Here is a 69077-nt window from a genome sequence, read left to right on the forward strand (position 1 = left end):
TAACTTCAGCAGCTCTACTGAACTACAAAATATTCATCAACTGTCCAACATCCACACAAAATGCAGGAACATGTAGCTTTTAAAAATAAAAGGTTACAGAATGATTATTATATTTAATGTTTGTTCTGAAACCCAACACCCATCAAAATGAATCATAATTAATCCTCTGTTAGACTTACCTGTGGAGATTTGGAGAGTGACGGCTCTGTTATATTTCCCATTGTTACCACACAGATACGTTCCTTCATCTTCCTCAGTGAGGTGAGAGATGATTAGAGCTACAGTTCCTGGTTTATTCTGATTCAGTCTCTGAACTCTGTCTCTGTAGCGCAGATTCTGACTGTCGTCCTCTGGAAACACTGAGTGTTCAGCTCTGTACTGACCTGGTATGAAGTTTCTCGTAAATCCCCACTGAACTGTCTGTGGATCAACCTTTGTTTGTTCTGTACAGGAGCACGGCAGCTCCACAGAGTCTCCCACAGATTTGGTGATGGTGTCTCCCAAACCTCGCTCTACAGTGCAGCCTGCAGAAACACCACATCACCAAGAACTTACATTATATTCAGAACATATGAACACTCATGATCTCTGAACACACTGCAGGATTTTAGGTCTCATTTCACTCTCTAGACAACTTTTCAGGGTTTGGTGTGGAAACGGCTCCTCAGAGGTTCAGCTGAAGCTGATGGTCAGAACAGACTGATCTCTTAGTCCAGTCCTGCCCACAGGGACACAGGAAGGTGTTTTAAGTTGGTGGTGCTGAAGTTTTAAGCAGGATATATGTGAACGATGACAGCATGTAAAATGATTTGCCTTTTTTCATTAGAATTTTGTTTGATAATTGACATCAAACAGAACGTGTCATAACATGCTATAAAGTGTCAAGAGACAACAATATACACATATAACTGACACATCAAACCGCTGATGCACATCCTCTCTTTGCCCTCTTGTTTTGGACAAAAGTCATACAAATGAACTGATATCATATCAGATTTAACACTGGGACTCACATCAAATAGGAGATTTACCTGTTATAAAAATATCATTATTGCAATAGATTATTATAATGTTAAGTTAATTAAAAACATTGGGCTGCTTTGGGGCTCAAAACCGGGGCTATAATATAGAAACTATAGATCTGACAGGTCCAGATAAGATTTTTCACAAATTTGTGTTACACAAGCAAATTTTAGCTTAATTTAGAAAAATAAATCTTACAGCATTTTATCTCGAGTTCTGAAACCCTAAACTGCTCAGTCAAAGTTTAAATTCAACCTTTACATCTCTTACCAAGTAACTGATAACATTAAAAATGTGTGTTAGTTAGCCAGACAGCTACTGCTGTAAAAAGTTGTCAAAATAATCAAAATTATTAAGCTGGAAAGCTGCCGTTGTAAAAACCTGTCAGTTAGTTAACTAGACAGCCATGATTCTAAAACTGTCAAACAAAACTAAAGTGAGAAACACTGGAAGTTGGTAAAGGTTAATTACAGTGTGAGTGCGCCCCCTGCTGTTTAACAGAGTGTAATCACTCCCCAGTTTCAGTTTCCATTTCTCAAAACGTGTGAGCTGCACTAAAGCTATTCATCCTAATAAACACACACACACATTTAAATCAGTCTCATCTAGAGGTAACAGAAGTACACAAGTCCTTTACTTAAGTAAAGGCACTAGTAATCTAGTAAAAAATGCTCATACATTGTACGAGGACTGCCTACATTATCATCCACAAACATTCACTCATGTTTACTACACATTTGATTTTCTTTACAGGAATTTGAGATGTACATTGTTGGAATCTCTTCTACAACTACCGATATTTATTTTAGCTGTCAAAACTGAACACCAGATGAAATAACTCCATTAAGTAAGGACCAGGGCCAGAGTGGGACTAGTTTTCATACTGGGAGTTACATGATGGAGACCAGCCCACCCCAAACTCCACACACAACGTACTAAAGTCCTGCAGTGTCATTACATCAGACTAAAGACTTTTCCTAACATCAGTGCAGTCATCACCCTACATATTCCAACATCAATCAATCAGAATCCTGGATTCACATAAACAAAACCAACACTGCAGCACCCTGACTATAAGTCATTCACCTGCTGACCACAGACACAACTTCTGTCCAGAGAAGACGACAAAATGAAGGTAAAATCAGACACTTAAACCTACAGAACTGCCACAGCTGGCAGACCCAAATGAAGATGACATGCATGTTAAATCAAACAGCTGATAAACAACACAGCAATCTTAAAAACCTAAACCTCATCATCGTAGCCAAAAGCATGTCACCATGGCAGGCATGAAACTGTTTATAGTCCATTTTAGATGTTAGATGTTCGTGCTGACATTTTCACAGAGCCCATGCCAGCTTTTGCAGTAAAAGAGCATTTTGTAAATACCAGACTCACAGAAAACTGGCGATGACGTGGTTTACATTTATTTTTACCTTTGGACGAGGAGAAAACAACTTACTTCAAGAGCAGATATGCTTTAGGACGCCATCAGTTAATATTTTAACCTCAATCAGCTTCAAACTCAAAGACTGTAATGCTGATAATGAACTGAGGGTTTAAGGCAAATGTAATAAATTCTGTATAGTTGCCTTTTAAGTTCAGCCAATAATAAACTGGATAATATTATGGGCAGATTCACACGGTCATGATTATCTCTCGAGGCTGAAGTTAGTTTCTTATTCGATTTTCTGTCCCACCTTAAAAGAGTACTATACTACATTTCTATTAATACAGTATCTCACAAAAGTGAGTACACCCCTCATATTTCTGCAAATATGTTATTATATCTTTTCATGGGACACTATAGAAATGAAACTTAGATATAACTTAAAGTAGTCAGTGCACAGCTTGTACACTGTCCTGAGGTGTTTCAGATTGTCTCTGTTTGAATCATCATTAATGTAGTGCTTTTATCCAGGACTGTGTTTAGTCTCTATCTACAGAACTGGATCAACATTGTTTCCAGTGTTGAGCTTCTGTTTAAGGGTTTCAGTGTCTTGAGTCTCTTTTGAGTCTATAAGAGAGGCCAGAACTGGAGCCTGTATAAATATAAAGCAGCACTGAACGGAACATTAAAGAACCAGCTTGGATCAGTTTCAGACAAGAACACAGTCAATCCTTAGAAGAGGAGATCAGACAGAGAGGAGAAAGAGCCAATAAAGACATGAGAATAACAACATATCTAGAACCTGAACTTTTCTACATTTCATCTACAGTTCACTGTCTACAGTTCACTACAGTGAAGCAGTGATACACATGAAGAGTAACTCACACAGTCGTGTAGACTCACCTGAAGATTCCTGCAGCACAGAGTAGAGCAGAAACACACAGAGCCACATCTTTACTGAGAGAACGGAACTGTTCACCTCTCTCTCTCTCTCTCTCTCTCTCTCTCTCTCTCTCTCTCTCTCTCTCTCTGGTTCAGCAGTGTCCACTCTGAGAGTCCGAGAAGTGAAACGGGTGTTTTTCTCTCCAGCTCTCTGACCACATCCTGAGAAAACTTCTGCCTTTTCTGCTGAGAGGCTCCAAAAGAGGAGATTTAATGCATGTAAATAAACTGTACTGCTGTTCATTTACTCTAATAGAATGTTATACAGCAGATGTTATGTGCTGTCATGAGCTGTCATGACAGGTTATTAATGTTATCATTACCTGTAATGACTGATTTGATAAAAAAGTCATGATATCAAACAATGTACAGTGTTCTGTAACAAGAGAAAGATAAAAGTGATACCTTTAATATCATGAGCTTAGAATTGAAATAGTTCCCTGGAAAAAAAGTATTTTATTTTAATGAAAACATCACTGAGTGTTTATAATCTATTATAATACACTCCTTAGTCATTAATGAATATGTGTAATGAGTGTTTTAAAATGAAGTAATTGTAATGGAGTGTTATCAATGTGCCCTGAATGCTTCATGTACATGTAGTTACTGTAAAGTGTTTCTTTTTCACTGTAAATTCTGAATAAAGCTAATTGTAGCAGTGCAGGTTTGTGAGTATTTATCTCCTAACTTTGTGCATAAAAATCTCTTAATGATCAGTAACTAAATAGTTAGGAGCTCATAATTAAAGAAGAAAATAGAACAATTTAACAGCTTGTTTCCTTTAAACATTCACATCTGGCTGTTATTCAGCTCAGTGTAATCTGCATATTCTTCTCATTTCCTGATCTTCTGTTACCAGAAACTCTGTAAAACGGCACCTACTGGTTTCTCTTTGGAACTTTTTGATTGGAAAGTTTTGGAACTGAAACTGATTGTCTAAATATAAAGAGTTAATAAACACATCTGTCCGCTCAAATTTAATTCAGTCAGATTTCCATTCACTCAAATAGGGTGGAGTGAGTTCACACAGACTGGTCTTTATATTCAGTAACAATGTAAGCTCTGTTGATGTAGTCACTGTTACAGATGGATTACTGTAGTGCTGCTCATGTAATTACAGTAGTGTATCTTGAAGGGTATTATAATGTAGTAATTAATCTCCACTTATTATCAGAAAAGTCTCGCTGGAAAACCAGCAGTTTATCTTTCAAACATGTGTAATAACAATATATCCATTATAACTACATACGCTGTTACACTGAGTAAAATACAGACAAGTATTTGCACAAGCTGTACTACAGTGGCTATGTTTACATGCAAAGATTTTTGCCAATCCGATTGAATACAATCCGATTACAGATTCAGACTGAGGTGTTTATATGCTCACTCTATTCAATAATTTGATGGAAAATCTTCATTTACATGCTCACTACAAGTAATCCGATGCAAAATGAAACGTTACCATGACAGCGAACATCACGTGAGGTCCAGTCCGCGTGAGATGAGTTTCCAGTTAGCGTGCTTGTGTTTTAATTGCTTTAAAATAATGTCAGACTCAGAAAAACGTGCTTCACATGTACTTATAAAGGAAGCAGCGAGAGGAAGTCATCGTGTTCTGAGACTGATAAGCTGGACGCCCGTCCAACCGGCGTCTTTTAAAGATCAGAGCATAAACTTCGTCTCCTCTGCTGACCAGTTTCTGCGGCATCATGCTGAACGGTATAAACTTTCGCCATGATGTGACGCACATGCGCAGAATATACTTACACATTCCGATTAGAATGTAATCAGATTCAGGCGTTTACATGGCTATTATTCTTCTACTTAACGGATTATTTAGAAGTTTACCCACCTCGTTCAATCGGATAGAAATTGTATTCCGAATGGCCTCAATCGGACTAGACTATTCCGATTGAGGTGTTTACATGGATGTGTTCTATTCCGATTGAGCTGTTAGTCGGATTATTAACAGATTATCAGGCTGCATGTAAACGTGGCTAGTAAAGTGCTACATGCTTGGAAAACGGCCGAAAGAGTACATTTGTGGGTGGAGCTTGGATGGGTCCATTTTGGCGCTGCTCTTCATGTGGGTTTTGCTTCAAGTGTTTCCGTCAGTATTTCACAGAAAGACTAAATGACTGAAGCCACATTCCTAATATAACTATATCACATCATCATGATTCAGCATAAATCTGCCAACATAAGTTAACACATCCTCTACAGAGAACACACTTTATTAATTTTAATAACTTAATGCACAATTAGGTTTTATTTGCTGAATTTGACATACCAAAAGTGACCTGTACAAAAGTCATATTAAATGTCATTTATATCTATTAAACTTAGCAAATAAATTGGCTCTAGAAATTGCAGATTGATGGTGTTCAAAGTTTTACATATGACTAATGTTTCATCAAGAGAAGAGCAAATCACAGAAAACATGTACAGTAGCAGGTCAGCTCACAAACACCTGGGACCCTGTTTAACCCCCAAAATGGCCAGGGCCTAATTGTTATAACACTTCTATAACCTAAGAATAACTCAGACAGTTTTCACTGAAGACCCTGTTATTACTGGAATACTAAGCTTTAGTATGTAATAAGCCTGAGATTTTAAGGGGATAAGCTAAAAGAACCTAAGCAGAACCGTCTCCACTAAACCTTTCCAAAACAAACGCATACAGCCAGCAACGGTAAGTTTTTTAATCTGTTTAAACATGCAGTCAATAATTTTCTCATTTCTCATTTTTTGTTAATTGGTTTAAGACTTTAATAAATTTGTACCACCTCACAGTATTAATAACCATTAATTAAATGTGTTTATTAAATGTTATTAATATAAATTAATAAAGAGTTTATGTCATCAGACAGCAGATCAGTATCTCTCTGAAGTTTAGCTAGTGAGGTCCTGAATTCTGAGAGCCGACTGTCCCTCATTCTGAAATGCTTTAGCACTGCGAGTGATGAAGAGGAGGCTGTAATTATGCTGCATGAAAGCACTCAGATCAGGAAAACCATCCCAAATAGAACTCTATATCTTTTATATACCATGTATATAAAACACACACACACAAATATGAAAACTGATATGATCTGGCATCCTCTAAGCTCTGTTGTCTGATGGTCACTGTAAAGGCTTACAATCAACTTTTCAGTCCAGAGAACTATGAATGTGACCAATGTTACATCTGCCAGGATGTAAACTGAAACAAACTGCCGTTCAGTGTGTCTGGAATGTGAAGGACGTGGTGATTAAGGCTCCACATCAGCACCTCAAACACTTCTTTAAAGAACAACATGCCTGAGTGTGAGAGTCGGCGCTGAGTGCTGCTTTTCTGCTGACTGTTGCAGCTAAATTATTTCTTCATTACTTAGGTATTTTATTATCTCTGTCTATATCTCTGTCCATGGATGAGTAAATAAATAAATAAGTGAGTAAATAAATATCTGAGACGTCCTTTTTGTCTGTTAAAGTAAGTGCACACCTGGCTTCAGTAACTCATTCTGCTTTCTTTGGCAGAAACAACTTTATGTAGGCGTTTCCTTTAACTGTCAACCAGTTTCTGGCATCAGCTGGGAGAATTTTCAGCCCATTCCTTCATGCAGAATTATTTAAATTGTGCAATGTTTGAGTCATTTCTTGTATGTAAAGCCAGGTTTAAATTCCCCCACACCCTTTCAGAGGGGATTCGGATCTGGTCATTGAATGGGCCATTACATAACCCTTCATTTCTTCCTTTTAAACCATTCCTTGGTGGATTACGTGTTTGGGATAATTGTCCTGTTGGAAAGTCCACGTCTTCAGCTTCAACTTTTTTACAGCTGGTTTCACATTTTATACAAACTCTCATGAAGAGAATGAGAGAAATAAATAATATCATGTTTAACTATTAACACTGTTGAAATGAAGACCTGTTTTTTCTGCATCTCCAAACATCTTGAAAAAGTCTAACCTTTCCATGGTTGTAGTTACTAATTCACTTGACTGTATATGTGACAGAACAACAAACAGATTCATTACCTTTTACCTTTGTGTTTTTTAATGCATGATTCAAATGGCAGACATTTGTATGTGGTTGAAACTAGTTGTGAGGACATGCTTGGTGGACAAATAGTTCTACATATATACAAAGGAAAATGGTAAAATATCCGTTTCAAACCAAATATTGGTAATAATGTGTGGTTATTTCTTATTTAGGAAAGGTGACCCACCCCTTAATGATTTCTGTTACCCTCATTCTTTAGTCACTGACAAACCATTCATTCCCATGAGCATTGAATTTGTGTGCTTTTCCAGCGCAGCCTGGGTGGAGCATGAATAGAACATGAACTTGAATCATGATTTTTAACAATGTTTCAGCTTTTTTTATTGTTTATTTATTCATTTTTATATTTATCATTTTTTAATTAATATACAGATATTGGTGACCTTCTCCCAAGTTAGAGCAGTGCGTTGTTTTCGTTGTGTACTCTTTTTTTTAATGAAAAGCATTTTTCTGAGCAGAAATCATGGTTTTATCCAACTCTTCTTTGCCATGACATCACACTGGTGTCAGATATGATCAGATCTGCTTTAAACACTACAATGGGGAAGAAGCTTGGGAGCCATAATCAGAACAACTGCAGAGAGTCACTCAACATTAGGGCTGGACAGAGGCGGACACCGCAGTTCAACTGTGTTTGGCCCTGGAAGGACAATCACTTCAGGACTTGCTTGTGACCTCATATCGCTGACCGCTCCTCTCCAGCAGCAGCAATGTCCAGGGCAATATCCTAGCAAACAAAAAGAACTGAAGCTGGTGGGTTTGTGTGGATTACGAGTGGCTCAATGTAACTAAGTAAATAAGCCTGACTCTTATCCACTCACATGGATGCTGTGGTCCAGCTTGCCGACTTCTCAGAGTTCAGTTCACTGGAAATGGAGAGTGTGTACTTGCTCTAAACACACAGTGTTCATGTTTGGCACCGGACTATGGCATTTCACAGTAATGGCCTCCGAAATTCACCAGATACATTCAGGCAGCTGATGGATCAAGTGCTCACCAGCATCCCCAAGGACTGGTGCATCACGTTTTCCAGGTGTGGTGGGGCTGCACCAGTTCCAGTCCTACCTGTATGGTGTCCCCTTCATGTTGTGCACTGATCATGCCTCCTTTGATCTGACTCATGTAGTTGAAAGAGCCTGTGGGTCAGGTAGTGAGGTTGATCACGGTGCTACTAGAGTACAACTTATCCGTTCAGCATCATGCCAGTCACCTATATGGTAATACCAGTGTCTCATCGCCTTTGCTCAGGGGAGGAGTCCCAGTATTAAGCATCCCTTGAGGAGAAAGCTGAGATAGTGGAGAGGAGAGCTGTGGCCATGGCTGTTGCTCCTGGTTGTACTGGACTCCATAAGCTCTTAGGAGTTCTGTTGTGTCTAGGAGGAAGACGCTGAACCCTCCTTTAGCGTACCGCTGGCTCCAGGTGGGGCACACCAGAATGGACCGATGTAACACTGCATGGGTCCACTGCCAAGGTGCTCCGCACTGGTTGTCTCCAGTTGCAAAAGGGGTTGTTGTACCACATGTGGGAGGAGCCATTGCCCAGTGAGCACCTCTGGCATTTGCTGGTGCCACCCAGCCTCTGTAAAACAGTGGTGGGAGTGGTGCATGGGGAAGCTGCTGTGGGGCACTTTGGGGTGGCTGTGGCAGAGATTCTACTAGTCAGGCTGCTGCTTGGTGCTGAAGCCATCACACGTTCCACTGCAGTCCCTCTGCTTTGGTAACCCATTGGCTGTTTTGTGTTATTGGTATGGTGACCATTGGCTGGTAGCCTAAGAGCAGTGTTAGAGGAGTTAGAGCAGTGTGTTGTGTGCTTTTTCTGCTGTTTTGTTAACAAAAAAGCTTTTTTTCCAAGTAGAAATCAAGGCTTCACCTGACTCTTCTTTGCCACAGCATCACAATATTCATAATAAAATAAACCTAATTTGTAAACATGTTCAGCAATAATTCTTGGAAACAATAATCCTAATCCTAATCTATAACTTGCTAAATTCAATACATAGATAGGGCTTACAGAACTGCAGTCGAGTTCAACAGGATTCTTCAGATTTTCTCACACAAATTTGAATGGAAAGCCAGTGTTGGAAGAAATTTACATACATTTTCATCTTGATCAAGACAAATTATAACTGCAAATTATTTTTTGCTGCCATACTTTGAGAATCGGTTTAGACAGCTAAATCTGAGTTGAGCTCTGTTGGTGCTTGGGTTTCAGCTCTGGTGGATTGGATCTCATTTGTTTGTGTTAAAACAGCGATGTCCAATCTAATCCAATAAAGCAGGACTACACATGATCAATTGTTTGCAGACTAAGACCCACTGATTACACAATAGGAAGAAAGCCGACAGCCACACTTACTCTTTGTGGATAAGATTGGACACCCCTGGTCAAAACTTTGATAGAATGATTTTGATTATTTGGTGTTCAAGTCTAGGTTGTGGTAGACTACCTCTGGTTGATTGGTATTTGGGTTTAGACTCTGGTAGACTGAATCTGATCAGTTGGTGTTGGGGTTTAGGCTCTGGTAGACTGTATTTGATCAGTTGGTTTTGGTGTTTAGACTCTGGTAGACTGAATCTGATTGGTTGGTGTTGGGGTTTAGACTCTGGTAGACTGAATCTGATTGGTTGGTTTTGGGGTCCAGGCTCTGGTAGATTGGACCCATGCTGATGTTGTTCTGGTTGTGAGGAAGATCATTTTCATAAATCACCATCAGCCTGCAACCACTGTAAGACACACAGTGAAAAAATAACTTAAAACCTTAGTCACATTACATTCATTCATTCATGCAGAATAATTCCCAATGTGGCCTTTAAACCAAGAGTTTCCAACTCTGGCCGTGAAGATCTACTGCTGTGGAGATTTCAGGTTAAACACAACTGGCATTAATATTTAGATACTTCACAAGTCCTTGGTCATCTGGATCATCTTCCAAAGCATCTTCCAAATGCCAACACTTACAGACCCTGTAGCATCATAAAACAGTGCTGAATACTACTGACGTACGCTTTTACATTTTAAAACAGTTCATATTTGGTTATAATGAGACGCAGGTTTAAGACTCTGATTTTAATGGGTCTTTTCACTCACAGTGTTCTGTATTCTTCTCTCATTGTTTGTAGAGGCAGACCCTGCAGAACAATTGAAGATTAAAAAGCTGTATTTCACAAGAGTGGTGAATTTATTCTTCAACAGAGGAAATATTTCATAACTGGGATCTAATTTATACTCATATTAAAGTATTACATTCCTACCAAAGCTGCTTTTATGAGCACAGGATGGTTTTTCAGGACTGAAGTTAAGCCTAAGCCTGAACTTAAACATAATTATGAACTGTGTTTATGGGTGTGTGTGTAGTACCTTGTGTCCTATTGTGACTCCATTTATAGAAGATCAGTACTGATCCTCCAAACAGCAGCAGAGCCCAGACAAACACAATGATGAGAGAGTAATCTGTAGATGAGGGAAAGAGATGAAGAATAATGTTAATTATGGTGAAGAATATTAAGAAGGTTAATTAGCATTAAAAGACATTCTGAAACCATAAAAAGATGAATGTATCTGTGTCTGGTGATGATTAAGCAAGTTACACTATATTGCCAAAAGTATTCACTCACCCATCCAAATCATTGAATTCAGGTGTTCCAATCACTTCCATGGCCACAGGTGTATAAAACCAAGCACCTGGGCATGCAGACTGCTTCTACAAACATTTGTGAAAGAATGGGTCGCTCTCAGGAGCTCAGTGAATTCCAGTGTGGTACCATGATAGGATGCCACCTGTGCAAGTCCAGTCGTGAAATTTCCTCACTACTAAATATTCCAGATCCTTCTCCGTCTGGTAATCCGATGGACGAGTCTGGGTTTGGTGGTTGCCAGGAGAATGGTACTTGTCTGCCTACATTGTGCCAAGTGTAAAGTTTGGTGGAGGGGGGATTATGGTGTGGGGTTGTTTTTCAGGAGTTGGGCTCGGCCCCTTAGTTCCAGTGAAAGGAACTCTTAATGCTTCAGCATTCCAAGAGATTTTGGACAATTTTATGCTCCCAACTTTGTGGGAACAGTTTGGGGAGTCTGGCCCCTTCCTGTTCCAACATGACTGCGCACCAGTGCACAAAGCAAGGTCCATAAAGACAAGGATGAACAAGTTTGGTGTGGAAGAACTTGACTGGCCTGCACAGAGTCCTGACCTCAACCTGATAGAACACCTTTGGGATGAATTAGATCGGAGACTGCAGGCCAGGACTTCTCGTCCAACATCAGTGTCTGACCTCACAAATGCGCTTCTGGAAGAATGGTCAAAAATTCCCATAAACACACTCCTAACCCTTGTGGAAAGGCTTCCCAGAAGAGTTGAAGCTCATATGGCTGAAAAGGGTGTGCCGACATCATATTAAACCCTATGGATTAAGAATGGGATGTCACTCAAATCCATATGCGTGTTAAGATGGTAAAAGTCCCCAGTGACGATGAACATGTTTACTGATTTACGTCATGCAACCCACAGCAGGACACTAGTGTTCCCACATGGACACATAACTGAACTTTAAAACATGCTGGGTGATGTACTTTATCTGATGTTTAACTCCAGCAACAACAACCAATTCCTCCATGTTCCTTCATTACCAATAAGGCACAACACATTATTCATTACTAATAATTACTATATTCATTGTTAATACATTGTTTCTAGAGTTCTAACTGTATTGTAAAGTGTTACCAAAAGAAGTCAATAAACAAGTCTATATTGCTGTACTGTAGTATCTTATCAGACTGATGTGTGATTCTGCTGCCTCTGTTGTTGATTGCACACAGAAAAACAGAAAAAAGGGGGGTTTGTCTTTCCACATTTCCACAGTATTTTAATTAAAATCACTGTGTATGTCACTAGAGTTAAAACATTTCTTTAATTATCGAAGCAGATTAAGTTGATTAAGTAGATGGTTATTAAACATCATCATCAAAAAAGCAGATATTAAAAAAAAGATATATTCTTATGCTCTGAGAGTCTTTACAGTTTGAAATAAGAGTATGAACTACCTTTAATGCTGAGGCTGATGTTGATGGACTGTTTGTTGTTGATTGAACATCTGTATGTTCCCTGGTCTTGTTCAGTCAGGTTGGAGATCAGTAGAGAGAGATTTGCTGGAAGGTTCTTATTAAACATCTGGACTCTGCCTCTGTAGAGTTCTGTCTCATTGGATACCTCAGTCCCTCCTGAGTCTACATGCTCCCATTTCACACTTACAGATTTGGTGTGTTGGTCAGTGCAGGAGCAGGGCAGGAGAACAGACTCTCCTGGATATTTGTGAATGTCTTTCTCCTGAGTCTCTGACAGTGTGCAGCCTGCAGGAACATAAAGCAGCACAGTGTTTCTGTTCTGTTCATTACTGTATTATGTGTTTAATGGTGAGTAAAAATGTTCTGTTTCCTCAAGAAAAGGTTTGAACTGCAATATCATTTTTCGTTATATTGAAAATGATTAAATTACAGTACTTCATAACACAAATCAGTCATATTCTGATTACAAAGCTAATTTAGCTTCATTTTATGACCTAATCAACCAGCTAATGCTGAGTCCAAAACACGAGTGCCTGAACCTGAGTGCATTACCCAGAATGTGTTGTTAAGGACGTAACTAAGAAGGCAGAGGTAGTGTGGCTGTATCGCTGACTAGACTAGCTACTGAAGCTAATGTTAAGCCCTTCAAATCTCAGGCTCATGACATACTAAGGCTTATTACTCAGTACAATAATTCAAACTGGCTGAGTTATTCTTAGGCTATAGAAATGTGTAGTAAAACCTTGGGTCCACTGGTGGACCCTGGCCAATAAAGGGGTTATCATGGTCCAAAACCTTCTTGGTCTGATGTGAATTCCAGTGCACTGCTAGTTTTGCTTCATGATTACTATATAACTTAATTACATTACACACTTTAGTGCTTAACAGAAAACACAATGAGCTCCCTGGACAAAACAATTATTGGATTAATTTTTCTTTTCTAATATTTGGTTTAGCATGCAGTTGCCTTAATGATAGCGCCAGTCTTGGCAGATACATGTTACACCAATCTCCTCTCAGCTTTAAACCAATCTCCTCTCAACTTTACATCAATCTCCTATCAACTTTACATCAATCTCCTCTCAACTTTACACCAAACTCCTCTCAACTTTACATTAGTCTCCTGTCAATTTTACACTGATCGCCTCTCAACTTTACACCAGACCTCTGGCAACTTTATACCAGTCTCCTGTCAACTTTACACCAATAAACTCCCTGAAAAAAAAAAAAAGTATAATTGTATATCTATATATTTATTAGTTGTTGTTTAGTTATTCCTAACAGTACATTTAAGGGCATATTTAAATATGTATTATGAACAAATACAATTAGTTTTATATACAAGTCTATTCAGTTATATTGAAATAGAATATTAAATGCTTTTAAGTGCATTTAGTTGCAGTAAAACTCAATAAGTAGCACTGTAGTGTATTAGTACATCTACTACTATATATTTATATTATAGTCCAAGTGTAATAACAGTTCTGTTTATGTATGAAATATTTAAATCTACTTAATGGCGTCTTGAATTGAAGTAATCAACAGAATAACTATTTGCATTTAATATATATTTAATCACTGTTTATTTACAAATTAAATACATTTCAATTGTCATAAATTGTCAAAAAAACAATACTGTTGTCGTAACAAAACCTTGGTCCATTCATCATGAAATTAACACACAATGTAAAGGACAAAGTGGACTTTCAAATTATGTTAAAGACTGAAAAATGACAAAGCTGTTCTTGATCTTGATATTTCACCCACAAATGTGGAATAAATCATAATACAGCACTGATGATTCTTATATGCATAAAGCTCACTCACAACAACATTTATCACAACAAAAAAGAAAACTCATGAAAGTGGCCTACAATGCGTTTAGCAACATAATTCTTCATTTGAAAATGCTATTATTAAATAGAAATTGAAATATTGTAAAGTTTGTCTGAAACATAAAGAGATTTTTGAGAAGAAATTAAAATACCCCTTATGTCTATAAATGCAACTATTGAATATTTTGATTTTTTATAATAGTCTACAGAAAATTATATTTGAATATTTAAATATTCAATAAGCATAAGAAAAGCTCAATGTATGTTTATCTTTAATAACTGAATGAAAAAAGCTTTTCTTTTTCTTCTAATTATTGTGCACTATTTCATTATTATTTTAATTTTTATTATTTTATTATTTTATTATTTTTATTTTTATTATTTTATTTTAATCAATTATTTGCTGATACTGATATGATTCTGTTATCATATTCCTGTACCATTTATTAACTGTACAGTACAGTAATATTACACATTCAGTATCATCACTTTATGAAATATTACTGAATATTTGATGAAGCTCATGCACAGTTTACTGTTATGTATAGAAATGTGAAATGTCATTTGTATCAGTCATGAACGCTGTTTAAGTGTTACTGTGGTTTCAGTAATGAATGTAACATAAGTGTCTTTGAGCATCATGTGCTTAGAACCACCTTTCTAGCTTGAAACAAAGAAATATACATTTTAATGAGTTCATGATCATATCTTCAAGTTTATACTCCACAGTGTGTTTTCAGATCATTACATGTTCATTTTTCATTAATGCATGAATTTACTTAATGTTTTAAAGCTGATATAATTGTAATGAAATGATATTGTACTGTTTATGATCATGAATGTGTCGTGTACATGTAGTTACTGTATATCAGTTAACCGAGTACTCAATAACTTTATTATATACTTATTATAACCACTTAAGGTACTATGTAATAACTAATAATTCATGAACATTTAACTAATACAGCAACGGGAAAATCAATGACTTATCAATAACAATCATTTAATAAAAAGTGTCAGGTTGAAGAAGTAAAATCTGCAGTGGTGAAAGTAAAGAGGTGTAGGAACTGATGGAGGAATGTAACTTCAGCAGCTCTACTGACCTATAAAACATTCATCGACTGCCCAACATCCACGCTAAATGCATGAAATGCATGTTCTGTACAGGAGCACGGCAGCTCCACAGAATCTCCAGCAGATTTGGTGATGGTGTCTCCGATACCTCGCTCTACGGTGCAGCCTGCAGAAACACCACATCACCAAGAACTTACATTATATTCAGAACATATGAACACTCATGATCTCTGAACACACTGCAGGATTTTAGCTCTTATTTCACTCTCTAGACAACTTTTCAGGGTTTGGTATGAAAACAGCTTCTCAGAGGTTCAGCTGAAGCTGATGGTCAGAACAGACTGATCTCTTAGTCCAGTCCTGTACTCAGAAATGCAGGAAGGTGTTGGTGGTGCTGAAGTTTTAAGCAGGATATATGTGAATGATGACGCCATGTAAAAGGATTTACCCTTTTTCATGAAATCAAACAGAATGTGTCATAAAGTGCTTTAATGTGTTCAGAGACAACAAAAAAAAAAAAACACATATAACTGACACTTCAAACTGCTGATGCACATCCTCTTTTTGCCGTCTCGTTCTGGACAAAAGTCATGCAAATGAACTGAATGGTGATCAATCATATAGTTGAGGTGTGTCTTGGTAATCAATTGTGTCGCCCACAGTCACACACTAAGATTTAACACTGGGACCCACATCAAACAGGAGATTTGACTGTAATTTATAAAATCCTTATTGCATTAGATTATTATACTTTTATTATACTTTAAGCTAATTAAAGTTAAGTAAGGAAACCCTAAACTGCTCAATCAAAGCTTATAATCAAACAATACATCTCTTACAGTAAACATACAGTTCAGTAAATGATAATATTAAAAATGTGAGTAAATAGCCAGACAGCTACTGCTATAAAAAATAGTCAAAATAATCAAATTATTCAGCTAGAAAGCTGCCACTGTAAAAACCTGTCAGTTAACTAGACATATATTATTGTAAAAAAAATTGTCAAACGAAACTAAAGTGTGAAAAACTGGAAGTCGGTAAAAGTTAATAATATTGTGAGTGCGCCCCCTGCTGTTTAACAGAGTGTAATCACTCCCCAGTTTCAGTTTCCATTTCTCAAAGCTTTAACCAGCATGTGAGCTGCACTAAAGCTATTCATCCTAATAAACACACACACATTTAACTCAGTCTCATGTAGAGGTAACAGAAGTACTCAAGTCCCTTACTTAAGTAAAGGCACTATTAATATAGTTAAAAAATGCTCATACATTGTATTTGGACTGCCTGCATTATTGTCCACAAACATTCACTCATGCTTACTACGTTTGATTTTCTGTACAAGAATTTGAGATGTACATTGTTGAAATCTTTACTAAGACTATTGCTATTTATTTTAACTGCCAAAACACCAGATCAAATAATCCCTTTAAGTAAGACCAGGGCCGGAGTGGGACTTTCATACTGGGAGTGCTAAAGTCCTGCAATGTCATTACATCAGGCTAAAGGCTTTCCTAACATCAGTGCAGTCATCACTGTACAATCAGAAACCTGGATTCACACAAACACAGCCAACACTGCGGCACCTTGACTGTACGTCATTCACCTGCTGACCACAGACACAACTTCTGTCCAGAGAAGACGACAAAACCAAGGTAAAATCAGACACTTAAACCTACAGAACTGCCACAGCTGGCAGACCCAAATGAAGATGACATGCATGTTAAATCAAACAGCTGATAAACAACACAGCAATCTTAAAAACCTAAACCTCATCATCATAGCCAAAAGCATGTCACCATGGCAGGCATGAAACTGTTTATGGTCCATTTTAGAAGTTAGATGTTGGTGCTGACATTTTCACAGAGCTCATGCCAGCTTTTGCAGTAAAAGAGCATTTTGTAAATACCAGACTCACAGAAAACTGGCGATGACATTATTTACATTGATTTTTGCCTTTAGACGAGGAGAAAACAATTTACTTTAAGAGCAGATATGCTAGATATGCTTTAGGACGCCATCAGTTAATATTTTAACCTCAATCAGCTTCAAACTCATAGACTGGAATGCTGATAATGAACTGAAGGTTTAAGGCAAATGTAATAAACTCTGTAGAGTTGCCTGTTCTGTTCAGCCAACAATAAACTCGATAGTATTGTGGGCAGATTCACACAGTCACGCTTATTTCTCAAGGCTGAAGTTAACTTCTTCTTCGATTTTCCACCTTAAAGATGTCCCACCTTAAAATGTCCAGTGCCACACTAGATTTCTATAAACATGTATAGATAAACAAATATGGAAAACTCTGCACTAAAACAAGCACACATGGTTCTTTACTACTGTAGCGACAGTCATTAGAAGAGCTATTGGAAACATCAGGTACATAGCAACTAGCCAAACTCATGGGGAAGATCAGCAACAACCACACACTTAAAGTTAGCTGTTAATGCTGGACTTCCTCCAGGAGAGTTTTAGAAATGGTTAAACACACTTTAGGCCTGAGGTGTTTCAGATTGTCTCTGTGTGAATCATCATTAATGTAGTGCTTTTCTCCAGAACTGTGTTTAGTCTCTATCTACAGAACTGGATCAACATTGTTTCCAGTGTTGAGCTTCTGTTTAAGCGTCTCAGTGACTTGAGAGTGTTTTGAGTCTATAAGAGAGGCCAGAACTGGAGCCTGTATAAATATAAAGCAGCACTGAACGGAACATTAAAGAACCAGCTTTGATCAGTTTCAGACAAGAACACAGTCAATCCTTAGAAAAGGAGATCAGACAGAGAGGAGAAAGAGCCAATAAAGACATGAGAATAACAACATATCTAGAACCTGAACTTTTCTACATTTCATCTACAGTTCACTGTCTACAGTTCACTACAGTAAAGCAGTGATACACATGAAGAATAACTCACACAGTCGTGTAGACTCACCTGAAGATTCCTGCAGCAGAGAGTAGAGCAGAAACACACAGAGCCACATCTTTACTGAGAGAACAGTACTGTTCACCTCTCTCTCTCTTTCTTTCTCTCTCTCAGCAGTGTCCACTCTGAGAGTGCGAGAAGTGAAACGGGTGTTTTTCCTCTCCAGCTCTCTGACCACATCCTGAGAAAAGCTTCTGCTTTTTTCTGCTGAGAGCTGCAAATAATGAGATTAAATGCATGTAAATAAATTGCACTGTATTTTAATTCTGCTGTTGTTCATTTACTGTAATAGAATGTTATACAGCAGATATTACATGCTGTCATAAGCTGTCATGACAGGTTATTAAATGTTATCATTACCTGTAATTACTGATATGATAATGTTTGATGTTGTGACAGCTAATATCACATGATAATTTAAAGTACTGATATCAAACAATGTAACATCTTTCATGACAATTAACGCTACCAGTAGCATGACATTGTTACACAAATCGACATAATCTGTCATGGCAGCATATGTCATCTTCTATGGCATGATTATGTCAGTGCTCTGTAGCAGGAGAGCCATCAAAGTGATACCTTTTAATATCAGTTACTTACAGTGAATTTGTGTAATGAAAGTTTTAAAATGATGTAACTAAAATGTAGAGTTATTGTACTGTTCATATATATGTCCTGAATGCTTTATGTACATGTATTAACTGTAAAATGCTCCCCTTTTAACTGTAAATTATGAATAAAGCTAATTTCAGCAGTGCAGGTTTGTTAGTATTTGTTCCCCAACTGTGAGCATCTCATAACAAAATCTCTTAATGATCAGTAACTAAACACTAAAGTAATAATCTACTGGATTGTATCTGGAACTTTTTGATTGGAAAGTTTTGTAACTGAACTTGACTGTCTAAACATAAAGAGTTAATAAACGTATCTGTCCACTCAAAACAAATTCCATTCAGTGCACACAGACTTTATTGCCTCAACTTAAAGTACTGATGGAACAGAACTGAAACATTTCAGTGCAGTTTATTTGAGTTTCATTGAGTCGAACAGTTTTCATTCACTGAAATGCACTTTCTTTGTCCATTTTACAAAAAGTAACTACAACACATATTTACAGTTTGTAAGTCCAACAACCGTGTTGGTTCTTTTGAGTGTAAGTTGAACTATCATCACGGAGCTGGTTTAATGTCATATCATCCCTGTTGCTCTCTCGTTCTTCACCCACTGCAGTGGACAGTCAGAATGTTCACTCCTCATTGACATTGGAAACAGAGCTGCTGGAGGTCTTGCTACATGCCTAAAGAAACAAAATGTACTGTCTTCCTACTATCATCTCACCATCACTTCAGGGCTGAAGTGAAAAATGGTACATTTGTGGGTGGAGCTTCAGTTGGTCCATTTTGGCGCAGCTCCTCAAACAGGCTTTCTGTTTATGTCAGTATTTCTCAGAAAACCTAAATGTCCGAAGCCATATTCTTAATATTAATGTACTGTTGACCATGGGCTGCTTTGCTGTGAGGAGTTTAGCGGGTGTGGCCATGCAAAGTGGCTCTCATGATGTTCCAGGCTCCTGGGTTAAAAAGACAAATTTGTTGTTGTTGATTTTGTGCTGCTGTTAGTGTAGTTGGTTTATTTGTAGTGAATTGTGTCTTTTGTGTGTGTGTTTGCCCACCCTCCACATGTCCTGCATTACCCCCTTCCCGGGTTCATGTCAGGGTAGCGCTGGGCAATTCCTCACCTGTTGAAGTGCCTGTTCAGAAATAAAAGAGCATTTGCTCATAGGTGCGATGTTGTCTGCATGATTCAGCGTATATCTGCCAAAAGACTGACTACAGTTACTGCTGAATCTTAAGCAGTCCAGGGGACTGACTGAGAATAGAATTAGGAGTAATATTGTTGGAACAGATTGACACAGTCTATTAAGCTACAGTCTCATGCAAAGGTTGGGCGCACGTGCTGTTGATTTTCTAGGTGAAAATAAGTGACCACAGCCTATACACACTTTTGCACAAGCTATCCTTCTTTCTGACAGGTTTACTCAACCCTAACCCAGGATTACACTACTGTTACTCATGCAAACATGGTGTATTCTTTTCTCGAGGATCCAGTGGACATTGAATGTGTGATTAGATCCAGATTAGACATCCTGTCATTTCCTGATGAATATCTCTGTGAACATTATCATTTTTCATAACATTCAATGATATACACAAACAACATTCTTTAGCCACACATTGTGGATGAGCCCTCAATTATCAGCAGATTGTGTGTATCGCTCTTCAATTTTTTTTGCCACTGCCAGTTTTCTGTACAACATAGCAGATGCTGAACACATTGGCAAGGTGACTGTATTTCGGTCCATCTGAATAGTATGTCTAGCATTAAAATGCTTTGTGCACAATTTTATTGTGTTCCCTGGGTACAAGCGAGTACTTCACATCAAATAGGAATTACACAAAATCACAGGTTTGTCTTTATTAACAAAGAAGAAAAAAGAAAAGGAGAAAACACAAATGGGAAGCAACAAACAGTAACTTTATTCAAACTTCCAGGATTTGCAAGGGTCACTGAACCCACATTCCCATTACTGCACCTTCAGAAAGTAAACAGAAAACCCTTCCACAGCATTAATGTACAGGCAGTGACTATTATAGCCTCAATAAAAATCAGCACTTGATAATGTACTGCAACTCACTGTTCACCTCCTCTATCAAGATCATATATCACAGTCATGCTACAACCTGGCCCACTGCAGAACTACAGCAAGGGTTTAAATGACCCTATGGATCCTCAAGGCCAGGTTCCAGTTCCTGCGGGGCTTAGATTCAGATAGGGCATGTGACACTATAATGGCGTGTGTGGTATTACACAACATTGCCACCATCATAGGAGAGCGACACCCAGCCATACCCCAAATATATGCTGAGGAGGAACCTCCATGTAGCTGACCTTAGAGATGGTAAAGTTGTCAGAGACACAATTTGCAATCAGTTTTTCTCCTATTTACTGCTACATTCCTGTGCTTTTACCCATCTGCCCTATAAGAAGCATATGTCAATAAATACATTTTCTGTTCAGTTTCATGATTTCTTTATTTCCTGTGAATAAAAATACGAATGGCTATAAGTTAATTTGCTTTGCCATTATTCTTTAGTAAGATAACATTCCTTTTTACACACCCACAGCACCTAAACCCACCTTTAACTTATACTCAAACAACTCAATTTGTAGCCTTGCCTTTGTGATCTGAAGCTTGATGTGCTTCATCTGAGATGAAAGCTCCTTTACAGCTTAAAAGAGACAAGAATGGCATGTTATGGTCAAAAATAGCATTGCATGTTCTAAATATTTCATATATTTGGTAAGGCACATGAAGATGCCTTACAGTTCCAAGCTGAGCTCTGCAGGAGGATCGTCCTTCATCTGCTTGGGAATGGCTGGCAACATTCTGTTAGAGTATAGTCTAATAAATAAATGTTAACAAAATAATAAATGTTCCCTTAATGACTAATCAAATACATTAGATATTGTAATCAATAACCAAATAGGTAGTATTGCCTAACAGAGAATATACATTCTCTCACAAAAGGTCAACCTTAGTCTAGAAGCATAGAAGCATAGACGATTCTAGACAGTGGAAAGCCCCTGAGAGGCCTGTGTGTACCTACTGACCCAGTGAAGAGAGGGGCAAATTGAAACCTGTTCTTAGGAGTGAGCTCATCATGCGATGGCCAAATTGATGGATGAAGAAATGCACCTATTAGGGAATGAGCAAATATCAAAATTTGAGAAGTAAGGCAGGGGGATATCAAACTACCCCAGATATATGGGATATAAACTGTTGTTTGGGACACTTTGTGCAGTTGGGGGCTCTCGGGACACCTGATGCTAAAATAAAGTAGAAGCCTTTTTCCGTCTTCCACAAACTCATCATCCGAAGACTCTTTCCTTCTTGACATCTTTTGAGAACTTAGACTTAAAACAGTTATTAGTGAAAGTGTTTAGCTGGTATTAATTTTTTTTTTTATTCTTAATATTATGTTGGAGGCCTGGGGTTGAAGAGGACATTAGGTTAGGATGGGCCAGAACTGGAGCCTGTATAAATATAAAGCAGCACTGTATGGAACATTAAAGAACCAGCTTTGATCAGTTTCAAGCAAGAATACAGTTAATCTTTAGAAGATATTTATAATATACTGTGACAGCTTCTGTAATGTATTGCTCCTCAGTCTGGCTGTGATGCAGTATCTGGGCTGAGGTGGTGGACAGCTGTGTGATTGTGACAAAGTCTCCGTAAAGCTGTTCTCAGATTCTCTCTTTCTCTTGTCCTCCAGCTCTCTAAAATAAATAAGAAGTATTTTTTTTATAAATATAAAAAATAATTATTTATATTATTAAATTAAATTATTTAATTTAATTATTGACCCTTGTTTCCTGCTCTTACTTCACTGCATATCAGAGTAGGACATAAAGTCACAATTCTCTATTTATGCCCCCCAGTGTTTAATCCCAGTTGGCGCTCATATTTGCAGTCCTCGTTTTGTTGGATAGAGTTGATTTTGTCAGTGTCGTGTTGTTCACTCTAGCATAGCATTATGTAGACAGGTCATATATGATGTTAGTGTAAAATACCATAAACGTTTTTAGTTTATTAGCTTTTTGTTGCCATTTAAACTGGTTACCATGGAAGTCAAACTGATTATTTGAATTACTCTCTCTCTTTCTCTCCACCCCCCCCTCCGTTCTGCTCTGTTTTTCTTTACTGCTCATCCCGTTCTAAACCTACACGTCTTCCTCAAGCAACTAAACCAGTCCAAACCGGTTTTAGTGAAAGTGAAACTCAGCACTCCGTTTAGAGAAGAGAGGAACATAAACAACTTTAGGCAAGAAGCATGGCGAGTCTTGGTGAACAGTGACCTTTCTGTGATAAGAGGATTAAAAAGAGTTACTGCATTTAAAATCAACTAATATGTACTGCAATATACTTCCTGACTTGATGACCAGAGACTTTTCATTTAGAAGATGGAAACATCCACGTCAGATCACAGCGGTTCTGTTCAGAGCAACATGATAGCTCACACAGGAGGAAACATCTGTCACACTGTACTCCATGGAAATAATATTCAAGGCTCGGTGAATTTGACCATTGTTCAGGGAGGTAAGTGATTCAGTATTAGAAACTGTTTTAGGTTATATATAAGCTGTACATCGTATGTGCATGCACGGATGGTGATAAAACATTTATGCATCACACTGTTCAATAGTAGTATACAGAAATACAATTGACTAACTGCTTTTAGTTTTAAGTAGCTTTGATAAAGATCTGATTATTTCCAGCTATTTCTCTTCCAGGTCAGGATATTTCTTGTTCCAGCACCAGTACAGTTCAGCCTAGAGGCTCTCCTGGTGCTTCTACTCTTACTGAAGGTAATGTCTTAAAGTGCACATCACTGTTTATTTACTACCTATTAATTTCTGTAAATGGCCATTTTCTCCATCGCATTAAACCAAGACAATATCAACAGGGAAAACATGATTAAGAACCCTAAAATACGTGTTAATGACAGGAAATCAAATAATTTTTTTTGCCGTGGTGATTCTTAAGAATCCACTGTGTTCTCTGATTTGGCAGCTGAAACTTTTTTTTTCTTTCTTTTTTTTTCGCCAAACATCAAAGTCCAAGGTCCATTAGAGGAACTACACATATGTATGTAATTTCTGTTTACCTTGTAGAATCTACAAGTTTTGAATAAGACCGAATATAATTGGTAACATTGATCAGACATTTTAATTAAGATCAACAGAAACAGACTTTCATGTCAAAGTAAACATCTCTGCAAAGTGATTTTAATCAATTACAAATATAAAACACAAAGTTTCTGACTGCATAACTGTTCACCCCCATCAAGTCAGTATTAGATGCATTAGATGCATTTATTAGATTAGGCAGCAAACACAGCCTTGAGTCTGTGTGGATACAGACTCAGTTTTGCACATTTGGTCATTGAAATGTCTCCCCTCTCTTTGCAAAATCCACTGCTCAAACTTTGTCAGGTTGCATGGCAATCATGAGCGACCAGCCTACAGCCTATATTTTGCTTAATTATTTCTACTTTGCCAAGCCTTCCATAACCTGCTACAGTGAAGCATCCCCACACTTTGATGCTGCCACCACCATGGGAGATGAGGAGTCATCCTACCCATCCAAAAAGAGCAAGGCCAATTGTACTCTTGAGGACTCCAGTTCATGGACGGCTCTAGCATCACCAAGTTGCAATCTCCTGATGATAGGGCCAACAATTAGACTGTTGTGCCACTCGGGAGCCCCAGACAGTCTGTTTTTAGCAGATTTACATATGCTTTCCATTTCTTAATGTCTGATTCTACTGTACTCCAGGGGATGTTTAATTACTTGAAATTTTCTTGTACCCACCCCATGACTTTAGCTTTTCAATCATCTTGCCACAGTTGCTTGAAGTGTTATTGTCTCTTGAAAGTGTAGCTTAACATAGGTTAGGTTAACCTTATGATACTACCCCAATAGAACCAAGGCTGCCCAGATACAGCTGTATTTATACTGCAACCTCTTGGAAGACTGCACACACAGGAGATGTCCATTCAATGAATTATGCCACTTTTAATACCAACTAATTGCAACAAGTACACTGTAATCACGTACTTTGTGTTTTATATTTGCAATTCAAGTCACTATGCAGAGATGCTTTCATGAGTTTCTGTTGCTTATGGTAAAAATACACAATAAATCCACATTGAATCCACTGTGATTCAAAGTTCTATGAGAATAAATGGGGTGAATATAAGTACTATATTTCAGCATTAATAATACTTAATACAGTATTAATTGGAGTTTTTAACCTCCACACAGGTTTATGACTGCATTTTCCTCTTTTTGCACCCATCAGCCCATGCACTCTCAATAGAGACTGTGTATAAATAACCTTAATTTTTGGGATCATTGTATTTCTTTGTGAAAGTGAATTAAGTATAGTTTCATCACATCATCACACGACCTATAGCAAGATGTAGTGGTTAATACTCCAGACACAAACACTTCAAAACAATCCTGAACACTTTCGAACATTAAAACATTTATTGTTGTTGTGGTCTGTGTCAGGTATTAAAATAAAAAAAAAAATTAGATCCAAAATAATGAAGATTTAATGAAGGACAGTCCACTTTTCTAATAAAACGTACACTGAAATTCGGCTTGAAACATTAGCGAACATTATAAAAATGTATTGTCTGTTTCCACTTCTCAGAGTTAATCAGTGAATATAAACAAAAACTGGAAAAGAAATATCGCAGCATTAATGAAGGAATCTCACAGCATGGAACAGCAACCTCTCTAAATGAAATCTACACAGAGCTGTACATCACAGAGGGAGGGAGTGGAGAGGTCAATAATGAACATGAGATCCGACAGATTGAGACAGCATCCAGGAGACCAGCAACACAGGAGATACCTATCAAATGCAATGACCTCTTTAAAGACAAATCCATCAGAACTGTGTTGACGAAAGGAGTTGCTGGGATTGGAAAAACAGTATCAGTGCAAAAGTTTATTCTGGACTGGGTTGAAGGAAAAGCAAATCAAGACATTCTCTTCATATTTCCACTTCCTTTTAGGGAGCTGAATTTGATAAAAAAACAGTTCAGTCTTATGGAGATTCTTCATCACTTTTTCCCAGATACAGAAAAACTAAAATCAATAAACTGTGATGCTTGCAAAGTCATGTTCATCTTTGATGGTCTGGATGAATGTCGACTTCCTCTAGATTTCCAGAACAACGAGGAAATGGTAAAGGGGAAGGTAACAGATTCAAACTCAGTAGATGTGCTGCTGACAAACCTTGTAAAGGGGAATCTGCTTCACTCTGCTCTCCTCTGGATAACATCTCGACCAGCAGCAGTCAATCAGATCCCTCCTGATTGTGTTGACCTGGTAACAGAGGTACGAGGGTTCAGTGACCCTCAGAAAGAGGAGTATTTCAGGAAAAGAATCAGTGACCAGGGTCTGGCCAATAAAATTGTCTCACACGTGAAGTCCTCCAGAAGCCTCTACATCATGTGTCACATACCAGTCTTCTGTTGGATTGCTGCCACTGTTCTAGAGGACATGTTCAGAGAAGCAGAGAGGGAAGAGATCCCCAAGACTCTGACTCAAATGTTCACACGCTTCCTGATTTTTCAGATCAAAAGCAAGGACCAAAAGTACCATGGAAAAGATGATCTTCAGAATACTCTGGCACTGGGAAAACTGGCTTTCCAACAGCTGGAAAAGGGCAATCTGATCTTCTATGAGGAAGACCTAAGAGAGTGTGGCATTGATGTCAATAAAATGTCAGTGTACTCAGGAGTCTGTACTCAGATCTTCAGAGAGGAGTTTAAGCTGCACCTGGGGAAGGTGTTCAGCTTTGTGCACCTGAGCGTTCAGGAGTTTCTTGCTGCTTTATATGCATTTCTCTCCTTCATCGGCAGAGATGCAACAAAACAGCTAATCACTGATCTTTCTGTTATTTTCCAAAAGTCCAAAATGTCAGACTTTCTCAAGTGTGCAGTGGACAAGGCCTTAAAGAGTAAGAATGGACACCTGGACCTTTTCCTTCGCTTCCTTCTGGGCCTCTCACTGGAGTCCAATCAGACTCCCTTACGAGGCCTACTGTCACAGACAAGAAACAGCTCCTACAAAAAAGATCAATTAGTGAAGTACATCAAGAAGAAGATCAGAGAGAATCCTTCTCCAGAGAAATCAATCAACCTGTTCCACTGTCTGAATGAACTGAATGATCATTCTCTAGTGCAGGAAGTACAAACATACTTGAACAAAAGAAATGAAAGTTTTGTTAGTCGTTTGCAGGGACTCAAATTCTCTCCTGTTCAGTGGTCAGCTCTGGTGTTTGTGTTGCTGAACTCAGAAGAAGAGCTGGATGAGTTTAAACTGGGCAAATATGACAGATCGGATAAAGGTGTTCTGAGCCTGCGGCCAATGATTGAAGCCTCCAGAAGAGCTAAGTGAGTATTTTCAGTCATAAATGCGTTACTGCAGTGTTAATTAATTTAATAAACACTGTGCTCTGTGAAGAGTGCAGTATCAGTGGTTACGCAAAAAAGTTTCCAACAAATTCCTGATTTATAAATGTGTGTGTACGTGTGTGTGTGTATGTAAAAAATAAAGTAACTTAATTTCTAAAAGTTTTATAACAAATGTGAATTGTTTTTATAGATATTGTCAGAAATTAGTATTTGAATGATATCAACACAGAACAATTGTAAAGTAAACTATTATTTTTCATAGCCATTTTTGAAAGATAGCTTACAAAGAAACGGCAACCAATGAGGGCAAAATTCATCTAGTTGAAAGTAATTTGCAGCCTTTGTGTGTGTGTGAGATGTCAGTTTTCTGATGTATCATCATTTCTCTTCTAGGCTGTGTTCCTGCGGTCTCACAGAAAAAGGCTGTGTAGCTCTGGCATCAGCTCTCAGCTCAAGCTCCTCAAATCTGAGAGAGCTGAACCTGAGTAATAATATACGGCTGGGGGATTCAGGAGTGGAACTGCTCTCTGCTGGATTGAAGAATCCACACTGTAAACTGGAGAAACTGGAGTAAGTTCAAAACTTTATCAGTATATATGTAGTGTATATATGACTGTCATTCTCTCTCTCTCTCTCTCTCTCTCTCTCTCTCTCTCTCTCCACACACACACACACACACACACACACACACACAAACTCTTTGATACTTTTGCATGGAGAGAGAGAGAGATGCTGTCGAGATAATGAATCATGTACAAAACACACTAATGTAGAATTTTCACTGAAAAAGCTCAATTGAAAACTTAACTATAAAAATAAAATCTTCACAGAAGTGCTCAGCTTTGCTGGCTGTCATCTAGATGCCAATGTATTTACTGGTAATGTTTCGGCCTCTGTTCACACATGAGGGAAAATAACAGCTCTGCTCATCAGGGAAATGACTCATGTTTCCAGTTTGCTTGGAATTTCATTTATAAGTCAGTAAGAGAAGTTTATAATAAATGCGAAATTTAACTGCCAACCAGTGTAGGGTTTTTGTTATATGCATAGGTATTTGTTATATGTGCGTCTTAGGACAGATCAGGATCTATTGTGACACAAAGATTTTTTACAGATGAACCTGATGCAACTGAGAAGTTTAAGCGTAAAATTAGACAGTTTGTTTCTAGCAGCTTTTGGACCTCTGTTTTATCTCAGTTAAGCAGGAGAAAGTTACTTGACATCCAGTCTTTTATGTCTTTTATACAGTCCTTGACCTTGGCAACTTTAATTTTATCCAGTGTGCTTGATATACAGTATCTCACAAAAGTGAGTACACCCCTCACATTTCTGCAAATATTTTATTATATCTTTTCATGGGACAACACTACAGAAATGAAACTTGAATATAACTTAAAGTAGTCAGTGCACAGTTTGCATAGCAGTATAGATTTACTGTCCTCTTAAAAATAACTCAACAAACAGCCATTAATGTCTAAATAACTGGCAACACAAGTCAGTACACTGCACCGTGAACAAGACCAAATCGTGCCCAATTGTGTTGTTGTCCCTCCCTGGTGTCATGTGACTCATTTGAGTTACAAGGTTCAAGGTGTGAATGGGGAAGCGGGCTGTTAAATTTGGTGTTTTGGGTACAATTCTCTCATACTGGCCACGGGACATTCAACATGGCACCTCATGGCAAAGAACTCTCTGAGGATGTTAGAAATAGAATTGATGCTCTCCACAAAGATGGCCTAGGCTATATGAAGATTACTAACACCCTGAAACTGAGCTATAGCCTGGTTGCCAAAGTCATACAGCAGTTTTCCTGGACAGGTTCCACTCAGAACAGGCCTCACCAGGGTCAATCAAAGAAGTTGAGTCCACATGTTCAGCGTCATATCCAGAGGTTGGCTTCAAAAAATGGACACGTGAGTGCTGCCAGCATTGCTGGAGAGGTTGAAGAAGTGGGAGGTCAGCCTGTCAATGCTTAGACCATACGCCGCACAATGCATCAACTCGGTCTGCATGGCTGTCATCCCAGAAGGAAGCCTCTTCTGAAGCTGATGAAAAGTTTGCTGAAGACAAGCAGTCCAAGAACATGGATTACTGGAACCATGTCCTGTGGTCTGACGAGACCAAGATAAACCTCTTTGGCTAAGATGATGTCCAGCATGTGTGGCAGCACCATGGTGAGGGGTACCAAGACAACTGTCTCTTGTCTACAGTCAAGCATGATGGTGGTAGCATCATGGTCTGGCACTGGGGAGCCTCGGTTCATTGAGGGAAAGATGAATTCCAACATGTACTGTGACATTCTGAAACAGATCATGATCCCCTTCCTTCAGAAATTGCACCGCATGGAAGATTTCCAACACAATAACAGCCCCAGACACACCTCCAAGATGACAACTGCCTTGCTGAGGAAGCTGAAGGTAAAGGTGATGGACAGGCCAAGTATGTCTCCAGATCTAAACCCAATTGAGCACCTGTGGGGCATCCTCAAATGGAAGGTGGAGGAATGCAAGTTGTCTGACGTCCACCAGCTCCATGATGTCATCATGGAGGAGTGGAAGAGGATTCCAGTAGCAACTTGTGCAGCTCTGGTGTATTCCATGCCCAAGAGGATTAAGGTAGTGCTAGATAATAATGGTGGTCACACAAAATATTGACACTTTGAGCACAATTTAGACATTTGGTTCACTGTGATGTGTACTCACTTGTGTTGCCAGTTATTTAGACATTAATGGCAGTTATTTTCAGAGGACAGTAAATCTATACTGCTATACAAGCTGTACACTGACTACTTTAAGTTATATTCAAGTTTCATTTCTGTAGTGTTGTCCCATGAAAAGATATAATAAAATATTTGCAGAAATGTAAGGGGTGTACTCACTTTTGTGAGATACTGTATATAACTGCCATCGGCATAGCAGTGGAAATTTATGCCATGTTTACTGATGATGCTGATTTAGCATATATATTGTGAATAATATAAGTCCTAAAACAGAGGCTTGTGGAACACCATACTTTACTTTTGTGAGGATAGATGATTCACCATTTACATTAAAGTGATAGTGATCAGTGAGTTAAGATTTGAACCAGGAAAGAGCTATTCCTGTTACCCCTACAAGGTTTTCTAGTCTATCTAGTAATATAGAGTGGTCTATTGTGTCAAATGCCACACAAAGATCGAGGATGACTAGCAAAGACATGTTTCCTTGGTCAGAGAATAATAAAGGATTGTTTACAATTTCTTACTAGTGCTGTCTCTGTACTATGTTGTGGCCTAAAACCAGTACCATGTATATAATTCCTATACAAATAGGAACTTCATTGTTTTGCTACAACTTTTTTCCAAGATTTTGATAAAAAGGGGAGATTCGAGGCCTATAATTTGAAAGTTTGCTGGATCAAGGTTAGCTTTTTTTTTAATCAGAGGTCTAATTACTACTAGTTTAGGAGTTTTGCAGAATGGTTATTGCTGTTGTCATATTGAAAGAAGTATTGTCATCCCTGATAAACAGGACATCTAAAAAGCAAGCATACACTGCTTCAATATGTGTTCGGCATTAATGTTAATTTCACAGATCTGCAGATTACTTATTACTTATACCCTCCCATACCATAAGAGTCTCTGGATTTTGAACTGTACATTTTAATAATCTGGATGATCCTTTTCTTCTTTAGCCCAGAGAGCACAACATCCATTATTTCCAGAAATAATCTCAAAAGGTCAATGTGACAGGCCACAATATATGTTTCCACTGTGCATGAGTCCATTTCAGATGAGCTTGAGTTGTTGACAGTCTGGATGTTGTTGATATGTATGTTGCACTGTGCATAGTACAGTCTTGGCTGTATTGAATTTGTAGATGCAGCAACAAGTGGTGTTTATTACTAAAAGTCTGTCTGAGGGGTCGGACGTCATGGGCATTCATTTGTGTTTTCTGGCCTTATCCTTCACCCATGGATTTTTCTCAGGTCCCAGAAAAATCACCTCTCTGAACCACTCACCTGACAAGTGATTGGGAAAACCAATATGTCTGCAATCTCCCACCATATTACTGTTAGAGCAGGTGTGTTGTAGATGTCGCTACTCAGTTACCAACTTCGATGTTCAATGGTCATGCACTGCATTAGCTGTAACACAATCACACTGCAGTTCATATGTCAGATTGGAAACTGGCATCCATTTACTTACTATTTTATGCCAAACTTAGATCTCATAAATAACTACTTAAACTTTAATTTGCTCTCATTCTCTTACTGTGTGTTTGTGTCAGATTGTGTGTGTGTATAAGAGAGAGTGTGAGTGTGTGTGTGTGTGAGATGTCAGTGTTCTGATGTATCATCATTTCTTTCTCAGGCTGGATGGCTGTTATCTCACACATAAAAGCTGTGAAGCTCTGTCCACAGCTCTCAGCTCAAACTCCTCAAGACTGAAAGAGCTGAACCTCAGTGAAAATGAACCACAGGATTCAGGAGTGAAGCTGCTCTCTGATGGACTGAAAAATCCAAACTGTAAACTGGAAAACCTGAAGTAAGATAATCACTTTTCACTGTGTATCACTCTCACATAGATGCTTGCATGGTCTTATACCTCAGTAGCAGCTTTATAAAGATGTCCATGTCCTCACAATGATAGGACAACATGACATTTTTTGTGTTGCTTTCACCACAAATATCATATTTTGCAAAAACTAAAAGAGCACAAACTTTGCCTTTTGGACTCCAAGGCTAACATTAGGGTGATGTGTAGTAGTATTTAGGAACAGTAATACGAAAATCAATAGAAACCTGTGGACATTTTCACAAGTATAGCAAGACAAATGTGTGTGTGTGTGTGTGTGTATGTGTGTAATGTTAGTGCTTTGATGTATTATCATTTCTCTCCCAGTTTGAATAGGTGTAGTCTCACAGAGAAAAGCTGCAGAGCTCTGGCCTCAGCTCTCAGCTCAAACTCCTCAAGACTGAGAGAGCTGTACCTACGTAGCAATGAACTGCAGGATTCAGGGGTGGAGCTTCTATCTGCTGGACTGAAGAATCCACACTGTAAACTGGAGGTACTGGAGTAAGTTCAATACTTTATCATTGTGTGTATAGATCTCTCTCTCTCACACACACACTCTTTCATAGCTCTGTATGTTTTTATGTTTTGTCTTCATACAGTTGAGACACACACAACATTACAGTCGGTAGGACTTTCTATAAACAGAACTTACTTCTTTGTGCAGTAAAGAACCTTTAAGGAATCCAGTTTGGAAGGAAAAACACAAGACCCACATACTCATATTACAGTGATTGATAAAGCATATTTAATAAAAGTGTGGTTAATTTATTTTCTAAGCCTTTTTCTAAGCATAAGAAAAGTGTTTTCTTTCAATTATGTTATTATATTGTCATTGCTTTCATTCACATAGTTTCAAAGGAGTTGACACAGGTTTCACAGTAAAGCACAAAAGCCAAGTAGATTTTGAGAAAGACAGACATTTGATAACAGCTTAAAAAAAATCTTATCTTAATCATATCTACTTTCAGCACCTGTTGGAACTACATTGTATAGCTATTAACTCAGCAATCAGTTGTCATCAATTAATGTGTCAACTATACACACTGCTAAAGGAGACTAGAGACATATAGGGAGTTTAAATTGCACATGCACACGGAAAGTGTTTAGTTCTGAATATTCAGAAATGATTGTTTCTGTTTTGTTGTTTTCCACACTTATAGAAAAGGTGAGAATAATGGAAAGCAACATGGTCTAAAATAATAAAAACATTCAGGAGGCCTGTGACGGTGTCTGTAAAGGGATGTGTAATAGATATGTCTGTTATTGTTTAAAGACAATTCATAAAATGGCAGTATTACTGAGATTCAGAGAAAAGCTACAGTGTAGTGACATAGATTTGACAAATACTCAGGCCTCCAGTTTGGAATCAACCACTGCAAACTCTCACCTTTGTTTCAAGAGTTTAGAAGAAATAAACATGAAAAGTGTTTGGTTCTGAATATTTTAGGTGTTTGGTTTGGAGAGGTACTCAGCACATTGTATTGAAATGTATGTCTGGTAAATCTTCCTAGGAGACAAGAATAGATTCCACTCTTTTAATCTCAGAAATGAAACCTGATTACACTTAAGCATTCATAGCCTGATCTCTGAGTTGTAATAGTCTTTCTGTCTGTCTTTCTGTGGCCATTTTATTGCTTTCCCTCTGTTTTGTTATATTATGTGCAGGCATGTGGTTGGCCACATGGGGGTGCCCTCCTCTATATAAGCGGTCACCGAGCCATGACCAAGAGAGATGTTCAGGGCTCTCTCCTCTCTGACATGACCTTGAAGTACACCTTTTTAGACCAGCTCAAAAATGTTCAGTCCACTCTGCTTTGCTTCGCTTCCATTCTTAAATCTGAGGAGCTATATTAGACTTTGTGGATTTGGGAAAAAGTAGGTGATGAGGGACATTTATTTTGGTTACCTCTTTTTTAAATTATAGAATTAGGTTAGCTTTTTGTGTTTTTGTCTTTTTTCAGGTTTAGTTAGCTTAGAACCTTTAGTTATTTTACAGCACTAATGATTTTTTTTTGTTTAGTGAGAGATTAAAGAATTTACTCACTTGACCATAGATGGTACTGTCTGATAGAAAGGCCTTTTTTGTGTGTGTTCAGTGTCTCATGGGAGTTTGGCATGGTTGTGCAAAAATGTACATCCTTCCGGCTATCAAGTGTCTGATTAGTGTTGTGTTAATTGTTTTAATATATGATTTTTTAATGAACAAAATCAATCAAATAATACAGCCAAAAAGACTAACAGACTAACTTTTAGTTTGTTTTTAAAATATATATATAAAAAAGGTTTTTGGTTTGGTCTGGAACTGTAGTTGTTTGAGTGTAACATTATTTTCAGATGACCATGACCATGAAAAAGAGTGAGAGAGGGAGAGAACTAGTATGTTTGTATGTTACTGTTTTTGTTTGTGTGCATTTGTATCTGTGATGTCTGTGTTTTGATGCATCATCATTTCTCTTCCAGTCTGAGTCACTGTAATCTCACAGAGAAAAGCTGTGTAGCTCTGGCCTCAGCTCTCAGCTCAAACTCCTCAGGACTAAGAGAACTGGACCTGAGTTTTAACAAACTGCTGCAGGATTCAGGAGTGGAGCTACTCTCTGCTGGACTGACAAATCCACACTGTAAACTGGAGAAACTAGAGTAAGTCTAACACTTTATCAATGTGTGTGTGATTATGTGTGTGTGTGTGTGTGTGTGTGTAATAATAAGTGTATTTTTGAAGATGTGTGTGTGTGTGGTCAATGCTTTGATAAATCATCATTTCTCTTCCAGCCTACATAAGTGTAAACTCACAGAGAAAAGCTGTAAAGCTCTGGTCTCAGCTCTCAGTACAAATTCCTCGAGTCTGATAGAGCTGGACCTGAGTGGCAATGAACTACAGGACTCGGGAGTGTGGCTGCTTTCTGCTGGACTAAAGAATCCATACTGTAAATTGGAGACCTTGCAGTAAGATCACCACTTTATAACTCAGAAACACCTAACATAGAAAGAGGCAGACAAAGAGAGACAGAGTGAAAGATGGAGAGAAACAGAAGAAGTTAAAGAGAGCAAATGACAGAGAACAACACACAAAAAACATACAGAGGGAGAGTCTAGAGAGAACTGAGAGAAGAAGATATAACACAAAGAAAAATACAGAGATGTGGATAGGCATTGTGAGGCTGTATATATGTGTGATGTCAATGTTCTAATGCATCATCATTTTTCTCACAGTCTGTGTAGTTGCAATCTCACAAAGAAAAGCTGTGAAGCGCTGTCCTCTGCTCTCAGTTCAAACTCCTCAAGTCTGAGAGAGCTAAACCTGGAAAACAATGAATTGCAGGATTCAGGAGTGAAGCTGCTCTCTGCTGAACTGAAGAATTCACACTGTAAACTGGAAAAACTGGGGTGAGATCATTATCACTGTGTGTTACAATCACCCCCTCATACACATTGCATGGTTTTATAACTCTTTTCTCTCTTTCTCTCTGTCTCTCTCTCTCTCTCTCTCTCTCTCTCACACACATACACATACACACACACACACACTATACAATGAGTAGAAGTATTTTATATACAACTTTAATTTGCACTTTGTATTGCACATGCACTTCTCTTTAAAAAGAGAATTCACTAAAACATTCAGAAACATTTGTTTCTGCCTTTTGCTTTTTGGAGAAAAAATGAGCAACACTTTCTAAAATGGTAAACATACAGGAGGCCTGCAATGATGTCATTAGAGGGATGTATAATTGGTTCGTCTGTTATTGTGTAAAGACAATTCATAGAATGGCAGTCTTACCTATTGAGACTTTGAAATAGATAGATACTGCAGTGTGCCAACATAAATTTGAGTTGGACCTTCTTTCACTTTCTGTCATGTGCATTCCTTAATTGATGACATGTACAATTCTTGCCTGAATTTCACTGGAAATATCAGTACAGTATGGTATGGAATGGAATGCCAAGACCTTTAGCTTAGGCTACTCTGCCACAGTCTGACAAATACTCATGCCTCTGATTTGGTATCAACCACTGCAATTACTTTCATCTTCGTTTCAAGAGTACAGAAAAAATAAGGAGGAAAAATGTTTCTGAATATTTGGGGTTTTTGGTTTGAGGGGAGTATGCAGAACTGCGTGTGCAGTTAAAATAAGATGCTGAGGCTTTACTGATTAAAATATATTTTTTCCTGCATGTATATAAAATATATTTTAATTTTTGTCTGAAACAGCTGAAAGTTTATGATGATGATCATGAAAGAAAAAGAGAGGAGTGTGTATATGTGTGTTTGTGTGTTGATCTCTAAATGTGCAGGTTTTCTCCTCTCTGCAGGCTGTCTAAATGCAATATTTCAGGGGAAGGCTGTGCTGATCTGGTTTCAGCTCTAAAATCAAACCCCTCATCACACCTTAGAGAGCTGAATCTAGACTGGAGTAAACCAGGAGATTCAGGAGTGAAGGAGATATCTGGTCTGCTGCAGGATCAACACTGTAAACTGGAGAAACTACAGTGAGTTGCTGACGTATTGTCCCTACACAAACATATACACACACTGTGTATGTGCATGATGAGCTGTGTGAGAAGTTTTACTTTCTCTCTGCAGTCTGTATGACTGCAGTATTACAGGTGAAAGCTGTGTTGCCCTGGCTTCAGCTCTAAAATCAAATCCTTCATCACGGCTGAGAGAAATTAACCTGGACTCCAATAAACTAGGAGAGTCAGAAGTGAAGCTGTTCTGTGATCTACTAGAGGATCCAAACTGTAAACTGGAGAAACTACAGTAAGTTAGTGACTTACAGTCTCTACACACACACACACACACACACACACACACACACACAAGAACAGTGTGTTGTTTATGAAGAATCTAGAGGTGTATGAGTAAATAAATATTTTACATTTTTACAGTGTGTGTTAAGTGAAACAAATGACTGAGAGATTTAAAAAAGATGAAACATGCTCTGATTAATGAACTTCTTATGTAAATAAGCTAAATAAACTAATTAATTTGAAGTGAAATATTATTATTAGCAGTGCTGTATTTATACCCACTTAACATTCCAGCTTAGTTTAGTCATTCTGTAACAAGATAAATTAGATATTCGTCACTAAAAAACTAACTGGAGCACATCTTAGAAATTTTGCATGCTTTCATGAGTTATAGTTCATGACATGACTGGGCAGGTCCTAGGTGGTTTGTTGCTGAATGACCCCTGAGTTTGAGTTCGTCTGCTGATTTTCTCCTGCTCTTTTACAGTATCTGCACACCATCTAGCTGATATGCTGTCACAGGCAGAGGGTTGTGAGGAGAGGATAAAGTCTTAGTACACATGCACCCACTGTATGTATATAGTTCTGCATAGGACTGTGTGTTTGTTTGGGCTCTTATTGGTCAAATCTGTTAACATGACTGCAGCAAAGTGTGTGATCTCCCATGGCCATCACTTCCTGTACATCAGTAACTGCACTTTCAGTGACCTGTTCATCAAACTCCTCACATTGATGGATGAACTCACTTGGTGAGGAGAGTGGAGTGTGATGAGCTACATTTTATAATTCATGTTTTTACAGAAATAAAAGTGTATTTGTTCCCGACCATGATTGATTTGTACATTTTGGATTGTTATTCAACCATAAAAATGAAAACATTATGTTTAGCTATTATAGTTAGACCCACTAAAAACAGGTTGGTTCTTTGGCAAAACCTGCCCCCGGCAGGGGTAAATTGAGCATAGGGAGCATTGGGGGTAAAAAGGGCCAATGGTTAATACCTTAATTAACCATTGGACACCAGTTAAAAACATATATGAACAGGCTGCTCAGCATTTTACAAGCCTTTTGTAAAATCCTGAATTCAGAAAAAGATAAATAAAAAAAAGTTTAGACAGCTCTCGTACAGTAATCACAAAATGTGTTTATTGGACTCATGCACAGACATGTTTTGGCATATGAACTTTCTCACTTTACTTTCTTCCCACCAGCTCATTCTAGCCACCAGCTCACCAGCTAAATAAATCTACCAATTACACAAACCTCCCACTTATGATATCATTAAAGAGAGCCAGAAGTTTCAACAATCACCATCATGGACCACAAAGTTTCAACAAAACCCATTAAAGTAAATTAAAGCAAAAAAAGATAAATTATTGCTCAGAAAATTATTTTAATATAGATAGTATGCTCAATTAAACTATAAAAAACAAGTCAATGAAAAATCTTCATTCCATTGCCTTATAGCATCATTGTATTTAGAGTGAAAATGTACCAGGCCTCTCTCTGCAAGAAGTGCCTCTCACAGTCTCCAACCTTCGACAAGGGTTCTGCTATTGTTCTTTGGATTCTTCAGTGTTTTGTAGATATTCTGTTTTGCAAGTCTTGTCTAACAGGGTGTGACTGTGGCTGTAGGTGTGTGTATGTTAAAAATTCAGAAGATAGTCCAGTAACATTAACTGCACCGGTTATATATATGTAGACAGCTGAATCTGGTTTTAGCTCTGGAAGAGTGAATCTGAATGGTTTGTTTTAGATGAGCAATGTCCAATCTAATCCATTAAATTAGAAGCACACATGACCAACTGTTTTATCACACCAACTGATTAAACAGGTGGAATCAGGAGTGCCCCAGTTTGTTTGGAATGAAAATCTAGAGCCACACTAACCCTTCGTGACTGGACACCCCTGCTCTTCACTTTGATAGAGTAATTTTGATTATTTGGCATTGAAGTCTGAGTTAATTAGACTCATAATTGTAAATCTGGTGGATTGGTATTTCAGTTTAGACCGGTAGGTGTTTACGTTTAGGCTCTAGTAGACTGGATCTGATTGGATGGTGTTGGGGTCCAGGCTCTGGTAGACTGGATCTAATTGGATGGTGTTGGGGTTTAGACTCTGGTAGACTGGATCTGTTTGGATGGTGTTGGGGTCCAGGCTCTGGTAGACTGGATCTGATTGCTTGTTGTTGGGATTTAGGCTCTGGTAGACTGAATCTGATTGGTTGGTGTTCAGGTCCAGGCCCTGGTAGATTGGACCCATGCTGATGTTGTTCTGGTTTCCAGGAGATTCATTTTCATAATCACCATCAGCCTGCAACCACAGTAACACACACAGTGGAAAATAACTCAAAACCATAGTCTTGACATCACAGTCATTCATTTATGCGGAATAATTCCCAATGTAGTCATGACACCATGGGTTTCCATCTCTGGCACTGAAGATGTACTGCTGTGCTGTTTGCTTTACACATCATAATTAATTGAACAATATGTAGTTTTTCCCCCACTGTGGCCTATGAAGGCTGCAATGTACACAGTCCTTTTTTCTATCCTACACAGCGATATTTTATTACTTTAATAAGAAATTGATTGCATTCTTGAAACCAAACCTCCAATAACAACAATGTAAAATATGCAAAGTTGTCAATAATGAGATCATGATTTACTTTGGATAAGGACATCTTCCAATTGCCATAGCTGTAAATCAAATATTATTGTGTACACTTGGAATAAATCAAGCAGTTACAGACCCTGTAGCCTCTTAAAACAGGGCTTAATTCTAATGACTTGCACGTTTATATTTTAAAACAGTTCATATTTGGTCATAATGAGAATCAGTTTTAAGACTTTGTGTTTAATGGGTCTTTTCACTCACAGTGTTCTGTGTTCTTCTCTCAGTGTTTCTACAGATACACCCTGCAGAAGAATTGAAGATGTTAATCAAAGAGCAGTATTTCACAAGACTGGTGGATTTAATTTTCAACAGAGGAAATCTTTTCATAACTGGGATCTAATTTATACTCCTATTAAAGTATTACATTCCTAACAAAGCCACGAAAATGACCACAGACCAGGACTGAAATTAATCCTAAGCCTGGACTGACACATAATTATAAACTGTGTTTATGGGTGTGTGTGCAGTACCTTGTGTCCTATTGTGGATGAGTTTGTAAATCAGAGCCAATCCTTGAATCACCAGCAGAACCACACGGACATACAAAGCGAAGAAAACCACAGAGGAGGAATCTGTAGATGAGGCGAAGAGATTAAACATAATGATCATATTCAGAGCACTTTCAGGAGGAATACAGTCTACACAATGACAGCTGTAAAATTTCATTTAAACACACTTCTGAAAAATCTACAATACACACAGAGAGATAGAGAGAGAGATAGAGAGAGAGAGAGAGAGAGAGAGAGAGAGAGAGAGTTAGTTAGCATTTAGAGACACTCTTTAAAAAAAGAAAGATGAATGTATCCATGGAGTCTAGGCCTGTGCCTGGTGATGATTAACTGAGTTATTATGGTATCAGACCCCAGTGATAGTCAAAATCTTTATTAGTTTACTTCATGCAAACCACAGCTGGGTGATGTTATATCCTACTTTGCTTTTACATTTATTGTACCTAGCTCAGATAAGACACAGTTGCACTGGTTAAATATACACGGTGCAACACATAATATAATGCCCGTACAAAAAGCTGCCAATGTTACACTGCACATTTTAGGACATCCACAGACCACAAGATCAGGCATTAGAAAAACAGGCTCTCTTCTTTGATGTTAACAATTAAAATAAAAGACCATCAGTGGCGTAAACGTGAAACTCAATATTAAAAAAGAGCTAATCAAGGACCAACTTAAGTTTTGCCTGTGGAGGAGTTGGCATGCAGGCTAATCTTATCTATAAATTGCTGGCATATGTAACATTAGCCTAATATTAGCTAGTAACATTTCTTTAATTAAACTGTCACAGGCTGTATATTCAGAACTATAAGCTGTCTGAATGTGTTATTAAGTCACGTAACTTACATTAATTGCACTGGTACTGTTGATACATTACACTTACAGGACAAACTGGATATCTAGAAAAAAGTCACCTCTGCTTTGCTGCTTTCAGGCTGCTTTGCTTAGTTGCTACTGTTGCAAGTTCAATGATGGCACCCTGCAATGTGATTGAACTTGATACTGGGAGGAGGGGGCAGGTCTACCAAATGAGTAGACGAACCTGACTTCAGCTCTCATCTCAACTACGCAAACTCTGGTTCCAATTTTGATGGTGGAGGAATTTTGGTTTCATTTCTATAGAACAGAAAGGCATGAACCCACGTTGGCCATGCTTTCTACAGCCATTGATCACAACTAACTGGCAGTCTGGCACACTATGTTCAGTTTACAAGCCTCATGTCTGGATCTTAATTTATAGACAACAATCGTAATTTAAATCGGAGTCACAGTTTTGGTCAGAAAAAATGCAATTAGATGTTTCCCCCAAAACATTCAGAATTCAGCTGACTACATATGTCTTTGAATGAGCGGCCAGTGTATTAGGTCAAACGGGTATGTCCACTTAAGTTTCTGCTGTGACAGCTCTGAGAACAGAGAGGCAGCTGAACATGTGGAAGTAAAGGAAACGTACAGTAAAGACCAAGAACTGTGTTTCATATAAGAATTCACAGTGGAGGACAATGTAATGATAAATCAGTAGATTGATTAACAGACAATCAACAGGACTAACACATAGTTAGTTCTCATTAATTATTTATGAGTAAACACGCATAAGTTCATTAATAGTTTAATAATCAGCAGTTAGTGCACAATTAATGAGTAAATAAGCTCAAGAACAAACAGAAAAATCAGTTAAACCCTCAACATTCTTTCATGCAAAGGCTTATTATTCAGTAACTACAGGGACTCCTATGGAGACTAATGGAGCTATTCTTACATTACAGAACTGTGTAATAAAACTTTGGGCCTACTGATTCCCACTACTTACTAAATTATTACTACTTACTAATTACTATTTAGTTACTAATTAGTAAGTACTTAGTAACTAATGCTTAATAATGTTCAGTATCTAATGCTTACTGAACAGTTAATATATAAATAAATGAATATTGAATTACTTATTAGTATATAATTATCAATTAATTTGTGACCCTTAATAAAAAAAGTGTACTTTATCCAATGTTAACTACTGCAGGAATACCCAATTCCTTCCTATGTTCATTCATTAGTAATGAAGCATAACACATTATTCATTACTGACAATTACTATGTTAGTAAACGAGTTGTTGGCACATTGTAACTAGATTGCTAAAGAACAGTGTTGGAAAAAAAAAAAACTTCACACATAAGCTAACATGCACTCACACACAGCACATTTAAAAATAGGTACAAAAGTCTGTGTTGCTTTACTGTAACACCTTACCAGACTGATGCATGATTTCTGTGTTCTTTGCTGTGGATTTCATAGAAAAACAGAAAAAAGAGGGATGTGTATTTTGGGAACTATCTAGATAAATTATGCTGTAGCCAGTTAATAAGATCTTAGTATTATCAGAACAACAATACAAACAATATCAAGAACAAACCTGTGTTCTTATGTTTGAAGAGTCTCTACATTTGAAAATAAATGAAAGAGCTACCTGTAATGCTAGGGCTGTTCAATACTGTTTCATTGTCTGATCAAGTAACTGATCTCTTAAGAGAAGTGTTGAAGTATCATGGCTTTTAGGCCCAGAAGTTTCTAACCTGTTTGCTGTGTGTGCACTTGTGGCTAGAAGGACCATCCGTGAAAGATTGAGTCAGATTAACAGTAAAAAATGACTGAACAGTTAAAAACAAACTGTCATATTTTGAGTGCAATGATTTAAAATTAACCATATCTAGCAAAAACAGTAGATGTTAATTACATTTATAAAAGTTTATATAGATTGCTAAGAGCATACAGTAGAACCTCACAGTAATTTGCAAAACACATCTGTGTTTAAAGGTTTAACGATTTTTTGAAGTTAATAATAATAATAAAAAAAGAAGGTTCTTATGTAATATAATAATATTCCGTAATATAAAGCAGCACAGTACAGCAACATTAAGAAAAAAAGCTTTGATCTGTTTCAGGCAAGATCGACAGAGAGGAGAAAGAGCCAATAAAGAAATGATAATAACAGCATATCTAGAACCTGAACTTTTCTACAGTTCATCTACAGTTCACTGTCTACAGTTCACTACAGTGAAGCAGTGATACACATGAAGAGTAACTCACACAGTCGTGTAGACTCACCTGAAGATTCCTGCAGCACAGAGCAACATCTTTAATGAGACAACAGTACCATTCCTCTCTGTCTCTCTCTCTCTCTCTCTCTCTCTCTCTCTCTCTTTCAGCAGCGACCACTCTCAGAGTGCGAGAAGTGACCTAGGTCCAGCTCACTGACCACATCCTGAGAAAACCTCTGCGTCGTCAAAATTAACACATCCTCTACAGAGGACACATATCTACACCTTTAAAATTGTTCCAATGCATTAAATTCAGTAAATAAATGGAAATTATGCACAAAAATGTACAGAAAAAAATGTCATATTGAAGTTTGTTGCCTGAAGAGGATGTGTTCAAGCTTTGTATGCGATTGTACAAAGACTTTGAGGATTTTAATGTAAGGGGTGCAAGAAAGTATAAGTCCTTTTACATGTGCTTACTTCTATGCTCTAACACATGTTGTCCTTTTGTTGCGGCAGCTGTATTGTCTTACCTTTGTGTGTTTTATGATGTTTTATCTATATTGTTCCTCCTGAGATGAGAACATCTTCACTCTCCTTTGACCCCAGACCCCTTCACCTTTTTCCCTCAACCTTTTGATCCTTCCCACTTCACCTACTTCCCTCTTTGGTTCCTCCCCGACCCCTAGTCTCTCTACTTAAACTATGTCTGATTATGTATTCATGGGACTGGTGACATACTGATGACCGAGCCTTTCTTGTGCATGATTCTCTGCATGCACATGAAAAAACTTTTGAAGTTGAACTTTTGAAAAAAAGAATTTGAAGACCCAATCTCCTGACTTTTCCTGCCAAATTTCTAACTGGAGATATTATAACAGCTGTACATTGTTTGTTGTAGCATTCAGTTTTGAAAATAGAGTTTGGCTGCCACTGTATTCCACAGCAACAGTTATTGTTACTGTTCTCTTTCGTCTGAAAGCTTCTGGAAATATATTTGGTCAGTTAGACTGGTGCAGTGTGATCAATACTGAAACTATAAAATGATTTGAGTGACTGACTCTTAACTTCTAGGTAGACATATAGCCTATACTTACTTAACGCTGAGGCAAAAATGCAGCTTTTATTGCCTACTTTTCTTCTTTAATAATCTAATGTATGAATATTTTTGTTCTCTTAGCTCCTATTAAAGTGAAGCATGAAGGGTTGACAATCCACAGAGATGAAACTGTCATTAAGCCAAAGCTAAAACCTTAACCTCCTGCAGGAGATGATGAAGAGGGTCCATCAATCAATGCACAATAAGAAGTTGAGAGAGCTGAAAAAATATCTGACACACAACATCTATGAAAGAGAAAGAAGGTGCATTATGAAACCAATTTTGGTCAAATTGCCAGATAGTCAAAGAACTGCCAGATGTCTGCAAAAGCCCAACAAGCAAAGGAAGTCTCAAGCAGATTTTACTGTTTAACTGTATCCAGTAAAGGTGTGATGATCTTGTCTGTTTTATCCCATTGATGCCATACCTCCTTCATCTTCTTCAGTGAGGTGAGAGATAATTAGAGCTAAATCTCTGGAGAATTCCAGTTCAGTCTTTGAACTCTCTTTCTGTATTGCTGACTCGAGGAACTTAATTTCTTCTGGAAACACTGAGTTCTCAGCTGTGTCATAACATTTTTGTGATCTTTCTCGTAAATCCCCACTGCACCATCTGTGGATCATCCAGCAAGTTTGTTCAGGAGAATGGCAGCACCACAGAATCTCCCACAGATCTGGTGATGACTGCTTCCAAACCTTGCTCTACAGTGCAACCTGCAGAAGTCCACAAAACACATGTAGATTGGGTTGGCAAACTCCCATGCCCCTCAACAATCTGCGTTGTTCCTTCTCAATCTGGGGTTTGGCTATCGGTCGGTGTCTCCTTTCCAGCACCTTGGCATAAACTTTCCCAGGGAGGCTGAGTAGTGTGATACTGTGGTAGTTGGCACACACCCTCCAGCCCCCTTTCTTCCAAATGTACCGCTCCCAGCATCCATGCAACATTGCAGTGGTGTTTCAACCATGACAGCCCCACAACATACAAAGCCTTAAGCATTTTCAGGTGAATCTCATTTACCCCTGGTGCCTTGCCACTGAGGAGCTTGCCAACTACCTTGGTGACCTCCACCAGGAAAATGAAGTCTGACATGCCAGAAGCCTCTGATCCGAGACATGTCTCTCGGGTTAATGAGCTCCTCAGAGTGCTCCTTCCACAGACTGACAATATCCTCATTTGAAGTTAGAGTTTCTTTGCCTCTGCCAAGTATAGCTTGGGCAAAGCCACCTCAACCACTCCCGAGTGGCTGGATAGTTGTCCAGAACCTCCTTGAAGCTAACCGATCTTTTTCCATGGCCTCACAGAACATGCCCGGGATTTAACTTCAGCCACCGCTGCCGCCTTTTTGCCCATTGGCGCCTATCTGTTGAGTCGGGAGTCCTTCGGGCCTTCCACTCCCTAAAGGCTTCCTTCTTCAGCTTGACAGCCTCCCTCACCACTGGTGTCCACCAGAGGGTTCTTGGGTTACCACCCTGACAGGCAGCAACAAGCTTTTGGCCACAGCTATGCCTGGTGGCTTCCATGATGGAGGTTTTGAACAGGGTCCATTCAGACTCCATGTCTCCTACCAGAACATGAGAAAAGCTCTCTCAGAGGTGGGAGTTAAAATCATTCCAAACAGGGGCCTCTGCAAGTCATTTCCAGCACACCCTCACTATTCACTTGGGCCTACAAGGTCTGCATACCAGTCTTTCCTGCCATCTGATCCAACTCACCACCAGATGGTGATTGGTTGAGAACTCAGCAACTCTCTTCACCCGAGTGTCCAGAACATATGGTCCCAAGTCACACAAAGTAGATCACTGACCTTTGAACCAATGAGCTCTGGTACCTCGTACACTTATGAACATCCTTGTGTTCAAACTTGGTGTTTGTTATGGACAATCCATGCCTAGCACAGAAGTCCAATAACAGTTCACCATTCAAGTTCAGATCGGGCAGGCCATTTTTCCCAGTAACCCCCTCCAGGTCTTTCAGTCATTGCCAACATGAGCATTGAAGTCTCCCAGCAAGATTATGGAGTCTGTTGGCTACTGTGACCCTATCTGGATTACGCAGTTAAAGATGATAGATGGTTCAATTAAAATAAATAGTTTGAACAGACAATGCAAAGAAAAAAAAAAAGGTTAGAGAAACAAAAGCAAAATTTCATGTCAGTTTCGAGCCTAAATAAACACATCAAATCAATGTTAAATTGTTATTTACATACTTCTTTTGTTTTACATTGCATTTGCATTACAGTGAAGTGAGGCATTTTGCATTCACTTCTCATTCATTTCTTATGTGAGAGCATCAGTAATGCAAAGTACACAGAGAGAGCAATAAAAGGCTTTTCTTAACCTTAGGCAAATGAGAAGTGAATTGGAAATAATGTACTGCATGGCAGCTCTTTATGTCTATATTTAATTTTCTAACTCAAGTGTTGCTGAAAGTTGGAGATTTTCACTTTAGGTTACATTTTAAAAAAGAATATGAGGCATTTTCTCACCTATGTTGCAGCCTACAGTTCTGCCTGCAATGAACCTTGCTTACATCTTAGCAACACGTCCACGAAGCGACTAACCATCAGTGAGGTAAGAGTTTCACTTCACTGTAGCATAAATGCAGCATTACCCTGTTTCTGGAGAAGCGACATGTTTCCATTATTATCAATTCTCTTCATCAAACCTCTTCACTCTTGAGGTCTGCAGTTGTATGTAAACGTTTTTCATAGTGTTCTCTGTGGAGGATGTGTTAAATCATTTTCAATCATGCTCATGCATGCTCATTTGGGTTAAGGTCTGGTCTATAACCTTCCTCTTTTTTACCCTGATGAAGTCCTTTGTTGTGTTGGCAGTGTGTTTTAGGTCATTGTCTTGCTGCATGATGAAGTTCAAGTTCATGATGGATTTCAAGATGGAGCTGTGTGAGAAGCAGCCTGTTGCAGCAGCTTGAGAATTTCCCCGTTGTGGGACTAATGAAGGATTATCTATCAATTTTCCTGTATTAATTTTTCTGTAAAATGGCAGCCTCAGAGCCGTCATTCCAACTACTTGGCAATATTTGTTTGAGCTGAGTTTTGAGAAGGACTCGTCTAACAGTGGTTCCTCTGACAGAACTTAGTAACACAGTAAGATAACTAAGCTTTTGGGAACCTCATCCTTGTTCAATGTCTGTTTGTTAGTACACAAGTTGTTTTTCTTTTTCAGGACTTTCTAAAGTGCCTGTCCAATGCTTGTGCACCAGCCATGGGGCCGTATTACAGAAACGTCCTATCTTTTTGTCTTAAGTTAAGGTCTGACAGGTCAAGATAAGATTTTTCACAAATTCGTATTACAGAAGCAAATCTTAATAAGAATCTTATCTTACTGCATCTTCAAGTTAAGAAACCTTAACCTTGAATTACAATCAACTGTCATGTCTGTTACCTAGCAACTGACCATAAGCGCACAGCTGAAATATAAACAAATCTTCAAAAAAAGGTCAGTGACAGCTACCGTTCTTGATGAAAAAAGGCTAAAACAAAACTAAAGTGAAATAAACTGGAGATTAAGAGTATCGATAGTGTTCCCCTGTGTTTATCAGAGTGCTATGTTATTCATCCTAATAAACAGACATACCTTTAGCCTTTTCACACATTTGAACCCACCATGGCGCAATGGGGGTGCTGTTGCCTCACAGTAAGAAACGCCTGGGTTCAAGTCTTGGCTGGTCGACCAGGGTCCTTTCTGTGTGGAGTTTGCATGTTCTCCCTGTGTCTGTGTGGGATTGCTCCCACAGTCCAAAGACATACAGTCAGCCTGATTGGACCTGGTAAACTGCCCCGTGTGTGTGATTTTATTATCCACTGACTCTACATTCCCCATAATTATTGCAGGAAGTTTTGGTTTATATCTCTGCTTCTTCTCTCCCACTCTCTGATCGAGTTAAAGATGTTGCAGCTCCACTGGAATCACCAGCCACTGCTATGTAAACAAATCCTTCAGCTTCTCCAGTGCAGTCAGCTGATCCCTCCTGTAGACAAAGCAAGAACGTGTAGTGCAGTTGTAGTCTGAAAGTTCAATTGAATGATCCATTAATTCAATAAAAGTATTGAAAAAGTTGTATTAACAACGGAAGCTGATTGCAAAAAGATTACAAAATCTTGAGCTCCAGCTGACGACCCTGCCGCTGACTCAGCATGCATCAGTGGATGTGTGGCAGGCAAAGAAGCCAAGAAGGAAACAACACCACCTGTACAACATATTTGCTGTTTTGACTGGAAATTAAGTTTTCAATATTTTTAATTGTAGATATTTTTGATGATAAATAATTTACTGTAATTGTTTATAATAAATTCTTATCAAATTGTGCAAAAGTGGGGAAATGAAAATGGGGGTCTGTTTGTGGTGTGGAGGTGTACACATGTAAGAATGGAGGTTCCTCACAGAGCACAGTCTGCTCACTTATTCAAACATTATACACTGCTAATAGGTTTGTATACGACCATAACCGTCAAGGGAAAAAACAGAGCAAAGTCCAAAATACATGCGAATAGTCAAAACCGAAAATCCAAGAAACCAGGCAACAGTACAGAAGGGCAAATCCAAAAACAGAGTCAACGAGAAAAAGGGTAGGCAAACAGTCATACACAATAAATCACAACAGGAAGAACGCTCAGTCGTTTCACAATGCAAAGCAATACCTCGCAACAAACCTAACTATAGCCCGGGCTAAAATACTAGCTAGGTAAGTCATATGACATAAACCCACAGGTGAACATCATTAATACTCAGGTGAACTTGAGCGGTGATAGGCCGCTGATGACCTTTCTGGAGTCACGTGAGTATGCGGAGGATTCTGGGAATTGTAGTTCATTGGTTGACTAGCCGAATGCATGACACCCTGGTTAAATTTGGCTTTTTCCACCAATTTTTGATGCAGAGTTACTGTTTATTTACTGGAGTTAAACATTTTATTAAATATATCGTAACTTTTGCACAGGGCACATTTGTCATTTTATTTTAAACCATTCTTTATTTCTACAAGAGCACTGTGTTATTTTAAGAATACTGTTTGTGAGGAGAAATTATTGGCCCGTTTTAAATAAAAACAAATTCTGCATGTTCAGGGGGAAAAAAAACTTTATTCCTCATCTCCAGCAACTCCTTTGTAATCTTTGACCATTTACAGACAAGACAAATGACCACAACGTTCAATATGTTACATTATTGTCACATTTGGCATAAAAGGAATGCGTACCATGACCTGCTGTCCAATACCAAACACAATGCTGGAAGAAATTATGTTTTAAATTACCTGTTTTAACACATGCTGTCCTTAAAAGAAACACATTAATGTGTCTGGTTAAGAACAGAATGTATTGTTTTTAACAAATCTGTTTTGAGAGTGTTTATCACTGAGGCTTTAAAGCTGTTTTGCTGCTAGCAGTCCAAGAGCTCTTGTGAAAATCAGTGGTATAATGAATTCCACCAAACACCAGAAGCCCAAAATCTGTTATAAGACTGGAACTTTTAGCAAGACAGTGACCCCCAACACACATCAAAATCCACACAGAAATGGTTGCATGGACACAAAATCAAAGTTTTGCACTAACCCTTTCAGTCTACACATTTAAACCCACTGAAAACCTGTGGTATGTGTTGAAAAGGGCAGTCCACACGTGAAGACCCCAGAATATCAAGGAATCACACGAAGGAGTCATCAAAGATCCCCCAACAAATGTTCTCTAACCTTGCCTTTCCCAAATGTTAATGATAATAATAATAATAATAATAATAATAATAATAATAATCATCATCATCATCATCATCATCATTTATGCAGTTTGTGTTTGTCAGATGTACTCCTGATGTTTCTAGGAGCTGGAGGGAGAGGTCATGTTCTTGGCCTTCTCTGAAGAGTCTTTAGGAGGCATTGTCATGGTGACTAAGCAAATGTAGTTAAAGAGAAGAAAATGGGGGAAAATGTATGAAAAAATATACATCATAATTTAAAGATTAAAGAACAGACACAAAAAACAAAAAAAAAGAATGTCTGTTCCTTCCAACCACTTTTTCTTTATGTGACACACATCTACTGCAGCTACTAACCACAATGTTAATCAATAAAACAAGGAAAAGGAAAAAAAAGAGGAACCTGAGGAAAGCCAAATGTTAGCCCACCAGGTCCCCCAAACACCACCTCTGTCTTCTGTAATATGAGGAACAGCTGCTTAATAGAGTGTAAACACGCAAAAGATTTGAACTAAACTATTTTTCTGATGGCATTAGTCTTACAATGTCACAATATCATGCAACTAAATGAACCATTTGAAAACACATGCATTCCACTTAAAATTAAACATGAAATCTACACACATCTGTGCACCATGAAACATTCATGTCAGAGATTGTCAGAGAGAAAGTTCTGCAGCTTTGGGCAATATTTTTAATTATTTGTTAAAAATCTGGTGCTTAGCATGTCAAATAGAACAGTCAGTCTGCATAAAACTGGCAAACATCTTGTTTTAAGATTTCTCATAAATAATAAATATTGTCTTTTTGAAAACTGCTCATCATCTGTGTTCTATCTGCTAAAGGGCATCAGTCTGCACATTCAACACAATGCTTGGACCCCTATGATTGCCACTTGCAGCTACATTACTGTGCTGTAATAAGTCCACAGTATCCTGGTAACTCCAAGCACTTGACAGTTCATAAAAAGCAACATGTTTGAAAATTACATTAATTTCAGATTAAAAGAAATGTAATTTTTCACTGCACAAGGTACTGAAACCAGTAAGCTTTTTCCATTGGCCATCAGTCCAGTGCCAAAGATTCCAGTTTTATGTCTTTTGGTATCTGCTCGAAATTAACAGCAACAGCTCCTAAAAGGTCTTGCATGTGTTCTCCTCTGTCTCTGGAAACACTTGCAGCTGAAGCCAGTGACAATGTAGCAAATTCTTTACTCTTCCATGTGAAGATAAAGTCACCAAGCACAATTATGTCATCAATAAGGGCATCATGTAAATGTAGAATGTCAATTCATATTTTAGAATGATTACAAAGAACTCTCTAGGATGTCATAGGCTGGTGGGAGGCTATGCTAGCCCGCAGAGAAAGTGTTTTTTGCTAATATTTTCACACTTGACAGACTGTTTGTTTGATTCTACATGATTCTGTGTAACTGTTGACAATTGTCTACAGCTGAAAGCAGAACAGTGCATCTTTTCATGTCAGCGTTATGCTATAATAAGCAAGATGACTAATGCATTCTCAAGAGAAGAAAGGCTTTGGTCTACATGAGTCTCTGTCAGTGCAGACCATGTTGAGAGTACAGAACATTTCAGAATATCATTTTACATCATTCAATAAGTCAACTAATTATAACTAGCAAGCAAAGTAGCTAACTGGTAGGGATGCACTAAAACTATGGCCACTGAAAATGGTCCAAAATGGCAGTTGTGTTTTTTTTTAAATCAGAGAAAATTTTTGCCCATATTTCATTTCTGAAAACCAAAACAAAAGACTAAAAATTGACATTGCATTTAAACAGTTTAAGCTGCACTTAATTGACAGACTTTTAGGTGCTTGTCTATTTATGCAAAGACATCGAAGCAAGATCTAGGCTAATTAAAGAGCACTCAAAAAGGAGCGATAAGAATCAGTATGACGTGATGAAGAAGCAGAAAACTAAACTATTTCTAACAACGCTGTGGTTGACACCTTCAGCAAACACTGGTAGTTTTCACAGAAATTTAACCTACAAGTGCACAATGACAGACTTTAAGCATGACCAAGTTTAAATGACAGCTAACATAAAACAATACTTTAAGGAAAATCTTTAAATGTAATGAAACTTATTGGATAAGTAAAGGTCTCAATCTTCAAAAATGTCTCCTACTAAAATGGATTTAACTAAAAAAGTCAAAGAAAACAGCTTTAAGCTTTACACAAAAGCTGTGGCACGACACTGCACAGATATGTGATGTTCTAGTATGGCTCTGCTGAAACGTCTGACTGAAAATCAATGAGAATCCAGGCATCTCTAGCTCAGATCACCTTCACTGTGACCCTCAAAAGATAAATAGTCATATTGCCCAGGCCTACTACAATACAAACGGTCTGAATTATTTTGAAGTTATAGAAGTTTGAGAAACATTTCATGCTTCTTAATAATTACTAAACAATTAGCAAGCAAAGAACACAGCTTCCTAAAGTTCTCAGAAAACAACAACAACAACAACAACAACAGCACTCCAATGGAAGTTCATCAGTAGCAAAGGTATTAACTTAGGGGAATGTTGTTGATGAATCAAAATTTTTGGGGATAAAAGCTGGGTAAAGTTTCAATATGACTTCCAGATCCCCCGGTGTGAACTGAGTGCATGTTGGACGCACCAAAAATGCACAGAGGATGACCTGAAATCAGCAGAACAGTTACACAGAGAGCAATGAGCAATGAACTGCACTGCAGTCATTTCCGTTTATACACCCCATGCAGATCTCCTCTGATAAAACCAAAGCTCAGAGATCTGAATCTAAAATTTGCATATGAGCATTTAGACATATATAGACATGTTTAGATGTGCTCTGATCAGATGAAACAAAAATAGAACTCTTTACCAGTAATGGGCTTTTCATGTTTTGGAGAAAGAAAGGTTGAATATAACACCCAATAACACCCACAGTGAAATATGAAAGTGAGAGCAGGTTTGCTGAGAAAAATGGACCAAAACTCCATTGGCAGAACCAAAAAGACCCTCGGGGTCCATTAAAACATCAAGGAGCTGGACAGATCTGCAGGCAAGTGGGAACGGCCACTACCTTTTTTGTCCAAACAATTTAGCACTGATCCCCCTGAACAAGATTTTTGGCAGATAAGGGCTTTCTCCAGGGGGGGATACTTCCTCTTTGCATTCAGGGAAAACTGGCATTAGTTGCCTTGTTGCCCAGGTGGCTCTGGGTTGTGAGAGATACGTGCACAATGCTCACAGAAGTCAGGTCATGGTCTTGGTCATGTCACATGACAAGGCATGCAACACATCTGGTGTGATTGTGTAATGGGTGACTCACTCAGAGGGAAATTCAAACTGAGTGTGTCACCAACACAGGCTCAAAGAGAACCCTAGTGCAGAACTAATTAGGCAAAGGAATACAGCTAAGGATAGTTAACGAGTTCATCCAAGGTGGGGCTCAAACTTGCTCACTCTTGGTGAAAGGCGTGTGTGCTACCGCTGCACCACCGCATAGGAGGTGGAATAAGCTCAACAGGAGCACCCTTTAAACAATGAGCCCGAAAACAGCTGACATGCATGCTTCAGAGGACTACATAGAGAGGCATACCCATAGTAAGAAACCAAAATGAATGCCTGAGAGAACTAAATTTATCGGAAAATGTGTTTAGAGTTAGATCTACATCTTTACATTTCAGTTTTTCAGGAGTTTGGTTTGTTCAGGTTCATAAGTAACCAAATAAAGGCCATGAAGGGTCTGGAGCACATGCTTTCTAAATTGCACAGTAAGGGCTTCTCCACTTGGTTCTTTTGTTAGAGCAATTAAAGGGGAATTTGCTGATTTTCAAAAGTCTGTATAATTTAATGGTGGAGATGCATGCAAAATCATTCAGAGTCTGCACATACTTCTCCACACTAAAAGGGGTTTAAAAATATATTTGAGGCCAAAATCTTCTGAAAACTCTCATAAAACTATATTTCAGACACCAGGCAGCAAATTTCATGTACTAACTTCCAGTGAGGAACATTTAGAAGCATTGAAGAAGAATTCCATTGATTTTCTAAATCTGTCAATTTTTTTAATTTTTTAAATTATTCAGGGCGGTTTCGTGTAAAATGTTGCATTCTAGAGAAAGTTATCGAGTCAGAATTGTTTACAGTGGTGATGATAGGAACCAGACGTCTCTAAAACTCTAAACGCTCAGTCACACAGTTATTGCACTGTACAAGTATTGTTGAGGCCATGAGATTCAATGATCTTTCTTCTGAGCATCATTGATCATCACCTGATGTATTCTTGAGTGGAGCAGACTGCACTGGAACATTATATATCTGTGCGGTGTTTTGCCACATCTTTTATCTAAAGCTTAAAGCTATTTTTTGAGACGTTTTTGGAGATTGAGATTTACATTTAAAGCTTTCTTTTTTAAGCATTGTTTTATTGGCTAGCCATCATTTAAACTCAGCTGCACTTAAACTGTCATTGCACACATATGAGTGCATTCTATGTGAAAACTGTCATTGTATTTGATAAAGGTGTCAACCACAGCATTGTTGGAAATAGACTTGTTTTCTGCTTCTTCATCACGTCATACTGATTCTTATCACTCCTTTTTGAGTGCTCTTTAGTTAGCCTAGATCTTGCTTCAGTGTCATTGCATAAACCGGCAAGCTCCTAAACCTCCGTTACTTGTGTGCATGCAGGGTCCTGTTTTCTTTGCTTCACATTTGTGAAATAGTTCCACACAGCTTCACTGCTGCTTAAACAGCATGATTTTAAATGCTATAAAGGACACAAACAAAATTTCTCAGTTTCATTACCATTAAAATTATTTGTAAATTCTTAGGTTTAGACACTTGGTTGTAGGCCTATTTTAAAAAAAAGGCTATTTTGGACCATTTTTGGTGGCTGAAATATCAGTGCATCCCTACCAATTAGCTTGCTAGTTGCAGTTCCTTAACTTGGCTGACATAAAACGATTTACTGCACCGTTCTGTACTCTCAACAATGTCTGCATTCGCAGAGACTCATGTAGAGGCTTTCTTCTCCTGAGAATATATTAGTCATTTTGCTTATTATAGCATAACGCTGACATTAAATGATGTGCTGTTCTGCATTCAGCTGTAGACAGTTCACATACAAGTGTCTACAGTTGCACATAATCATGTGCAGAATTAAACACTTTGTCAAATGTGAAACTATGAGCAAAACACTTATGTGGAGCCTAGCATAAATGCTAATAGCATTAGCCTCCCCACCAGCATATAGCCTCCCCACCAGCATATATGTCACCTTAGTAAGTTCTTTATAATTTGATCATTCATAATTTGAAATATCAATTCACTGATAATTTACTCTTATTGTTGATGTAATAGTGTTTGGTGACTTTATCCTAATGTAAAGAATTTGCTAAATTAAGAATTTGCTGAATTGTCATGGGCTTCAGCTACAGGCATTTTTCATGAACGGACTTCAATTTATGTCACATTACCTTCTTAATAGTAATGAAGTGACTATTTTTTATTTCTGTGAAAAGGTAAGGGATGTTTAACTTAGCAATTAGTTTAATTATATTATAGTAACATTAGCATTTAAATAATCGCAAAATGCATAAAATGTCTATAAACGTCTGTACCTTTAAGATGGCGAATTTGGGCTGACCCACCTCACTGGCATTGAACCTCTCAATGAAATATATATTCATTAAAATCCTCTAGTAATCCCAAACCCACATTTACAATGCATGTAATTGTAATGTACAAAAATAGACTCTGACTCGACAGTCTGAGGTGGGCAAATAAAAATTTCTGAAGGTTAAGCATTTACTTTGATTAATACTTTTGTCAAAAAGCCAACAACCAATAAAAAGGACATTTTTACAGAGTTTTGAGGCCTAAAATGAACTCTGTTCATGGAACGTGCCTGCAAGTGTTTCCAGAGGAGAACATGCTTGAGTTCCTATATTAGTTTCGTTTAATCTTTAATCAGATACTAAAAAAACCTAAAGCCAGAATTTTCGGCACTGGACTCATAACCAATGGAAGAAGTACAGTTCCAGTTTACTGGTCCCAAAGGATCCGGTACTTTGTGTAGTGCAAAAACTGCATTTGTTTTCATCTGAAATTGATGTTCATCAAACACGTTGATTTGTATGAACTGTCGTAAGTGCTAGACGTTGTCAAGGTACCGTTTATTAATTACATTACTGTAACATTTAAGTGGGGTCAAATGGGGTCGAAGCACTTTGTGCAGTGGAAACTTATGAGGCCCTTTAGCAGATAGAACACATGATGAGCAGTCAGTTTTTAGAAAGACCATTTAAAGTGATAGTTTATATGAAGTCTTAAAATGAGGTTTTTGCTAAATTTTATCCTGATGGACCATTCTGTTTTTGAAGGTAAGCAGCAGATTTTTAAGAAATAAGTCAAAATACCCAGAAAGCAGCAGAACGATCTGCGGCATGAACTTTATTTCCATGTTTTTAGTTTCGGAGAGCACAGACATGTTTAGCTTTCATATTTAATTAATTGCACAAATTTAATAATAATCAGAATGTGTGTTTTCAAATGGTTCCTAATAGCTAGATACTGTGACACTGTGATGGTTGTTTTACTACGTTATCGTACAGTGATCATACTGTAAAAATTAATACCACCATCGTTACCACAACTCCTCCTGTAAAACTAATTCCATCAGAAAAGTACTTTAGTTAAACTCTTTTGGGTGAGTACCTTCTGTTATGCAGCTGTTCCTCAGATATTTGGATGAACTGATGTCATAACCTTCAGCTAACCTCTGTGGTTTTGCACAGGTTCCTCCTTGCTTTTCCGTTTCCTCTTAAAACATTTGCTATTTTTTTTCCCAGAATCTCTCAGGCCACTTTAGCTTGTGGTTAGTAGCTACAGTAGATGTGTGTCAGGTAACAGAAAAAGTGGAAGGAAGTAACAGAGGTGTTTTTCTTAAGAGACTGTCTGTTCTTTAATTTTTATTTTATGGTGGCTATTTTCTCCTAATGTTTCCCTCATCCTTGTCTACTTAGTATGAACTGTTCAGAGTCACCATTTCAACACATTTAAAGACTCTTCAGAGAAGGCCAAGAACATGACCTCTCCCTCCAGCTCCCAGAAACCTCAGGAATACGCCTGATAAACACAACCTTCATCTCACCAGCCCCGTAACTGAGAGGCTTCATAAGGTTTGGAGACACAGGCTGTTAAAAAGGTGTTTAAAAAGGTTTGATCAAATTAGTTGTTTCTAAGTGAAAATAAGTAAAGACACCCTCTACAGGTAACTTAAATATGGCAGTTTGTGCACAGTTTATTGCAGCATTTCTTTTTATTTGATGATTAAAATATGTTAAAAAAAACAAAATATACAGTCAACTCCAGAATGATTAGTACACAATGAAAATGATTAAATATATATATCACGACTATTAACAGCTTATCTTAATAGGATCTAAACATAAGTGAAATTCATGTTGCAGAGAAGTCTTGTATCAGTATATATATCAGTAGAACATCTACAAGACAATTACATAAAATGTTCATAAAGCTACATAAACATTTATAAATATTAATAATAATATTTTTTCCAATAAGCATCAGTTCTCAAAAGGCTGCTTTTATTAACTTTAATCTCAAGTTGATACAACACCAGAATGATACTGATATTATGTCATGTGGTTAAATGATACAGTCTTAAAATAATACACCTTTCCTTCTCCTGCCAAGTTACCCTTTTGGAGATATAAGGTTTTCTTTCAGCAGTGACCATTTTATTTGAAGCACATACCCCAAGCTCATGACTATTAACAGCTTATCTTAATAGGATCTAAAAATAAGTGAAGTTCGGATTGCAGAGAAGTCTTACTGTTCTTGCAGTGAAACTCATAAGCTGTCCAATCATACATTCGCATTCAAACAAACTTAGATTAAAAACGTGAGATAGTTTATGAAACACTTGACCTCAGAATCGTATAATGTCACCACTGCAGAACACTAACATCTACGATTCACACCAAGCCATAAAAACAACTACAGCACGCCTTCAGCTATCAGCTATCACTCAGTCAACCAGCTTGATAGCTTTTGGTACTTAAATGTATGGTGGTGTTTATCTTCTGTTTACCGCACCTCTACAGCGGCAGAGAGCGCAGAAAAGAAACAAGCTTGGAATGGTTTTGGGTTTAACATAGCGGATGCCTGATTTATTATAAGATGTCTGGATCGGCTCCAAAATTCAGATAGTTTATGATTGGATAAATATGGCTTGGCTAATTGGCTAATGTGTTTGACCTTTCATCAGCCAGTTCTCTTTTTTCTCCTTTATTACTTGCATTTAGTTACCCTGTATAGTAACCTTGTAGGCTGTTACAAAAACCATAATAACGGCAGAGTGAAACAGTACAAATAGCCAAAACGCCATGAAAAGATGCAAACTTCACTGAAAATACATAAGTTCAGCTGACGGTGAGGTAAGCAGGCAGATAAATACAAAGCTAACATCCTTTTTTCTTGTTTTCTGCTTTGGAAATGGGTAAAAAGCAAAACACTCTACTCTTTTGGGATATTGAGTGTCTTTTAAAGTCTAATCTTATGACCAGATCTGGAGGATGCTGGCATGTGGTGATCTAAAATCTTGACCAAAGTATTGCCAGACAGTAACAGTTGCTAAGCAGCGATTTTAGGGCTACAGCACACCCAAAGAGAAGCATCGCAGAAAAGTGCCTATAAACACCAAGCTCAAGCTCACTCTGTTCTTGTAGATATAACAGACTAAAACCTTCAAAATTATCATGTTTGGTATAAACTAACTGTTCATAAAGTCACAACTGGATTGGTTTAGTAAAGTCAGATGAGGTAATAGATGAGTAGCATTCTCTATTTGTCTTAAAGACTAGTTTGACATCCCTTTCTTGGACTAACTTCCAAGCCACATGTCATCTACTACAGCTTTTTGTGGTTTTGTTCTTTGTTTAAATTAATGCCGTAGCAGTAACTATCTGGTGCGCATTGTGGTCTTAAAGAACCAGAGCAGAACTGTGCATGGATTTAGCTAATGTGCATAAAACCTTAAGAAAATGAGGCTTGAGCTTTTAAGAAGCAGAGGTGATTAAGCATTAATAACAAAACACAGAGGTGGTTCACAGACCCCCAGAACACAGGCCCATATGCAAGCACATGTCCTGCATACCCAGACGCTACACCACTGTGTACAAATATATGAGGGCAAGCATGTTTATGTAATTGCTTTTTTTTGGCATGCTTCACACTAGCATAAACAGTGGGCACTTCAGAGTCCTTTTGAGCTTTGATGGATACAGATGAGATGGTCACTTGGTCCTGAAAGGAAAACACACACATATACATCATAGTGTTGACTGGCTCTCATTCTTTACACACATCACTGCCTTCTAAACCCAAAGAACCATTTGAAGTGATTTGTGATTGAGCATGTAAAGCATTAAATGAGGTCTGATACAGAACTGTGCAAATGTTTGAGACCATCCTTCCATTTATTTACCTTCCAGTCTAAATGTCACATAAGCTATTTATTTTTCAGTGCTTATTTAAAAAAATAAGCAAGAAACAATTAGACAATTGTCCAAAGCAGAGATTAAGAGATTAGATAATCCACTTGTATGATATAAGTGAAAAAAAATTTGAGTTTCCAAAACTGTAGCTACACCAGTAGCCCACCAAAATTACCCCATCAGATTAAACTTTTGTCTTTGAGAAAGAGGAGAAAATCAAGCTCCATTGTTGCTTCAGATCTGAAAAAAATCCACAGGTGCTTCTGAGCAGACAACCTACACTGTGAGTCTGAAAGGGTGTTTGGCTGTCAAGAAGGTCCTTGGAAGAAGTTTTAGGTCCTTGGAATTAACAGAAGATAGTATTTACACTACTGAATCTCAAAAATAATCTTCAAACCATGTCTACAACACGATAACAACCTCAAGCACTGCTGAGAAGATCAAGATGTACTTATTAAACAAAGAAGCTGCTGGTGTTCTCAGAACAATGGTCTGACCACAGCAGAGCACAGACCTCACTGAAAATACAAAACCAACTTCTAAGACTGTTTTGTCTTAAACTAAAAGCAAATCTCCTGAAAAGAACTGTCCAGTCTGAAGGTAAGGAGTGGACACACCTCTGCCAAAAAAAGTAACTTGTACTGAATGGCTGTGTTGACTGGAAATTAGATAGATGCAGGATGAAAGTTGCTACCTCATTCTGTAAAGAATATTAACAATGTTTTTATTTGAAAGATTTTTATTCATACACAGATCCCAAAACCATGTCACATACCTCCTGTCCTGCTGATCTGGACACCGTATGAAAACTACATCTGAATATGTCACGTCCTCCTCGGCCTAGAGGGAACATTTAAATCAAAACATTAAAGAATTTTCAGCTTGTATTAATTCTCTCTCTTTGTCACAGGTTGTGCCTGGTGTACAGTCAAAAACCTGATAGACTGAAGGTTGTTGTTTTCTACTTGTTTCCAAAGACAAAACAACTCTAAAACTATCAGTTTTGGATTTGCTTGTGTGACACCTGTTTGTTCGAAGGTGAGTCATTTCATTTGCTCTCTAGCTGGTCATATGAAATAACTGAATAATAGGCCATGTGTATGAAAAATACTCCTGTAAAATGTTTTCCTTATAACCCAAGCTCAATTTTACCTGGCAGACAAAAATAAATTTTTTGCTGAACCATGCTGTTGTAATACATGCAAAATGCAATTTGACATTGTCTTGCTGCAATAACAAACAAAAAAAAACAAAAAAAAAACATCATCTGGATGGGAGTATATGTTGCCAAAATCTGTATATATCATTCATCATTAATCATGCCTTCACAGATGTGCAAGTCACCAGTGCCATGTGCAGTAATGCTCCCCCACAGCATCATGGATGCTTGCTTTTCAACTGTGTGCTGATAACAAGATGGGTGGTCTTTATCCTGGAAGATGCAATGTCAGTGACTTCCAAAAAGAATTTCAAATTTTGATTTGTCAGACCACAGGACACTTGTCCACTTCGCTTCAGTCCATCTTAAATGAGCTTAGGCCCAGAGAAGGCAGCATTTCTGGATCCTGTTTATATATGGCTTTTTCCTTGTATGGTAGAGTTTTAACTTGTATTTGTGGAAGCAGCGATGAACTGTGTTCACAGACAATGGATCCTGAGCCCATGCAGTGACTTCTACTACAAAATAATGTCTTTTTAATGCAGTCCCGTCTGAGGACCTGAAGATAACAGCCAGCCAGTATTGGTTTTTGGCCTTGTTACCCTTGCACACAGTGATTTCTCAAGATTCTCTGAATATTTTAATGATGTTATGTACTGTAGGTGATGAAATACCCATGTTCTTTGCTATTTTATGTTTAGAAACATTATTCTTAAATTGTTGCACTATTTGCCTGCCCAGTCTTTCACAGAGTGGTGAACCCCTCCTCATCTTTATTTCTGAAAGACTCAGCCTCTCTGACATGCTCGTTTTATGCTGAGTCATGTTACTGACCTGTTGCCAGTAAACCACTAACAACAAAATTCCTCAATTTCAACATTTGATATGTTATTTTTGTACTGTTTTCAATTAATTAATATAGGGTTTAAATGAGTTGCACGCCATTGCATTCTGTTTTATTTACATTTTGCACACCTTCCAAACCTTTTTTGAAGGGTTGTACCTCATAGTTGTACAATAACAGACTGTAGTCCATCTGTTGCCCTGCATACTTTGTTAGCCCCCTTTCATCCTGTTAGTACCCCCTCAGGACCACCACAAAGCAGGTATTATTTGGATTGGTGGATCATTCACAGCACTGTAGTGACACTGACATGTTGTTAGCATGTGTTGCACTGAACTTTGGAGGTGTGGCTGCAGATGTTAAACTGAAAGTGAGTCTCTTGAAAAGAATGAATTGTTGTAGGTAAAGAATGGACACATTAAATACTGAAACATGCAATATTATACTTAATTGCTGAGACTTGTGTGTAATTTTCTGTTAAATGTGTTTTCACTGGTAATCAGTTGCTACGTCATTCTGTAAGAGTATTAAAACAATGTTTTATTTATAGATCTTTATCTATACACTGATCCCAAAAACACATCACGTACCTCCTCTTCTGCTGAATTGTCCGCTCTGTGAAAAACTACATCTGAATATGTCACGTCCTCCTCAGCCTGGAGAAAACATTGAAGTCATTCAAAACATTGGACGATTTTGCAGTTAATGAATTCAGAGTCAGGAAAAAAACTACGCATGATAGTAGCTCAGCCACAGCAAAGAGCTACACATATCAGACCCACACATTCTTGGCACACAGCACAGAACACATTTGGGTGTTATTTTAACATCAGTTAGCTACAATCAAGCCTGTACTGTGGTGTGTTATGTTTGATCTGCTAACTCAGCTCTCATTGGCTTAGCCAATATGCTACAATCCCAAACACAGCAGAGCAGGTTTGACTTTGGCTTTCTGTCACTCCAACACCAACCTCTCGACTTTTGCTCTCTCAAACATTTTTAGGATCTAAATCTTTTGCTCTCAAAAGTCAAACATTATCATCTAAATTTGCGTCAACAGTTTTCAGAATCAAGCCTGTGCTGTGGTGTGTGGCACTGTTTAGTCTGTAGCCTGCTCGCTAAGCTAGCTCTAAATTAACAGATCCGGCTACAGATCTTAAACACCATGAAACAGGTTTAATTTTGCTTTTCTTCCCCTTCAGCATCTGTTCAACTTCTCTCACCTCAGATTTTAATCTTTATTTTTATATCATCTAAACTTGGGTCAGTGCTTTAGTCGGCCAGAACTGAACCTGTTCTGTGGTGATCAGAGCTCTTATCATGCCAGCTAAGCTAATGCTAACCAGCTCTTTTCTCCTAGCTAGCAGCACTGTTTAGATAGATGCTTTCAGTCCGTTGTTGCCCTGTCCCAACTTTATTGAAATGTGTTGCTGGCATCAAATTCAAAATGGGCAAATAGTTTTCAAAAACAACAACAAAATTCCTCAGTTTCAACATTTGATATGTTATTTTTGTACTGTTTTCAATTAATTAATATAGGGTTTAAATGAGTTGTACGCCATTGCATTCTGTTTTATTTACATTTTGCACACCTTCCAAACCTTTTTTGAAGGGTTGTACCTCATAGATTCACTTTATAAGTTGTACAATAACAGACTGTAGTCCATCTGTTGCCCTGCATACTTTGTTAGCCCCCTTTCATCCTGTTAGTACCCCCTCAGGACCACCACAAAGCAGGTATTATTTGGATTGGTGGATCATTCACAACACTGTAGTGACACTGATATGTTGTTAGCATGTGTTGCACTGAACTTTGAAGGTGTGGCTGCAGATTTTAAACTGAAAGTGAGTCTCTTGAAAAGAATGAATTGTTGTAGGTAAAGAATGGACACATTAAATACTGAAACATTCAATATTACATTTAATTGCTGAGACTTGTGTGTAATTTTCTGTTAAATGTGTTTTCACTGGTAATCAGTTGCTACGTCATTCTGTAAGAGTATTAAAACAATGTTTTATTTATAGATCTTTATCTATACACTGATCCCAAAAACACATCACGTACCTCCTCTTCTGCTGAATTGTCCGCTCTGTGAAAAACTACATCTGAATATGTCACGTCCTCCTCAGCCTGGAGAAAACATTGAAGTCATTCAAAACATTGGACGATTTTGCAGTTAATGAATTCAGAGTCAGGAAAAAAACTACGCATGATAGTAGCTCAGCCACAGCAAAGAGCTACACATATCAGACCCACACATTCTTGGCACACAGCACAGAACACATTTGGGTGTTATTTTAACATCAGTTAGCTACAATCAAGCCTGTACTGTGGTGTGTTATGTTTGATCTGCTAACTCAGCTCTCATTGGCTTAGCCAATATGCTACAATCCCAAACACAGCAGAGCAGGTTTGACTTTGGCTTTCTGTCACTCCAACACCAACCTCTCGACTTTTGCTCTCTCAAACATTTTTAGCATCTAAATCTTTTGCTCTCAAAAGTCAAACATTACCATCTAAATTTGCATCAACAGTTTTCAGAATCAAGCCTGTGCTGTGGTGTGTGGCACTGTTTTAGTCTGTAGCCTGCGCGCTAAGCTAGCTTTAAATTAACAGATCAGGCTACAGATCTTAACACCATGAAACAGGTTTAATTTCACTTTCCTTTCCCTTCAGCATCTGTTCAACTTCTCTCACCTCAGATTTTAATCATTATTTTTAAATCATCTAATCTTGGGTCAGTGCTTTAGTCAGCCAGATCTGAACCTGTTCTGTGGTGATCAGAGCTGTTATCATGCCAGCTAAGCTAATGCTAACCAGCTCTTTTCTCCTAGCTAGCAGCACTGTTTAGATAGATGCTTTGACACTGATTGAATGATGGCTTGAAAATCGTTCACCATGGTCACTTATGTGGTAATCATGTAAAACTAACTACTCTTTTTTTCCAATGTTGAAATAATGCAAAATGAGGCAGCAATCATTTACATCGTAGTGTGGTAATTTTTGGAGATGGTTTTAAGGTATTAATGAAGGGGATACAGCTCAACATTACTCACACACCTGTCTTTGTGTTGTTTTTCCTTTTTTGCCATGAACCAAAGAGGAGTAGGTCACATCATCCTAGAGAAAAAAGAAGTTAGTCAGTTCCTTCAACTTCTAGGATTAGCTGCACATTCATCTTAATCATACAAATTTCTGACTCTATGTATGGTCACCTCGGTTTTGTCAGGATTGTCCTCCTTTCCGTGTGCTACAGATGAGTATGTTACATTGTCCTTGAAAAAAAAACATAAATGAATCATGAACGATGTCATCAAGCTACATTATTTGCCCAGGTTGCAGTAGCTCCACCTCTCCATCGCCACAATACTTAAATCACACTTTCTAGTCTATTAAAGTACACTTTTAAGTAGACTCTCAGTGAACTACTACAATAGTTTTTATATTGTAAAGATAATTTAAAGTTTTGCTTTAACACAACAAACTGACACCTTGGAAGAATTGTCAGTGAAATCAGCCAAATGTTAATCTGTTTCTGAGTTAATAACACTGTGTACATAAAAGATCAGTTTTAATTCCACTTACCTGTTGTTTCCTCTGAGCTATTCCACCTCAAATTACAAGCCAAGTGCAGTCAAACTTTATTATAAGGCAAGAATACTTGCCTAAAGTTCAGTATTGTCCTTTGCTATTTAGCTGGTCATATGAAGTAGTTTGACTGGATTATAAGTCAAGGGTACAAAGATACTTCTGTAGAAAGTCCTTCCTAAAAAAACCAAGCTTAATTTTACCTGGCATGCTAAAAGTTAACCATCGAAATCGTCATCACTTGAAATGGATGTTCATGTAATGTATTCAATAGGATGTCTCAAACTGAGTGTAATAGATTGACTGACCACAAATGTAATGTACTTAAAATAGCCATTAGCTGTATTTCAAAACCTACAATGCTTTATTGCTCCACTGAACATGATCTGGACAAGACTTTAGTTCAGCTCTATTACAGTTAAGCTGCATGAACATGTTTATAGACACCAGCAACAGTTTCTGTATTGAAAAAGTTCAGAAATGTAAAGATACCTGATCTTGTGGCGATTTGCTGTTTCCACCGTGGATTACAGTTGAGTATGTTATGTCATCCTGAAGAAAGCCATGAGTTTCATGAGTTGGTACATGTTAGTAAATTAATAAACAGCTTATTTTTCCACTTCTGATAGTAAAAATGTTTAAAGCTCATTTTTTACCTCCTCGTTTCTTCTATGTCCTGTTTCTTTTTCATTACTCTTTTTCCTTCCTGGGGAATTTGAACATAACAAGCTGTATTTTAAGCTGCATATTTGTGGTACATTTTCCTGTGTGTGTGAGTGCATGTGCACTTATTCATACCTCTTCCGTATTTCCAGTAGGTGTAAGCAGCTCCTCCCATCAGTAAGAGCAGTATCAGTAAGAGCACACAGACGATGATGATTAGCTTCTGGTGTCTCATTTTTTCGGTTTGACTGAAGGTTTCTGAAAATACAGGATTTTAGGGCTTGTTTACTGTAAAAAAGGGGTTTGTACTGCAATTTCTGTCTAATTCTCACTTGTAGCTCATTGAAACAAGCAGAGAAAGTGCAGTTGTATACCACATTTGTGTTTGGAGGTAGAAGAGGTGATGTTTTAGCATGATTTGAATTTGATAGGAAAAATATTATGGGGCTTGTCTTGGTTTGCGGAAAGGAAAGATATGTTTTATTATTTGTTGACATTAAAACAGAGAGATTTCTTTTTTGCAACTGTAATTAATCATGTAATTGTATAATTACATTTTAAACAGTGTTGAGTTTCCTTATTTTTATGGATTTTAAACTAATTAGCAAAATGTAAACCATTAAGGACCGAATACCATGAATAAAATGCACAAAATGAATGGTCATATTTTGCTAAAAATATCACTAAAACAGGAAATGGTATGTCAGTATCACGGTATACTGGTATAGATGATATATGCCCAGCACTATGTTATATGCTTGGCATTAAAATTTCATGTCATGGAAAGGTCATGAAATAGTCATGGAATTCCACCATGGAGTTTCTAGTCTGCCGTCCAAATATGACAGATGGCTAATACAACACATAAGAAACACAGTGAAAGACTTCAAAGTGTTTTATTACCATCACAATTCTTTGTTGTGAAATAATTATCTAAATACTTTTTTGATAAAGATGATGCATGTTAAGAGATATCGTCTAGGCTACGATTTCAACCCAAACTACCTTCACAGGTTCTGACACTTTGTCTGTATCTGTTTGTTATGTTTAAGAAAGAAATTTCAATTGTGACAATAGGATGCTAGCAAAGATTATTTCAAATCACAGTCCAATTGCTAATGAATACTAAAAAAATGTATTGTCTTTGAAAATCAACACTCATCAGGTCTGTGAGATCACAGTAAGATCATTTAAATAATAAAAAGTCAAGTTTAATGTTATGTAGTTGTATTTACCTACAGTTGTATGCAAACGTTTGGGTGCCCCTGGCCAACTGACATGTTTTGTTGATGTTCTGTCTGATCTGATGTAAATAAGTGAACACATCCTCTACAGAGAAAATTTCTGCACATTTTAATGCACACTTACAGTTTATTTACTGAATTTGACGGTTAAAAACTAAATGTGGCCTGTGCATAAGTAATGTCATATTTTATATGTTATATTATATTAAACTAAAAACAAATAAATGTTGTGTGTTTGTTTCTCTCTAAAACAGATGTTGTGCTAAAGCAATCCTTTGTGTTTGCTCAAAGTGACTTTTAACAACTGGTAAGCAGTAAATGGATATGAAAACCATGCATCAAATGCACTGCAGCACAATTCAGGCATTTAAGGCATCTCTTCAGCTTTAGTGACATGAAACTTACTGCAAAATTGCCAAATGGATGTTAGTTATCAGTTTAAGTAATGCCACAGCATGGAAAAGTAGGTCAATGTTAATTTGCAAAGTCTTCAAAGGTCTAAAGTTTACCTTTAATGCTGAGTCTGATGTTGATGGACTGATTGTTGTTGATTGAACATCTGTATGTTCGCTGGTCTTGTTCAGTCAGGTTATAGATCAGTAGAGAGAGATTTGCTGGAAGGTTCTTATTAAACATGTGGACTCTGCCTGTGTAGTTTGCCGTGTCATTGGATACCTCAGTCCCTCTTGAGTCTACATGCTCCCATTTCACACTCACAAGTTTGGTGTGTTGGTCAGTGCAGGAGCAGGGCAGGAGAACAGACTCTCCTGGAGGTCTGATAATCAGTTTCTCCTGAGTCTCTGACAGTGTGCAGCCTGCAGGAACATAAAGCAGCACAGTGTTTCTGTTCTGTTCAATATGGTATTTGGTTGAGTAATATCAGTCCTCTGATGAGAAGTCTTAAAACTCTCATTTTTATAAAATGATTTTTTTTTGATAAAGCTGCAAAATTACATTTTCATATTCTTCATAATGCAAATCTGTAATTTGGTGATGAGGCTGACCAATGAGGCTTCATTTTTGATCTAATTGACAAAAAAAGGTCAGTATATCTTCAAGTGCCAACACTGGGTACTCTGCTTTTGGAGATGTTAGCCCCACATCTGACGAAGCAGAAGACAAAGTATGGGTTGCTGGGACCGATCCATCAGCTTAATGAGGAGTTTGCCAACAGGAAGGAGATACATGATCTTTCTGTTTCATATTACAGCAATGTAGCACTTAATGCCACCAACACCAAGAAGCTCATTGTGGACTTCAGGAAAAACAGAAATGATCACACTTCTATCAGTATCAGTAGCTTGCCTGTGGAAATTGTCAGCAGTTTCAGATTGCTGAGTGTGCAGCTGTCAGACTCCCCTCTCTTGGTCCCACAACACCAATAGTATTCTTATAAAGGCATAGCAGTGACTGTTCTTCTTGAGGAGACTAAAAAGCTTTGGTGTACACAATAGTCAATTTTTACTGCTGCACCTGGCCCTGCTCTCAATTCGTATTAATATCTGTCTTGATTGCTCTTTCCGTGAGTCTTGAATGAGTCGCCACGACCATGTCATAGGATTTTTTCATGGGAGGGACAGTACCACACACATTTCCTTCATCATTCTCATGCCGTGTTTGACAACAGTGTCCCATAAATCCTTGTTTGTGTAAATGTAAATAATGTTACAAATGTTTAAATGACATTGGGTTGCTAATGTAACTTGTAAACAAACAGGAAAAAAAAATAAAATAGGCTACACAGGTCTCATCTCTGCTGTGCTGACAGTTGATTAATGTGGTCCTTCGACACTGTTGAGGACACATTGAGATGCTTTAGCATTCACACTACACATTTAGTGTGGTCATATGCATCCCTGATCACCTCTAAAAGTGGTTTGAGTGATTGGATCTCAGTGCTCTCAGAGACACATTGTACCCTGTTCACACCTGTACTTAATGCTATACTCTAATGATTGTGTACAGGATGCATCACTCAGGACGCATGGCAATGCCAAGTGTAAATGAAGCTGTATTGTGTGTTCTGACTGTTGACTTGGCAACCTGACTGCCCAGAATCTTAGACCCTGACAAAGAACTGTCTGAACTGCTCCTAAAATCAGGCACTGACCTCCTTCAACTCCAGGATATTTGTGCACCCTGATGCCGGACGAGGGCTCAGTCCATAATCTTGCCATCATCTCATACCATTCTCCCCACTCTCCTCTGGCAAATGCCTCAGAAGTATATATTGTAGACCACCCACTTCATAAACAGCTTCTTTCCTCAAACCATCTTAGCTGTTAATAGTAAACACTGATTCACTGCCATCTAACTTTAAACCACTGTCCTATCCTGTTATTTTATTGTATCCTACAGTTGAATTTAGTCAATGCCTTTTTCCATTGC

The 69077-nt window shown here is 37.9% G+C and overlaps 2 protein-coding genes and 1 long non-coding RNA gene across 4 annotated transcripts; 1 reads left to right on the top strand and 2 right to left on the bottom strand.

Moving 5' to 3' along the window:
* Nucleotides 1-139: 139 nt before the first annotated feature.
* LOC118802314 (putative butyrophilin subfamily 2 member A3) lies at nucleotides 140-18397 on the bottom strand (the record flags this gene model as incomplete). The annotated part of the gene is made up of 3 exons (XM_036562818.1): nucleotides 18291-18397; nucleotides 15448-15531; nucleotides 140-440 (listed from the first exon to the last, which is right to left on the bottom strand). Coding segments are annotated over exons 1-3 (434 nt in total), but the record flags the coding sequence as incomplete, so codon positions are not given.
* LOC118802313 lies at nucleotides 8250-11057 on the bottom strand. Of its 2 annotated transcripts, XR_005006648.1 has the most exons (4): nucleotides 11016-11057; nucleotides 10759-10851; nucleotides 10489-10529; nucleotides 8250-10124 (listed from the first exon to the last, which is right to left on the bottom strand). It is a non-coding gene; the product is annotated as an uncharacterized LOC118802313 (long non-coding RNA). The 2 variants fall into 2 exon arrangements; XR_005006647.1 differs by having other exon boundaries at nucleotides 8250-10529.
* Nucleotides 18398-23144: 4747 nt separating the features above from the next.
* On the top strand, nucleotides 23145-37474 carry LOC118802315 (NACHT, LRR and PYD domains-containing protein 12-like). Its single transcript, XM_036562819.1, has 12 exons — nucleotides 23145-23442; nucleotides 23637-23711; nucleotides 25565-27317; nucleotides 27732-27908; nucleotides 31690-31863; nucleotides 32221-32394; nucleotides 34354-34530; nucleotides 34663-34836; nucleotides 35104-35277; nucleotides 36205-36381; nucleotides 36476-36652; nucleotides 37130-37474. The coding sequence occupies exons 1-12, from the start codon at nucleotides 23307-23309 to the stop codon at nucleotides 37149-37151; spliced, it is 3390 nt and encodes a 1129-aa protein (XP_036418712.1). The 5' UTR covers nucleotides 23145-23306; the 3' UTR covers nucleotides 37152-37474.
* Nucleotides 37475-69077: the final 31603 nt, after the last annotated feature.

Source organism: Colossoma macropomum, unplaced genomic scaffold (assembly GCF_904425465.1).
Source record: "Colossoma macropomum unplaced genomic scaffold, Colossoma_macropomum, whole genome shotgun sequence".
In the NCBI taxonomy this organism is placed as follows: domain Eukaryota; kingdom Metazoa; phylum Chordata; class Actinopteri; order Characiformes; family Serrasalmidae; genus Colossoma; species Colossoma macropomum.

What these genes read in the sequence shown, in the direction of transcription:
- LOC118802315 (XM_036562819.1), top strand. Translation starts at nt 23,307, where the DNA reads ATGGAAACATCCACGTCAGATCACAGCGGTTCTGTTCAGAGCAACATG. An exon ending in TGTAAACTGGAGAAACTGGA is followed by an intron (nt 27,909 to 31,689) that starts GTAAGTTCAAAA and finishes TTTCTTTCTCAG; the next exon opens with GCTGGATGGCTGTTATCTCA. An exon ending in TGTAAACTGGAGAAACTACA is followed by an intron (nt 36,653 to 37,129) that starts GTAAGTTAGTGA and finishes GCTCTTTTACAG; the next exon opens with TATCTGCACACCATCTAGCT.